Source organism: Hyaena hyaena, unplaced genomic scaffold (assembly GCF_003009895.1).
Source record: "Hyaena hyaena isolate Hyena2069 unplaced genomic scaffold, ASM300989v1 scaffold_589, whole genome shotgun sequence".
In the NCBI taxonomy this organism is placed as follows: domain Eukaryota; kingdom Metazoa; phylum Chordata; class Mammalia; order Carnivora; family Hyaenidae; genus Hyaena; species Hyaena hyaena.
The window spans coordinates 1-52,719 of NW_024081220.1; the positions used below are offsets into that span (position 1 = coordinate 1).

At 41.7% G+C, this 52,719-nt stretch overlaps 4 protein-coding genes across 4 annotated transcripts; 1 reads left to right on the forward strand and 3 right to left on the reverse strand.

Moving 5' to 3' along the window:
- Window positions 1–5,025: 5,025 nt before the first annotated feature.
- On the forward strand, window positions 5,026–10,062 carry LOC120248451 (keratin-associated protein 9-9-like). Its single transcript, XM_039256813.1, is given in 4 exon segments — window positions 5,026–5,132; window positions 5,226–5,331; window positions 6,181–6,182; window positions 9,756–10,062. Coding segments are annotated over 4 exon segments (522 nt in total).
- A 22,340-nt stretch (window positions 10,063–32,402) lies between these two features.
- On the reverse strand, window positions 32,403–33,377 carry KRTAP29-1 (keratin associated like protein 29-1). Its single transcript, XM_039256727.1, has one exon. The coding sequence runs from the start codon at window positions 33,375–33,377 to the stop codon at window positions 32,403–32,405; it is 975 nt and encodes a 324-aa protein (XP_039112658.1).
- A 6,019-nt stretch (window positions 33,378–39,396) lies between these two features.
- On the reverse strand, window positions 39,397–41,091 carry LOC120248388 (keratin-associated protein 16-1). The gene is made up of 2 exons (XM_039256726.1): window positions 40,807–41,091; window positions 39,397–40,671 (listed from the first exon to the last, which is right to left on the reverse strand). The coding sequence occupies exons 1-2, from the start codon at window positions 41,089–41,091 to the stop codon at window positions 39,397–39,399; spliced, it is 1,560 nt and encodes a 519-aa protein (XP_039112657.1).
- A 6,174-nt stretch (window positions 41,092–47,265) lies between these two features.
- LOC120248390 (keratin-associated protein 17-1) lies at window positions 47,266–47,592 on the reverse strand. The gene has a single exon (XM_039256728.1). It carries the CDS (start codon window positions 47,590–47,592, stop codon window positions 47,266–47,268), a length of 327 nt encoding a protein of 108 aa, XP_039112659.1.
- Window positions 47,593–52,719: the final 5,127 nt, after the last annotated feature.

Consider the following 52,719-nt stretch of genomic DNA (forward strand, 5'->3'; position numbering starts at 1 on the left):
CTGTGACTCCCTCTCTCTCTGACCCTCCCCTGCTCACGCTGTCTCTCTCTCTCTCCTAGAAATAAATAAAACATTAAAAAAAAAAAAAAGAAAGTAGGGATAGAAGAAGTATGGCTCAACATCATAAAAGCCCATATATGAAAGGCCCACAACTAATATCTTCAATGGGGAAAAACTGAGAGCTTTCCTTCTAAGGTCAAGAACACGACAGGGATGTCCACTCTCACCACTGTTGTTTAACATAGTGTTGCAAGTCCTAGCCTCAGCAGTCAGACAACAAACAGAAATAAAAGGCATACGAATTGGCAAAGAAGAATTCAAACTTTCACTCTTTGCTGATGACATGGTACTCTACATGGAAAACCCGAAAGACCCCACAAAAATACTGCTAGAACTAATATGTGAATTCAGCCAAGTTGCAGGACATAAAATTAACACACAGAAATTGATTTCATTTCTATACCAATTATGAGTCTGCAGAAAGAGAAATCAAGGAATCTATCCCATTTACAATTGCATTATATATTTATTATTTTTTTACTTATTTATATGTTTTTGTTGGAGAAATACCAACAGGTGAATTGCTTATGTTATTTCTCTATCAGAATGTTTATATTATAGGAGCACCTAAAAATACAAAGTGAATATTAACATACCTAAAGGGACGAATATACAGCAATACAATAATAGTATGGGATCTTTAATACCCTACTTGTACCAATGGATAGAAGATCCAAACAGAAAATCATAGGCTTTAAACAATACGTTACAACAGATGTTGTTAACGGACATATACAGAACATTCCATCCAAAAGCAGCAGAACACACATTCTTCTCAAGTGCACATGGAACATTCTCCAGGACAGATGGTATGTTAGGACACAAAGCAAGTCTTCATAAATTTAAGAATATTAAAATAAGGGACACCTGAATGGCTCAGTCGATTAAGCCTCTGACTCTTGGTTGTGTCTCAGATCATGATCTCACAGGTCAGTGAGTTGGAGCCCCATGTCAGGCTCTGCACTGACATGTGAAGCCTGCTTGGGATTCTCTCTCTCACTCTCTCTCTACCCCTCCCTTACTCATGCTGTCTCTGTCTCTCACAAACCATGTAAACAAGAAGAAAAGTCCTGTTCATTGATCTGAAATTTGGAGACTCCTGTTCCTGAATGTCCCAGAACAGGAGGAGGCATTAAAATCTGGAAACCTCACCTCTGGACAGGAGCCCACACTCCACACCTGACACCATGACCGACTCATGTTGCTCCCCTTCCCACCAGCCTACTTGCTCCAGGACCACCTGCTGCCAGTCCAGCTGCTGTGGCTCCAAATACTGCCAGCCAGTTTGCTGTACACCCGTGTACTGCACAAGAACCTGCTACCACGCCACCTGCTGCTGCCTGCCTGGGTGCCTGGCCCAGGGCTGTGACTCCAGCTGCCGCCAGCCTTCCGGATGCAGATTGCCTCGCCAAACACCATCTGCACATAACACCCTCCTGTTAACTGGCTTGCCTTTGGTAGCCAAATTTTCTTTCCAGATTTTGGTGAAAGCCAGCATGCACTCAGCAACATTTTTGTTTCTCATATATGTTTATAAGCTGTGAATCAGTTTGGTGCTGTGCAGAGGACTTCTTCCAATTCCTCTCCCCATGTATGAGGCTCATGTGCCAGCTTTATAAATTCTTGGTATTAAGTTATGGTCTTGGCTTTGGTTCTGAAGTCAGTATCACCCGCTCCCTCAAAGTAACTTAAGAAAACAAGTTTTCATGAGTTTTTCATAGATTTCTGAAACAGATTAATAAACTTCATAATCATATTTTCAATGTACTTATGATTATTTATCCTACTTTCATCTTTTTATGATCATTTGAGTTGTCTCCTTAGATGCAAGTGTTTTACATGCCTTATATGCCTCTTAATAAAATATATACCATAATTCTCCCCATATTGTATTCTGTTTCACTGTACCATATCAGAACTTATATACATGTTGGGTACCGTATGTATCGTCAGACCTGAGCTACACAACAGTCTATCATGAATTGTTTTCCCCATTTTTAGGTGAGAATATTTCACTGTGTAATTTCATATAGCTAATAACGGACAGACTCAGATTCAGGACTGGATATTTTGTTGCTGTTGAAAGGCAACTACTTTTAAAAAGTAACAATAATATTTAGTACTGAGGACTAGTAAACTGTGCAAATGAATTTCTCCTTTAACAATGGAAGAAATAATCCCTCATATATGCAGATAACATCTGTTCAAAAATCAGTTTCACACAACTCAGCAAGCCGCAGATACATGTGAAGACAGGTAGGACCACATTTTGGAGCTCTTGAGAAAGCAGGTAGCCTCTCCTCTCTCCATATGTTCAGCCATACATGCAGTTTGTCCCTATGAAATGTTACTAGCATCCATTGTGTCCTCACAATAGAGTCTCATTCAAACTGACCACTATCTTTATGTTGTGCAAATCTAATTCAGAATAGCCTCCTTCTACTAAACATCTACCAACAGAGTGAGAAAATAAATAATTCTCTGCAATAAAATAAATGGGCCATATATTGCACTCCCCTAATGTTATGGTCATTTGTCATCCTGACCAAAATGCTATTAAGAAATTTAAGAAAGGGTCACTTGGATGGCTCAGTCAGTTGAACGTCCAACTTCGGCTCAGGTTATGATCTCATGGTGTGTGAGTTTGAGCCCTGAATCAGACTTGCTGTTGGCCAGTGTAGAGCCCACTTCAGATCCTCTGTCCCCCTCTCTCTGCCCCCCTCTCAAAAATGAATAAATGTTTTTTTAATTTTTTAAGAAAGTTAAGACAAAGTTAAAGACTCAGAGACTGTGCAGTGAGCATGTATGATTTTTGTGTATGATTTTCTGAACCATCCAAGAAACTAAACAACCTCCTATATTCTGTGAGGGAACTATGAAGGATTCGAGAGGGATTAAGAGTGTGTCCCAGGAAGGTGAGAAGAATGTGAGGAGGAAGGAAAAAAACACAATGTGGGCATTCATAGAAGTTGTCATAGACAGAAAGTTGGCACGTCTGGTCCTGAAATAATGGTGCTACCTCATCACTTAGGGATGTGAGGCTGGATTCAGGCTCTGAGACTTAGGTATACAAGACCCTGGGCCACTTCCTGGGAGCAGTGGAGAAATCTTGGATGAACTGTGAAGGCTCATGTCCAGGACACACACCAGCATTGGAGACTACATATCTGCAGTTCTCTGAAGAGACTGCCAAGACCACATGAACCTAATACTGCTTCTTAAGATCTAGATGATTGGGTGATGAGATGAAGAACTGACATGAACTAGTCCCTACTACTTGCTAGGTATTGAGCAAATCCTTCATGTACATTATCTTTAGTTCTTGAAGAAATTTTCAACATAGGTATTAAGTTGCCCATTGTGGAGATGAGGAAATCAGGACTGAGAAGGGTAAAGTAATATCAGAGTTGGGTTTCTCCAGGAACCTACTCTGGGGAGGTCAGATCACACTGGTAGGTGTGTGGGGAAGTGACACAGGGAGGGGGCACTTTAGGCCAGTGTCACAGTTTGCAAGTGAACCTTAAACCTGAGAAATATATCAGAGATGACATAACACACACATATTGGGATTCTCCTAATAGCAGCAAGAGAGTTGGAGTCTTATAAACCAACTCTCCAGAATCATTGGTTGAGCATTTCTTTCAGTGTGAAAGAAATGACATTCTGCTGTTGCATGAAGATAGCCCTTAGGCATAGAGATGCAGATCTGGTAGGTAGAAATTGTCCCCAACACATTTAGATCTATGACATATGGTGGGCATATTCAAGATATCATTGACAATTGATGGTTTTAACCAGTCACTCTGATATTTTGTACATCAGATTGGTGGACAGGCGCAATATTTAGAAGAAAAATAAGACTGAAGAGAAAGCATAGGAAGAGGAGCAAGAGGAATTGAAAGGGTGGAAGAAGGGAAGGAAGGGAGGGAGGGAGGGAAATAGAAAGAAAACAAAGAAGGAAGGACAGAAAGAAGAAAAAAGACAGATAGAAAGGGGGGAAGAGAGATAGACACAAAGCAGGAAAGAAAAGAGGAAGAAAGGAAGGGGGGGAAAAAACGAAAGAATTAAGAATTAAATTAATAAAGAATAAAGAATTAAGAACTAAAACCAATTCACAATAAAGAGGTACTCTAAATATAAAGCCCCTGACTAGGCTAGTTAACAAGGTTAGGACTAGAATCGCCAACTCACCCTGGATTGCCCATACTGCCCCAGTTATACCACTGAAGGTCTGACATCCTACAAAACCACTCAACTGAAGGAAAATCAGAACTGCTGGTCGACAAGGACATACACTGACTGATGCTTGCTTAGCCCCAGCGTACTGCCGCTGCTTCTACCCACCTGCTTTGGTTGTGCCTTGCCATATGCAAGAGATGATGCCAGGTATCTCTACCCAAGGGTCTTTGGTTGAACTGGGATATGCAGGTGGGGTAGAGGGTACTCAAGAGACAGATATGCCTATGGGAGTCTTGAATCAGGCTTTTGTGGGGAAACAGACCTGCGCTCAAAGATCTACCAAATTTGTCCCAGTGAGCATATCAGCATCGGGTCCCTCTCCCCAGGAATACTCCCAATCCACATACAACCTAAGGACCAAAGCTGGGGAGGGACCTCTGCTCTGACACTACCCCGTCAAACTGGAAATGAACACATGATCTGATGATCATTGAAGTAAGAATGATGTTGCTGATGTGGCCACCTTCCTTTCATCTGAAAATGTTTCTATGAGTTATTCTCAAATAGAAAACACATTAAACACTTATTTTCTAAAGATTCCTATCATTTATGGAACTTCCTCTTCTACAAGCCCCCCAGTGACTATGGAAAACAGTGTAAACAACAAGGAAAGTCCTACTCATTGGTCCTACTTCAGAGAGTCCAGTGCATAAAATCCCGGAAGAGAAGGAGGCATCAGAACCTGAGAAACTCACCTCTGAGAGTCCACCCTTCACCTGTGACACCATGACCCACTTGTGCTGCCACTCTTGCTGCCAGCCTACGTGCTGCAGGACCACCTGTTGCCGGACCATCTGCTGCCAACCGACATGCTGTGGGTCCAGTGGCTGTGGGTCCAGCTGTTGCAAGCTTTGCTGCCACCCAACGTGCTGCCAAATCACCTGCTACAGGACCACCTGCTGACAGCCTACATGCTGTGGGTCCAGTGGCTGTGGACAAACCTGCTGTGGATCCAGCTGCTGCCAGCCTTGCTGCTGCCCAACTTGCTGTCAAGTCACCTGCTGTAGAACCACCTGCTGCCGCCCTTGCTGTGTGGCTAGCTGCTGCCAGCCTCCCTGCTGCTGATTGCCTTGCTAAGAACCACTGTCTCCACACAGCATAGTTTGCCATTTAGAAAACAAAGTAACTGCCAAACATTGTTGAAAGCCATCATGCAATCACCAGCATTTCTCTCATTCATCTGCCTGTGTACAAGCTTGTGAATCAGTTTGATAAGTGTGGATCACTTCTTGATTCTCTTCTTCCATCATCTTATGGGTCATGTGCTAACTTCATGCATCCTGATACTGAGTCATGAGCTCTGCCTTAACTCCACATTCAAGATCTTCACCCTCTCCCTATAAGTAACAGAGAAAGAGATCCTTATGATTCATACATAGGTGTCTGCAACTACTGTAAATCTTCAAATTATGTTTTCTTTCTCAGTGTATTCATGGTCCTTGTATCTTGCTTTCTTCTTTGCATGATCACTTTGAAGTTCTCCTAGATGCAGAGGGTCTCACTTATATTTCCTAATAAATCCTGTTCCATTATGCATCCCATATGATGTTTGTTTCCTTGTATGGCATTCCCAATGTAAGGATTTATACACAGGTTTCATATCACATGCAATATCTACCTGGAGCCTCATACAGTCCTCCACTGATTATTATCTCCATTTTCAGATGAGGAAATTTCATAGTGGAATGTCATATACCTGACATGGACAGACTCAGGTCCCAGACTGTGTCTTCTGCCTTGCTGAAGGACACTTTCATTCATATCTCCAGACAAGTTAGAAAACATCCTGGGACTGAGCACCAGCAAGATGTTCATTTGAGTGTCTTCTTTGACCACACAAGTAATATTCTTCTGTATATGCAGGTGACATCTGGCACAAAGTTGTAGACATCAGCATCCTACAGTTCAGTCCTCAGCAGCCTCATGTGGAACGAGTGGGACCTGCCCTTTAGAGCTCTTGTGAACACTGGATCCTTTTGCTGCCTCAGGTGCCATCCAGCCCCCCAACTCTCCTCTGCATCAGATACAGGTGAGCATGTGGTGTCCTCGTGAGCAACAGATGCAGCTGAACACACTTGTGGAAATCATATTCTTGAATGGCCTCATGGTCCTCAGGACCTAATGGCAGAGTAAAAAGGTATAAGATAATTTTATACTGAATGTATTATGCTCCCCAACTGTAGGGCAATTTGTTATTGTGATCAAAATGTTACCAAGACAATTAAGGAAGGACAGTATCAGGCACTGAGAGTCTGTGCAATGGGCATATATGACTTCAAGTAAACCATGAGCTCTGAACCATTTATGGGAACAGAACACCCTCCATTATTTTGTAGGAACTATGAGGCATTTGAGGGAAATAAAGATGCCTGTTCCGGGGAGATGAGAAGAATGTGAGGAAGAAAAAGAGAAAACAAGGTGGTCGTTCTTAGGAGTTGTGATAGTTGTGATAGTTGTTATATGGAAACCAACTTGACAATAAACTATTTGTAAAAATAAAAATAAAAAAAAATAAAAAAGTTGTGATATTTACAATATTGGCTATTATAAATAACGCTGCTATAAACATAGGTTGCATGTATCCCTTTGCATTAGCATTTTTCTATTTTAGTGGTAAATACGTAGTAGTGCAATTACTGGATCATAGGGTAGGTCTATTTTTAACTTTCTGAGGAAACTCCATACTGTTTTCCACAATGGATGCACCAGTAGTACAGGAGAGTTTCCTTTCTCCACATCATCACCAACAACTGTTGTTTTTCTGTTGTTGGTTGTAGCCATTCTGACAGGTGTGAGGTGCTATATCTCATTATAATTTTGATTTGCATTTCCCTGATGATGAGTTATGTTGAGCAACTTTCCATGTGTCTGTTGGCCATCTATTGGTCTTCTTTGGAGAAATTTCTGTTCATGTCTTCTGCCCATTATTTAATTGGGTTATTATTATTATTATTTTTTTTTGGAGGTGTGGAGTTGTGTAAGTTCCTTATATAATTTGAATACTGACCCTTTTCGGATATGTCAGTTACAAATTCTTCTCCCATTTAGTAGATTGCCTTTAGTTTTGTCAATTGTTTCCTTGGTTATGCAGACACTTTTTATTTTGATGTAATCCTGATAGATTACTTTTGCTTTATTTCCCTGGCTTCAGGAGACCTATCTAGAAAAAAATTGCTATGATCAGTACCAGAGACATTACTGCCTGTGCTGTCTTCCAGAATTTTTATGGTTTCAGATCTCACATTTAGGTCTTTAATCCGTTTAGAATTTATTTTTGTGTATGGTGTAAGAAAGTGGTCTAGTTTCATTCTTTTCACTTGTAGCTGTCCAGTTTTTCCAACACCATTTGTTAAAGAGACTGTTTTTTTCCCGTTGCATATTCTTGCCTCCTTTGTCAAAGATTAATTGACCATATAATTATTGGTTTATTTTTTGATTTTCTATTCAGTTCCACTGGTCTGTGTGTCTATTTTGTGCCAGTCCCATACTGTTTGGATTATTACAGCTTTGTCATGAATTGGAATACCTCCAGCTTTGCTTTGCTTTTTCAAATAACTTTGGCTATTTGAGATCTTTTGTGGTTCCATAAAAATTAGGATTATTTGTTCTAGCTCTGTGCAAAATAATGCCATTTGTATTTTGATTGGGATTGCATTAAATCAGGAATATCTTTAATTCTCGAAGAAATTTTCAACATAGGTATTAAGTTTCCCATTGTAGAGCTGAGGAAATCAGGATTGAGAAGGGTAAAGTAATATCAGAGTTGGGTTTCTCCAGGAACCTACTCTGGGGAGGTCAGATCACACTGGTAAGAGTATGGGGAAGTGACACAGAGAGGGGCACTTTAAGGCCACTGTCACAGTTTGCACGTAAATCTTAAACCTGAGAAATATATCAGAGATGATGTAACACACAAACACATTGGGATTCTTCTAATAGCAATGAGGGAGCTGAAGTCTTTATAAACCAACTCTCCAGAATCATTGGTTGAGCATTTCTCTCAGTGTGGTACACGTAAGAAGCATGGCATTCTGCTGTTGCATGAAAACAGCCCTTAGGCACAGAGATGCAGATCTAACACACTTAGATCTATGAGATATGGCAGTTATATTCAAGATATCATAGACAATCTATGGTTTTCACCAGTCACTCCAATATTTTGTTCATCAGACTGGTGGACAGACACAATATCTAGAAGAAAAATAAGACTGAAGAGAAATCAGAGCAGCAATAGCAAGAGGAATTGAAAAGGAGGAAGGAAAGAGGGAAGGAAGTAATGAATGAAAAAATGAACAAATGAGGGAAAAAAGAAGAAAAAATAAGACAGAGAAAGAGAAAGACAGACATAGTAGAAAAAGAAAGAAAAAAGGAAGAAACAAAGGATGAGAAGGAGGGAGGGAAGGAGGGAGGAATGAAGGAAACAACAAAATTAAGAATTAAAAACAATTCAGCACAATAAAGATGTAGTCAGCAACAAAGCCCTTGACTAGGCTAGTTAACAAGGTTAGGACTAGAGTCACCAACTTACTTGGTTTGCTCATACTGCCCCAGATACACCACTGAAAATCTTACATCTTGTAAAAGCCTTCAGTCAGGCAAATCAGCAGTACTGGTCAACAAAGATGTACATTGACTGATACTTGCTTAGTCCCAGGTACTGTGGTCACTTCTACCCACCTCTTTTGGTTGTGCCTTGCCATATGGAAGAGACAATGTCAGACATCCTCTACCCACAGGCCTTTGGTTGAGCTGGGATATGCAGGTGGGATAGGCTGCTACAAGAGACAGATATGCCTGTGGGAGTCTTGAATCAGGCTTTGTGGGGAAAGAGATTTGGGCTCAGGCATGAATTCAGCTCATCCCTGTGAATATATCAGCATCATGCTCCCCCACCCAAGGGAGAAACTCTCAGTCTACATGCAACCTAAGAAACAAAGCTGGGGAGAGACCACTGCTCTGACCCTACCCAGACCAGCAAGAACTTGAATACATGATCTGATGATCATTGAAGCAAGAATGACACTGCTGATGTGACCACTTTCTTTTTATCTGAAAATGTTTCTATGAGTTATTCTCAAATAGGAAACCCATTAAACATTTATTTTCTAAAGATTCCTGAAATTTGTGGAACTTCCTCTTTTACAAGCTTCCAGTGACTATGGAATACCATGTAAATACCGATAAGGAAAGTCCTACCCATTGGTCCAAACTTCAGGGTCCTATGCATAAAATCCCCAGAACAGGAGAAGACACCAGAACATGAGAAACTCACCTCTCAACAGGAGCCCACCCTTCCCCGGTGACATTATGACCCACTCATGCTGCTCCCCTTGCCACCAGTCTATGTGCTGCAGGACCACCTGCTGTCAGACCACGTGCTGTGAGTCCAGTGGCTGTGGCTCCAGCTGCTGCCAGCCTTGCTGCAACCCAGCTTGCTGTCAAACCACCTGCTGTAGAACCACCTGCTGCCAGCCAAGCTACTGCGGGTCTAGCTGCTGCCAGCCCGACTGCTGTGGACCCAGTGGCTGTGGACAAACCTGTAGTGGGTCCAGCTACTGTGGATCCAGCAGCTGCCAGCCTTGCTGCTGCCCTATTTGCTGTCAAACCACGTGCTAGAGGACCACCTGCTGTTGGCCCCATGACTGTGGGTCCAACTGTTGTCAGCCCTGCTGCCGCCCAACCCATTGCTACACTACCTGCTATAGAACCAACTGCTTCCGCCCTTGCTCTGTGTCCAGCTGGTGCCAGCCTTTATGCTGTTGATCCACATACTAAATCATTGTGTGACAAAGACCAAAGTCCTCTTGATCATCGTTCTCCAATTACTGCCCCAAAGTCTACTACCAGGCTTCTTCATTGGCATCCAGCATGCTGCCACCACCTTTATTAGTCATAGTCTTGATGAAAAGGCTCTGCCAGTATGCATGTTGCTGCAAAGAATTTCAGTCTTTTATCCATCTTTATTTGCTGTTAATCTCTGATAGCTGTAGGCATTCTTTCTCCTTGACCTGCAGTCATTGTGACAGCCTTGCAAAATGATCACCACTTTCCCTCTCAGTATCATGAAGTACCAATTTATGATTTTTTTTTTGTTTCTTCCTTGTTTGCTATTTCATTATAATCATTTTTATATACTTCTTCTCTCTTACTTCTGCCTTTCATAATTACTCTGCGTTGTCTTTCCAGACATGGGGAAGCTTTTCTGGTTCCTTCCGAATAAAGTCTTTGCTATCTTCCAGCCTATATTATGATTTTACTTTTGGTACCCCATTTATTTTAGTGCCCAACATTAATAGTTCATTTCATAAGTATTTTCTATCCTAAGCCTGACAATGACCTCTAAGCTGGTAGAACTAGGACAATTACCTCCCTTTTACAGATGAATAATGGCCACTTGGCTAGTTACGGACAGGATCTGGTCAAGGGCTATAGCCTCTAATCCTAGCTCCAGGGTCTTACATTTGCAATGTACAAGAAAACTTGTGGGGATGAGCACTGGGTATTATATGGAAACCAACCTGACAATAAACTATTTGTAAAAAAAAAAAAAAAAAAAAAATGTAATTAGAAAATTAAAAAAAATAAAAATAGTTGCTGGGGGAAAAAAAAAAAAGAAAAACAGTGGTCTGTGCCTTGGAAAGGTGTTTTCCTTGAATGGCATGTGTATTACCGAAGATAAACCTTTCTGTGTGCAAATGATTTTTCTGTTGACAAATGTATTTTCCCACCTATTCCCAAAAGCTCAGTGACCACTTGCACATGTAAGGGCAGTAGGCAGGTTTTAAGAGCCACCCAGAATGTTTAAGCATCCATTAATATTGCTGGCAGGGTCCCAGCATATTGTAGCCTAAGGCCTATGTAAAGATTCCTGTTGTTTGATGTTAGGAGATGGCATTCTGGCATGGTCTTTTTTCATCTGGCCACATGTAGTGTGGAACATATAAAAGAGATTGGGCAAAATCATAGCCTCAGCCATATTTCATGTACCTCTAAACTTCCAGCCCACTTTTTCTCATATCCAGAACATTACCAAGGATATTAAGTATGGACATAGTACCTGGAAGTGAGCTAACCACACCATGGGAATTTTACCTTTGAGCCATCCACAGTCTCTACAAAGCACCGTATTTGAGTTTTATCTTATATTCTCTGAAGAGATGCCTGATTCATAACAAGGGACAAAGATAAATGAAGGCAACAATGTTTGTTAATTACTTTTATATGTTGGTATCAATTAGTGTTCCTAAGCCTTGGCACTATTGACATTTTGGGCCAGGTAATTATTTGTTGGCAGAGTGGAGAGGTACTGTTTTGAGCACGGAAGCATGTTTAGCAGCATGCTGGACTCTACCCACTAGATGCCAGTAGCAACCCTTCTAACTTGTTTCAGACAGAGCTAAGATGGGTGCAGAGAGTGGATAAATGATAAAAACTCAAGAGTGGAGTCTTATAGAAGAATTACCTAAATGTATAAAATTGGATAATAATAAAATATGACATCAAAACTCATGGGATGCAACAAAAGCAGTGTTCTGAGTCTAATTTGTATGTTTAAATCTTCACATCAGAAGAGAGGAAACCTTAAAATTAGAGTTAAATGCCCCATCCTAAGAAGCCAAAGGAAAAGCAATAGAAGTTCCCCCAAACTACATAGAAGAAATTAAATCCTTTTTTTTTTTTTAAAAAGAGTGAAAATTAATAAAACTGGAAAAAAAAGCAAAAATAGTGAGGGGGAAGGGGAAGGACAGAGAGAGGGACAGAGAGAGAATCCCAGGCACTAACAGTGCAGAGAGCTGGACACAGGGCTTGAACTCACAGATCATGAGATCATGACCTGAGCCAGAATTATCTCAGAGCTCTGTCAGAAACTCATCCACTGAGCCACAAATCTCCCAAAAGTTTGGTCTTTTTTTTTTTTTTTAATGTTTTATTTATTTCTAGGAGAGAGAGAGAGACAGCGTGAGCAGGGGAGGGTCAGAGAGAGAGGGAGTCACAGATTGAAACAGGCTCCAGGCTCTGAGCCGGCAGTCAGCACAGAGCCCGACGCGGGGCTTGAACCCACGAACCGCGAGATCATGACCTAAGCGAAAGTCGGACGCTTAACCGACTAAGCCACCCAGGCGCCCCGTGGTCTTTAAAAGGTGAACAAAATAGATAAAACTGTGGGAAGATTGATCAGCTAAAAAAAAAAAAAAGATAAAAATGATATGTAAGGAAATTTTGGGCATAAAATATACATTAAAATGGATTTTTAAAATAATAACAAAATAAAATTATTTTAATTCTCTGTTGCTGTGTTATAAACTACTACTGACGAGCGACAATTGTTTGCTACTTCTCATGATTTCAGGGGCTGACTGAGCTCAGTTCTTTTGCCCCTCAGGGTATTGACTGGGAGAAGATATTCACAATACATACAAGGGGCAAAGGATCAGTCTCAAGAACCTATAAGTAATTCCCATGAAGCAGTGCACATAAACAACTTCATAGAAAATTAGGTAATAAAAACATTTTTAAATAAAATTGGGTAAAAGAAGTAGATAGGAATTTTATATTAGAGGAAACATAAACAGCCAATAAACATGAAAAAATACTCAAATGTGTAAGTTATCAAGAAATACAAATCAAAACCTCAACAAGATTCTAATTTACTAATTTCCACTGTGTTGGAAAACAATTTAAAAGAACCCATGACAATCCCAAGAAGCAGAAAGGATGTGAATCCACAGAATCTCTTGCATATTGTGGAGTGGGTGGAGGTGGGGATGGAGACGACATAAATTTGTACAGCCACTTTGGGAAGCCAAGTGGCCTTTTCTACTGAATGATGGACCTGTCGATCAAACTTGCCAATAAACTCACTCCCTCAGCTTTGCTGACAACCAAACATTCTATTAATAATCTTGTTAAATCATGAGGCTTCTTAGTGGAATGCAACCTGCTTTGTTTTGATTTTTTTCTTTGGTATTTCCTGTAGATGCATCAGGAAGCTGCTGGTCTGCTTCACCTGTCCTTGACTTAAAATCATGATCTCAGCCTTGGAAAATGGTTTTCCTATAAGAATCATAAACTTCTCTTAAGTTTCTGCAACTGATCAAATCTTTACAAATGATCTGTATTAACCATGTTACATCAAGGCACTCATTCCTGTGTCCAGCTCCTTGCTTTCATGATCACATAGAATTCTCTTCCTAAAGTCTTTACTATTATAGGCCGTACAATGGGATTTTGTCTTATATGTCTATTCCTTTAAAGGTCCCTGTCTGTGTATTGCATTTCATGTTATTGCTTCTCATCTCACAGTAACCTCACAAAGCTGAACCATCATTTCCATGGTACAAGTGGGAAAAGTCACTTGCCTTATGTCATACAGCTAATAATTGATAGAATTAGGTCTCATGGTCTGATTCCTGATCTGGGACATTTTTATTTAGATTTTGCTGCAAGTGGAAGTTACTCTAGTGACTGCAGTTTGGGAAGGTGTCCTATTTGAGTTTCTTGTCTACCAATAGAAATAAAATGTCTTCTACGTGCAGGTCATTTTTCTTCCTAAAACAGCAGTTTTCAACTCCATTTCCCACAAACTTAGGAACCATAGCAGCTGGTTTTAAGGACTCAGGTAAATGAAATGAGCCTTTCATTATCTCAGAATTCTGGTCTGCTACTGATGAATTCATCTCCACCAAATATTTTTAGAATTCACTGTTTAGTTCCTGGCACTATCCTAGGACATTAAGAAGGACGCTCACCAAAAAATGTTTTTTCTTCTATATCGTGGAAATAGCCATTTTGCTTGGTCTCACTCACTGGTGTCACGGATTATATTTTCCAAAATTGTCCACAACAGTAGCTAAGGTCCCCTGGCTCTCCAGCGACTTATCAGATTCTCCCTGTGGATCTCAGCAGGCGTTGTGATTGTTCTAATAAAGTATAGAAGAAGGGATGGTATGGGACTTCCTGACTAAATCATTAGAAGGATGTCATTTTTTCCTGGCTCTCTGCCTCTTTGAGGAAGCTTTCTCTGGGGGGAGCCAGCTACCATGCTGTAAGGAACCCCAAACTAGTCCAAACAGAGAGAACACATGGAGGAAAAACTCAGCTCCCTCCTCCCCTAGCTGACAGCCAGCACAAACTACCACACAGATGAATGAGCAAGCTTTCAGATTGTTCTAGTCTCCAGCCTTTGAGTCTTATTTTAAAAGAAAAATGCTTATTTATATTTCTTTTTGAGACAGAGAGGGAGAGAATGAGAGGGAGAGAAAGAGGGAACAAGTCGGGGAGGGGCAGAGAGAGTGAGAGAGAGAGAATCCCAAGCAGGCTCCCCACTGTCAGCCCAGAACTGGATGCAGGGCTCAATCTCATAACTGTGAGACGATGACCTGAGCCAAGATCAAGAGTCAAATGCTTAACTCACTGAGGCACCCTAGCACCCCTGAATCTTCTAGTTGAGGCCCCCGGACATCATGAAGCATCACAGTCTGAATTTCTGATCCACACAATCTATGAAGACAGTAAGCAGTTGTTTATACTATTATACTATTAAGTTTGGGGTAACTAGTTATGCTACTTTAGACTAAAAAACTCTGCAAAGCACACAAGGTACATTTTCAGTGCCTCCAAACTCTACATCAATTAAGCTTCCTGATCAGAGTATTATAAGGAGATTATATATTTACAGTATCCTAGGAACTGAAGTAACTGAGCAATGAGTATGTAACCCTCTGATCCAGCCCGTTTCTGGATTTGGTGAGGCAAAGATGAAGCTGAAGATATTCAAATCAGAGTGTTAGAAGAAAGCAGGATTTGCTGGAGAAAAAGGAAACCAGGCATTATTAGAAGCCATGATGGATATAGTTCTCCAGAGTAGAGGCCAGACTTTCTGAAAAAGAACTGAACAGTGAGGAGAATATCCAGATATTTGCTGGGAGAAGACCTAATGTTGACTCTGGGAGGAAAAGAATAGTTTGTGGCCAGAGCCATCTCCTTGTGGTTAGGTCTTAGAAGACCTAACAGCACAGAGGGATTCTCAGAAGAGGCTGCCAGGTTATCTGACTTGCTAAGGGTTGGCTCCCCTGATACATGACTTTAAGGGAGGGATGAGCTGAGGGATCATCATTCACTGAGTGACTACAAATATTAGACTTGATATTTTCTCATCATTTCTAATTCATAACCCAGCAAGTTTTAATCATCCTCATTTTATAGATGGGGAAACAGGCTGAGAGATGAACTAACTTGCTCAAAGTGGTACCACTTGCCAACAGTTTACCTGGATTCAAACGCTAGGGTGAAAATTAATATTAAGTAACCTTGTTTAAAATGAAGTCAAGAGGGGCGCCTGGGTGGCTTAGTCAGTTAAGCGTCCGACTTTCACTTAGGTCATGATCTCGCGGTTCGTGGGTTCGAGCCCCGCGTCGGGCTCTGTGCTGACTGCCAGCTCAGAGCCTGGAACCTATTTCAGAGTCTGTGTCTCCCTCTCTCTCTGACCCTGCCCTGCTCACGCTGTCTCTCTCTCTCTCTCTCTCTCCCAGAAATAAATAAAAACATTTTTAAAAAATAAAAATAAAATGAAGTCAAGAACAGGGTGCCTGGATGGCACAGTCGGTTAAGTGTCTGACTCGGTTTCTGCTCAGGTGATGATCTCACAGTTTCATGAGTTTGAGCCCTGTATCAGGCTTTGCACTAAGAATGCAGAGCCTGCTGGGGATTCTCTCTCTCTCTCTCTCTCTCTCTCTCTCTCTCTCTCCCCCCTTCCCCCACTCACGCTGTCTCTGTCTCTCTCAAAATAAACTCTAAAAAAGATAAAATGAAGTCAAGAGCACATGAAAAGATGCTCAACGTCACTCATCAGGGAAATGCAAATCAAAACACAATGAGATATCACCTCACACCTGTCAGAATGGCTAAAATCAACAACACAAGAAACAACTGATATTGTTAAGGATGTAGAGAAAAAAGAACCCTCTTGCACTATTGGTGGGAATGCAAACTGGTCCAGCCACTGTGGAAAACAGTGGCTTTATGAAATTTCCTCAAAAAGTTAAAAATAGAACTATCCTATGATCCAATAGTTGCACTACTGGGTATTTATCTGAAAAATACCAAAAAAATTGCATGTATCCCTTTGTTTACAGCAGTGTTATTTACCATAGCCAAGATATAGAAGCAGACCAAGCATCCGTTGACAGATGAATGGATAAAATAGATGTGATATGTATATACATTGGAATATAATTCAGCCATTAAAAAATGAAATCTTGTCATTTGCAATGACATGGATGGAACTAGAGAGTATGATGTAAGTGAAATAAGTCAGTCAGAGAAAGACAAACACCATATGATTTCATTCATATGTGGATTAAGAAACAAACAAACAAAAAAATAAGCAAATAAAAGAAAGAAACACACAAACTAAGAAACAGACTCAACTGCAGAGAACAAATGGATGGTTACCTGAGGTGGGAGAATGGGTGAGTTAGGTGATGAGACTTAAGGAGTGCACTTGTCCTGATGAGCACTAGGTGATGTCTGGAATTGTTGAATAACTATATTGTATATTTGAAATTAATATAATACCATATGTTAATTGTGCTAGAATTATAATTAAGTAAAGTAAAATCAAGTCAGGAGGCCAGAGAGGGGAGTTCTCATGCCCTACTACTTTTCATCAATTGGAAACCTCATCAGGAAGAGACATATCTTGCAAGTAACTTGCAAATCCATAGTTTAGCTACTTTATTACCCCAGCAGGAGGAAGAAGGGTTTTTCTCCCTCCCCCAGCAACAGTCGAGCCAATGAGAGACCATCATGATTCAGCCAATGAAAATCCACTGTACTTAAAACTCTCAGTTTGCTCCAGTGTTTGCCTTTTTGTTTACACCAGCCCTACCAAATTCCCCCTTTCTTCTCAGGATTTGGCTATGGTTTTGCCCTAGCTTACACAATTCTGCTAGATTTGAATAGACTCGTTTTTGCTGGTAAGATAACTGAAAGTACTTTTTAAACTTTATTTATGTATTTTGAGAGAGACAGAGATGGCAAAAGTAGGTGAGGGAAAAAGAGAGAAGGAGAGAACCCCAAGAAGGCCCTAAGTTGTCAGCGTGGAGCCCAACACAGGGCTCGAACTCACAACTAGGGAGATCATGACCTGAGCCACAACCAAAAGTCAGAGCTTAACCAACTGAGCCACCCATGCACCCCTCTGACAGTTTTATTTTTAAGGTTAACATGCCAAACTCACTGTGTGCTTATACTCTCTCCCCACCAGGCTAGGGAGAGAACATGGCCTATGAAGCCTTGAACATGAAAGCAAATTGCTTGGTACTTTGACACATTGCCATGTCTCTTTCCTATCCATAGTTGGGACTTGCATGGGGAAGAGGGGAGAGAGAACCAAGAGTTACATCTAGATATTTATTTCAACAAACAAGAGTTACTGAGTATTTACTGTGTGTGAAGTGCTGTGTCAGGTTCTGGAACTACAGAAGTGAACAAGACATTCCAGGTTCTCTCCCTGATTGTGCTTCTAGTAGAATACAAACAGAAGATGAAATTTACACACTAGAAGTAGGGTTGATGAGTCTTTATCATGAAGGATATAGGAAGAATGGGTTGAGAGGTCTATACCTATGCAGGATTGTGTCTGGCCAACCCAATCAGGAAGAGAAAGAGAAAAATTCCATACAGAACTCATGAATCAACTTACAATGTCGAACAGAAAGGAGTGATATTGAAAGATGAAATCAGGCACAGCAGAAACCCCCCAACAATGTATATGCCAAAGACAATGAAAGGTAGTTGGAATATAAATAAGTAATTTTCCCAAAAGCTTGCAGACACAAATGAGGTGAATACTCAGCTACCTGATTTCATTCCCTTTGGCCCCACCTCTCCTGTTTTCTTCTGTAGTGGAGAAACTATGGATGAACATAGAAGGAGAGATGCATAGATGGGTTCTCCTTATGTGGGTATGTGATAGCCTTCCTGGCCAGACACAGAAAATTGATGATGCCTTGAAAAGGCAGATTACAAAATGGCACATATGCGAGGAAAAGGGATGAAGGTACATCCAAATTTCTGGGGATTGCAAGAGGGATCTCAGTGTAACTAAAACAGTAGAAAATTCTTAAGCATCCAGAGAAAACACTCTGAACTTGACTTTTAACAAGAAGGAGGATCTGGTGGGCAAAGATTACGATGATTAATCTGCTACAGAAGGACTATCTTAAAATATGTGATAACCAGCCAGGGAAATGTGTGCCTGACTAAAACTGTATTCTACAGAGCAGAACGATAATTGCCATGTTTAGAGGAAAAGGAATGTGACTTCCTAGCACAAGGCACTGAAATACAGAGTAGAGCTAATAAGGGTGGGAAGGTGCTCAAAAATGCTATTCTGATTGTACAGTCACAGATGCTCCCTACGGAGGAAAAGTGCAGAGAGCCAAAGTGAACATAACGTAAAATGTGGAGACACTCTCTAAAAGAACTTCCCAAGGATGGGATGGACCACCCTGAGTGTATGAATGTTTTATTAGGAGACATTCAAGCAAGGGACCTGACAACCACTTGGCCACAAGTTTATCAGGATTCCTTCCATGCCTAAGATTCTTTGAGGTCCCTAAACACTCTCTGCCCTGCCCCATCATTATTTAATTGATTGCTCACTAACATGTTATCCTTCTCTGAAGTCCACAATGCTTTAAAGAAAATGCACACTGTGATGATAGGCATTCCCTTGGAGGCTGTTTTCCAAAAGGCATTCAGGGGAGAATTCATAGCCTTGACAAAGTTAGCTATCAGGGACCTGCCTTGAGCCTTGCAGTCTCTAAGATCTGGATTTGTTTACATCCTATGGGTGAAGCCACCTCTTGGAGCAGACTCATGTTAGCCAAGCCTGTAAAGCAAGGACGCCTCTTTATGAACTACAGAGAATTAACTGTAACAGGAATTTCTCAACCACCCCATGAGCAAGGTATCAGTACAGAAGTTAAAGGAACTAAATGTCAGATGGCATTTGGTGGCTCCATCAAAGTTTTACAAATATTTCACAATTTTTACAAAATTCAGTCCCATGAAACCCTCCATCTCCCTTTGAGCAGGGCTTGGCGACACACCGCCAACATTTGCTTCAGTGCTTGTCCTCACTCCTGAGTTTCTATGGTTCACCAACACCCTCAGTTAAGCTTCATATTTCTTACATCTTCAATCATATCTGAATCAGTTGCCCAGACTTTAAAAATATCCTTTTTTAAAAAAATTCTTTAAGTGTTTATTTATTTTTGAGAGAGAGAAAGAGACAGAGCACTAGCAGGGGAGAGGTAGAGAGAGAGAGAGGGAGACACAGAATCTGAAGCAGGCTCCAGGCTCTGAGCTGTCAGCACAGAGCCCAACGTGGGGCTCGAACTCATGAAATGTGATAGCATGACCTGAGTGGAAGTCAGAAGCTTAATGGATTGAGCCACTCAGATGTCCTGAAGTTATCCTTCTTTTTAAGGTTACTTCACATAACTTAGTTTGGGTCCTTTTTAATGTAGATTCTGAGGCTCAGTTGTATGGCTCTATAAATCCTTGCTCATGCATCTTCGTTTATATCACTGTATTGTGAGCATCCAGGGCGACATTTATGTTTTTGTTCACTTCTACCATAATATCTATTAGCTGTTAAGATATATCTAATTGTATCAGGATGACTTTGGATTTATCTGCCTTTCTCTTCTATACCAATTGAAAAAAAAAAAAAGAATCCTCAGTGATGTACAGTTATCATTAGAATGTTGCATTGACTCTTATTTTTGTGTATCTTTGTTCACTGGGTTATAATCTACTATGACCAACTTGTTATGAATGACACACCCATCGTATTCCTTCCTTCTCTCCCATGAGTTACACCAGTGCTCACACTGTAGTTCATTTATTCTTCTGATGATTTGGATAGAACGTGAAAGCCAATCCCTAAGTGAGACACTCTAGTTCAATGTAATGCTGTTTAAGAAAGAACAGGGGTTTATTTCAGAAAAACCAGTCTCAGTCTTTGTTTGCTCCATTTAAAGGAGGGGAAAGCTCAGCTCTTTCATCACTGAAAACCTTCTCCTCGGGATCTCTCCCTATGGGATCATGGTTCAGAAATTGTACCTTAGGATTTTTTATGTGTTATGTGCTTGAAATGATAAAGAATGTTAGATCTGAAACCCAAACTCTGAGATATATTTAGTTTAAAGATGACAAGAGAACTTTTAGGAACAACACAAAAGAAGCAATTTCAAAGCCAAATTAGTCACAAAAGAAAGAGGAAATCTTACAGGCTCAGAGGTAACTTACTTGGAAAATACAGGATTAAGAATCAGAAATAAAATTAAAATGATTCCCACTTCAATAAATATAAACATTAATCTAGGAAAATAAAGGGTATTCTGCAAAGAGGAAATCCAGATTATTAAGAATTGTTGGTTGAAGTTGATCAGAGAGATATTCACATTTTAGGCTCTATGTAGCCCCAGCTCAGGTAGCTGGAATCTTTTGCAAATGATGACAAAATCTACCATCCCAATTAGACTCCAGCTCAGTTTTGTAATATTTCTTTAAAAAACATTTCTAAGGGGCTCCCGGGTGGCTCAGTCTGTTAAGCATCTGACTCTTGATTTCAGCCCAGGTCATGATCTCATGGCCGTGAGATCAAGCCCCACATTGGGCACTGGAGGTAGAGCCTGCTTGAGATTCTCTCTGTCTCTCTCTCTGTCTCTCTGTCTCTCTCTGCCCCACTCCCACTTGCAATAAATAAATAAATAAATAAATAAATAAATAAATAAATAAATATTATAAGGACATTGGCATTTAGAATGAATGAAAACATTGACCAAAATGATAAAAGTAAATTAAAATTAAAATAAAATCATATCTTCAGGGCTGATTGTTCAGGCCCTAGCAAGTGCAATTGCTCAACATTTCCACATAGCAATATTTTCCTCAATTGCTTCACTCTTCTTGTTTCCGTTTTCCTTTCTCTTATCATAACTTTGAGTGGTCTTCCTAGCTACCGTTGGTCCTTTCTGTTTAATTTCCTAATAGTCTCCACTTATCTTAGAAATTCCAACTGATATTCATCCTGAGTCATTTATTTGTTTGTTTGCTTGTTTGTTTGTTTAAATTCCAGTGTAGTTAACGTACGGTGTTATATTCGTTTCAGGTGTACAATATAGTGATTCAACACTTCCCTATCTCAGTGCTCATCAAAAAACTTAATCCAAGAAAGACCAAGAAACTTAATCCCCTTCACCTATTCACCCATCTCCCCACCCACCTACCATCTGGTAACCATCTGCTTGTTCTCTATAGTTAAGAGACTGTTTTTTGGTGTTTCTCTTTTTGAGCCCTGAGTCCTTTTTTTTTTTTTTTTTATTTAAACTGAGGTTAGTTAGCATACAGCGTAATACTGGTTTCAGAAGAAGAACCCAGTGATTCATCACTTACATCCGATACCCAGGGCTCATTCTACCAGGTGTCCTCCTTAATGCCTATCACCCATTTAGCTGAACCCCTCACCTGTCTCCCCTCCAGCAACCCTCAGTGTGTTCTCTATATTTAAAAGTCTCTTATGGTTTGCCTCCCTCTCTGTTTTTATCTTACTTTTCCATCCCTTCCCCTACGTTCATCTGTTGTGTTTCTTAAATTCCACATATGAGTGAAGTCATATGATATTTGTCTTTCTCTGACTGACTTATTTCACTTAGCATAATACAGTCTAGTTCCATCCACATTGTTGCAAATGGCAAGATTTCATTCTTTTTGATTGAGTAGTATTCCATAGTGTGTATATTCCACATATTCTCTATCCATTCATCAATCAGTTGATGGACATTTGGTAAGCCCTGAGTCCTTTAAATAGTTCCCTTAAGAAAACATTTTTATGTGTTTTCAAAGCATTTCCAACCTCTCCCCGGATTCTATGACCAGAAGCCACATTGACAATCTTATTTGGATAAGGAGGGTCATCTGAGGGCATCTGCAAATAGGCAAAGATAACTGGGCTGGGTTTTATATGCTCATGTCTCCGATAAATCACAGATCTTATCAAAATTGTCCTTTCATAGGGGCACCTGGGTGGCTCAGTTAGTTAAGTATCTGATTCTTGGTTTTAGCTCAGGTCATGATCTCGTAGTTGGTGGGTTTGAGCCCCACAGTGCAAAGCCTGTTTGGAATTCTCTCTCTCCTCTCTCTCCACCCGCCCCCACCCCCAACACACACACACTCTCTCTTTCTCAAAATCAATAAATAAAAAATTTTTTAAAATTGTCCTTTCACTGAATAGCTTCCACACACCCACACTCTTAGATTTAAGGCACCACTGGGCAGGGCAGGGGCGGGGGGTTGCTGCTGAGGGTTAGAAGGTTAATCTTAGGTTCTTGCTTCCTTGGGTATGAGGCTGAGCTCCTAATAATTCATTCACATGGAAGAACTAAATTAAATGGAGTTTAAAAAGGCTTACTATAAATCTGACATCCAGTCGCAAACATAATGGATATTGCAGCTCAAACATAAGTCTTTTTGTCTTTGATCCTCACATCCCTTGACATGTTGATGTTTGTGCCATCAGTCCCCTCCTCTCCCTTTTCCAGGTCCTTTAGTGCCTCGAAATCTCCACCCCTAGACAGCTGCCTACAGAGTCTCCACTACTGTTGGCCTCCCCCAGACCCACAAATCAAACCCATGAATTTAGGTCACTCTCATACTTTTTTCTCCAGCCACCCTATTGCTCAGTACTTACGGGAAGATCTAAACGGGTGTACTAAAGATGTGCCTGTTTACCAAGGTTAGTGGAAACTGAGCATACAGGGCAGACTATGCCCAATTTCAAGATGAACACAACTCTCTCTTCCCAATGGGAACCCCTCCTGACAGCATGAGAAAACCTTTTGCTTAAAGGGCATTTCTAGCAAGTGTAGAATCCAGTGGTAGCTCTCCCTAGGTCTTCTCTTTTGAGAATCCTTGATTTACACACCAGAAAGGACTATAATCAGACTCTTCCTCGATGCCCAAAATATACATCTGAAGAGCTTAATTTGTACAATTTGTACAATTTAAGCGCTTAAACTGTACAGTGAGAACTCAATAAGGAAAGCCTGCAGACTTCACTTACCCTTTATTCCCTCTGTGTTAGCAGGGGTTGTAGCCTGACCAGAAAGCCTTCAGGGCCTCTTTCTAAACCAAAGCATTCTTCCAAGATAAGGGCCTAATAAAAACTAAACTCTTCAGCTTCATTCAGATTCTTGCTCAGAATAAAGATTAAGATCAATTTCAGAAGATCCTCTTAACTTCTTCAGGTTGATTCTAAGCAGAGTCAACCCAGTTCTTCCAAAAACACTTCCTTGTAATTGCCCAATGGTGAGAAACATAGCAAAGCATAAATATACTTAATATATAAAATGAACAACTGAGACTTAAAAAAAGACTATTTCCCCCCCCCCACGCAAATAGTTGACTATAAGAAGAAATAAGACTTCATTTAAGATCCACTAGGGGGCGCCTGGGTGGCTCAGTCGGTTGAGTAGCTTCAGCTCAGGTCATGATCTCATGGTTGTGGGTTTGTGGGTTCGAGCCCCGCTTCGGGCTCTGTGCTGACAGCTCAGAGCCTGCAGCCTGCTTCGGATTCTGTGTCTCCCTCTCTCTGCTTCTTCCCTGCTCGTTCTCTGTCTCTCTCTGTCTCTCAAAAAATAAATAAATGTAAAAATTTTTTTAAAAAGATCCACTGGTAAAAGTATAATTATGACATAAGAAAGGAAGTCTTCTCGATATTACCTACATATGCAAAGGATCACATTTGAACAGAATTGTGCAGAAAGAAAATTGCAAAGAGAGATTGATGGCCCCAAATGGATGTAAACTGTATGGAGAAAATTTAGTTTCTTCAAATGAGTTCTAGTTTCTTAACCTTAGACAAATTACTTTTCAAATATCAAGACAACTTCCAAGTGAGAACACTGAACCCTTATTGGTAATATTTGAAAATTTGAAAAATCATGGAGAATCTAAGACAAAGAGACTGGATGGGTATTAGCATCAGAGATAATTTTCACATAGTCTGAGCTTATGGAAATAAGAAACAGTCTCTCTCAGGAAGAAGTGAGCATCCCAGCATTTGCAAAATATATACCAGGATTTGGATACAAGAGCTGTTTTAGCTTGCTAATTATTAAAATAACTTACAATGTCTGTGAAGACTTTAAATAATCTATCTCTCTGCTATTGCACAATTAGCTATTATACAGGGAATTCATTGTTGTTGGTTGCTGTTGTTTGTCATAGCATTTATAGGGTTTCCTGTATTTCAAATTAGTGAGTCTTCATTCTGTATAGTGCCTGAATTGCTGCTTTCTCCTCTTCTTTCAACTGGCAAATATTAGCTTTATTTATATAAACCTAGTCTAAGAAAGGTATGCCTGGTGTATCCATGATAGTTGGACATCTTTGTGTTGAGTGACTTCCTTCCCCCTCTTTCCTGGTAGTTCAGTTCAATGGAGTTGATTCCTTTTCTCATGGTTTGAAATACTGTAATATTGTAAAAACTACAATACTGTTGAAATACTGTAAAAAAAAAAAAAGGCTACTATGCTTATTCCTCTGGTGAAATACATTATGAGGGAAATAACAGGATTTGATTTAAGAAAACACATCCTAGGGGCACCTGAGTGGCTCAGGTGGTTAAGCGTCCGACTTTGGCTCAGGTCATGATCTCACAGTTCATGGGTTCAAGCCCTGCGTTGGGCTCTGGCTGACAGCTCAGAGCCTGGAACCTACTTCAGATTCTGTGTCTCCCTCTCTCTCTGCCCTCCCCGCCTCAAGCTCTGTCTCTCTCTGTCTCAAAAATAAATAAATATTTAAAAATTTAAAAAAACACCACATCCTAGTCCTCCCTGCCCTTGCCAAAAAGTTGGGCTTTACAACCACTAGTGATTGTTTGGGTTTAGCTAATAGTGTCATTAGAAGTTATTTTTGTGTAAAATTCTCCATCCTCATCCTCCATCCCTGCTGTCATAATAATTGGTTAATTCTCCACCTCTAATATGTCTTCCTTTCACACTTCTTTGTTGTGTTTATAATTTGTTTTCTACCCACTATGGTCATTTGAATTGTTTTCTTTGTAAGTAAGGCATTTCCAAGTTTATCACCTAAAACTCTACTCATCTTGCATATCATTTTATATATAGATTATGTGTAGTATATCCTTCAGAAGCCCTTAGATTTAGAGGGCTTTTTTTTTTTTTTTTTACATTTTACAAAATTCTTTCACATCTATTCCTACCTCCTTGGGCAAGAGGCCCAATTTTAAGACTTTGGGCTAAGATTATGGACCCCATCCAGAGCTGCCTCAGAGTGTAAGTAAGTGGCCCATCTAAAGAGTTGATTGCTCATCTGATTTTGTTTGCAACAACTCTGGACTATTTATCATAAAGTCACTATCACTAAATATTTCTCCAACTCTAGCTATAGTCAAGACATTGCCAAGAAGTTTCTGAGAAACTGGATTCTCAGAGGAAACCTCCTTCCAGATGTCACGGGACTACTGTTATAAGATGAACCCCTTTATATGGGCAAACTGGTGAGATCAACAAAAATGGTCTTTTATTTTTCTTCCATCTTTCAAACAGAAAAACAATGAACCATCTGTAAAGGGAAAGAGAAACTCAAGATTAGGGCATAATGAACATAAATCAGTGGTCTGCTCTAGGGGAGCAGGATGTGGGTGTGATGGGATATTAGGGGACCAGGGCTTTCCATTTTTTGTTCATACATTATTTTTCCCCTCAACCATGAGGTATTTTTATAGTAAAAAAAAAAAATGAAGATTGTAATGTTTCCTTCTGAACCAAATGAGAAAACCTGCAACAATGACAGGGAGAGGGATTTTAATTCCTTCTGATCTGAATAAGGAGAGCTACAGCCACCAAACGAAGTTTGATTTGAAGTAAACTCCTCAGTGCGAGGCTGTCATTTTTTTTTCCATAATGCATTAGTATCCACCCCTCACTAACTAATGAGCTGTCTGCATGTCATATCTGGCAAGGAAAATCCAGGCTTATAAAAAGGATCTATTCTCCTTAGCTCATGCTGAGACCTGGGAATGAAATAATATCTGAGCTCTGCCTCTGGAATGTAGCACAAAGAATGTGAGGTTATGCTAGAAAGACTCTTATTTGGTATCTGTCTTTTCAGACAAGGAGGAATAATCAAATTGGAAAAATGACAAACATTTATAAGGACAACTAGATTTTACAAGCACCTGATTCTCTAGATAAATTCATGTCACTGTATGCTGTGCACATCATGGCCCAGAGCACTTAGAGACTGGAAGTAAAACACGTATTTATATTTGAGGAATCTTAGAGAAACAAGTAATACTGAATGTCTTGAGACAAGCAAATGCCATTCCATTTTCAGATTTCTGCAAACACCTGTAAGTTTGATCTTGCCTTAGAAAAAGATCCTTTGTGAACTCCTAGAAAAAGATAGAACATAAGACCACTTAAACCAAGTCATGTCAAAGAGCTAGATTAGTTGACCAATGAAAATGGGTAGAACATGAATCTGGATTTCAGCAGGATAATTGAAAAGGACTCTGAATTTATGAAGAGAGCGCAGAAGCATGGACTGATTTCAATGACAGATGCCAAGATACACTCATTTCCAATGACAGCTTCTTGCTTCATACATTTATAATAATCACTTGACCCCAGATTCAAACTGAGACTCTGGATAAGAGATGTACTAGAGAGGAAGTAGAGTGGACAATTTGGGGCATATCCAATGGAGAGTATTTTCTGAAGATACTCAAAGCATGTGGAGTTTTCTAGGGAGGAGGCCCTATGGTTAACTCAGATTTAAGTTAAAGAGCCATGTATCTGAAGTCAATATCAAATGTGAAACTTAAGAACTCTTTCTTCCATGCAATTGCGGTGAAGACATCAGCTTTACTGGGATAGGAATATGAACTTAGCAACTTGGCATGCCAAGGCAAGGAGCAGAAGATATCAAAATAGGGACCAAGAAACTATTTGAGGAGTGACAAGTGGCCCCTACCAGAGGACAGATGCCCCCTCACCTCACTTACTCATTCAAATCCCAGAAAATTTCCTGGCAGGGGCTGAGATATCTAACTTAGAGAATAGTATTTAATGACATCACCAGGCAGACATGATCCAGGGGAAATACAGACTATCTTCAAAAGAGCCAGGTGGTTTCTCCACATACTGGGCAGGTTATAAAATAACTAGATCTTGACTTAGGTTATGATCATGCCCTTTTTAAAGGAATATTGGATAATTGAAAAATGTTTTGAAGAGAGCAACTATCCTGGGAATGGAACCGGAATTCCAATCACATCATGAAGAATGGAGGTATCTGGTTATAATTATCCCAGAGAAAAGATCTTTGGGAGAAAGGAATGCCCCTAGTGTACCTGAATATGGAAATATCTGTCTACAGAAGACATATTTTCTGTTGGCCTTATAGAATCAAGGAATAAGACCAATCTTGGGAGCTCTAAATATTAATTTAGGCAAAAATAAGTGAAAACTCACTCTTAGAGCCACTCAGAGAAACGGAGTTTCTTTGGGAGGTGGTCAAACAAACATAGATTCAAATAAAAGTAATAGGACTGTCACAGAGTGTGTAAATAAATGGATAATCTGGCCAACTGATTGGCAAGATTCCTTAAGCTGTAAAGATTTGATGAAGTCAGTGATATCCAAGCATCATTGTCTTGAATTTTGACCAAGGCACCAGTCAGAATAGAAAACCTACATCTCAAAGCAGCTTTGCCACTAATGTCATTCTTCTCTTTCCTCCTTCAAAAACTTTAGCTGCTTTGAAGTTCACACCATCAGATTTACCGCCATTACCCTACCTTTTGGATAAATTATATCTTTCCCTTTCACAAGGTCTACAAATCTAGAAGAACTGTACTTTGGAGCTGCACTTAAGGAGTCATGCCCAAGGAGATTCATCCACACTTGGGTCTGATTTCAGTGATGAGATTATGGACTTTGAGCTTATGGTTATAATAAGATGAGATTTGAGAGGACTCTAGGAGGGAGTGAATGCATTTAGTATGTGAATCACTAGGGGACTAAAAAGCAGAATGCAGTAGATAGCCTTTAAGATGACTTCCAATTATCCCCACCTCCTGGTATTCATGCCTTTGTGTAATTCCTTTCACTTGAGTGTGGGCTGGATTTCCTGACTTGCCTCTAATGAATAGAGTACCATGAATGTGGTGGGATGTCATTTCCAATATGAGGCTATAAAGGATCTATGACTTTCATATCATGTGCTCATTGTCTCCCTCTTGGACCACTTGCTCTGGGAGAATCCAGCTGTTAGGCCATGAGGTCTATCAGCCAGTGTATGGAGAAGCCCATGTGGCAAGGAAGTGATATCTCTGGCCAACAGCCACATGAGTGAGCTTGGAAGTGCATCCTTCCCTAGCCAAGCCCTGAAAGGACTGCAGCCCCAGCCAACACCTCAGCAACTGCCTCATAAGAGAACTTGAGCCTAGCTAAGCCACACCTGGATTTCTAAATCACAGAGGCAGCGAGATAATCAATGTCCATTGTTCTCAGCCACTAACTTTTGGGGTCATTTGTTACACAGCAATAACTACCATAATGAAACAGATCATGTATCAAAATGCAATAAAACATTATTATTCTAAATTCTTAATAATTAGTAAATCTAATTCTTTTTTTTATTTTTTTTAATGTTTTATATATTTCTAGGAGAGAGAGAGAGACAGCGTGAGCAGGGGAGGGTCAGAGAGAGAGGGAGTCACAGACTGAAACAGGCTCCAGGCTCTGAGCCGGCAGTCAGCACAGAGCCCGACGCGGGGCTCGAACCCACGAACCGCGAGATCATAACCCAAGCGAAAGCCGGACGCTTAACCGACTAAGCCACCCAGGCGCCCCTAGTAAATCTAATTCTTGATAAAAAATGTCATTCTTAAAAGAAGTAGTGAAGGAGAAAAGTAAATGGTGTAATTTTACATAGCATACATAAATTCTTAAATTTCCAAACCCTACAACTATATATTGTCTAAATATTTCATAAATACTAGTCATTTTTATATTTTTATATATACAGTACCTCACAGTGTACACAAGGTTGTATCTGAGTGGGGAAGAATATGTTTTGGAGCTGGAAAAGGGTACAAAAGGGACTTCAACTTTATCAATAATGTCTTTTTTCAATTACGGGTGGTTTGTTTGTTTGTTTTTTGAAGATCCAAAGTAGATATAAGAAAATGTCTGAGTGGTGGTTGTTTGTAATATTTTTCTCAAAACTTCCCTGTGTTTTGCTCTCCTATTTAGGACGTAAATGAAAATAAAGGTTTAGTTTTAAGCATGTTCAGGCTTGGCAGAACAATGTTTATAATAAGAGGTTCAGATGTTTTATGGACAAGTTCTAGCAAACCTAAAAGGAGCTAATAAATGCTCAGTTATTTAAACTCTTGCCAAGTGTAGGAAGAGATAACACTGTTTTCCAAGGCACCTTTTACACTTGCCGGGTTGAAAATGTGCAGTTTGCCTGTTGGCAGGTGGCCAGTTTAAACCACTTGCCAATACAACAGAGAAATCCACAATTGGGGAGATAAAAAGAATAACATACATTTAGATGGGTCAAAAACTATTGCAAAATGAAATTTGAAATTCCAGCTGTGTCAAGAATTCTGGTATTAGTAAGCAACTTGCTTAAGGAGATATAATTCCTTAAACTTACAGCATAAGAAATATTGTTGACAATTCTGTCCAGGACTGAGGTAAGAGGCATCACACTTTCCAGAGCCTCCTGCTTCCTGTGGCATCACTGAAATCTCCATGGAAGATGTGCGAGAGAGAACTTAAATGGGGTATCCATCAAAATGTCATTTCTAGAAGATATTCCATCTATGGTAATTCTTTTGTAGTATCAAGGTCCGTCTCTTCTTCCTGTTTTTAATTTCCTTTTTGGACTTCAGTTGCAAATAACTGAGTTAATTATATTCCTTATGGCACATAATCATTTTTTGTCCTTGCAAGGCCTCTGTCCTATTTTTTCTTCACTTACTTATATATAAATTAATTCAATTCCTGTTCTCCTTATGCCATTTATCTTCCTATAGGCAGCTATTTTATTCTGTTTGAAGCATATTTTCCAGCAAATAGCCTTCAGACTTCATCTCCACTGTCGGCTCTCCTTGATCTCTAGCCTGCTGGCCCACAATACAGATTTGGACATACCAGTCTCCAAAATCACGTGAGAAAATTCCACGTATTACATCTCTTTGTGTATATAGTATTGGCTCTGCTTCTCTGGAGAACCAGACCAAGACAACACCTCACAGAAGGAATTACTTATTAAGCCTTCCCACTCTCCAAGTGGGGGACACAGATTCCTTTAAAACCTAGAGGCACCTGGGTGGCTCAGTTGGTTAAGTGTCCGACTTCAGCTCAGGTCATGATCTCACGGTTCATGGATTCGAGCCCCGCATCCATCTCTGTGCTGACGGCTTCCTCAGAGCCTGGAGCCTGTTTCAGATTCTGTGTCTCCCTCTCTCTCTGTCCCTTCCCTGCTCACGCTGTCTCTCTCTCTCTCTCTCTCTCTCTCTCTCAGAAATAAAAAAACAAACAAACAAAAAACCCTATATACTCACAGAAATGTCACAGTGAGCACTGGCACATGTGTTCCCTCATGGACCTGTGTAAGAATGTTTTGAGTTTCAGACCTAAATTCATTTCACAGACCCAGAGCCTTTGTTGAGAGGGGAGGCCAGATCCCCTTGCAGAAGGACTTTGTATCATTGCTACAGATACACTCTGCAAACCACCCTCTAATCTTTCTCTAAAAGAAAACCAATCCAACCATTTTTCAAATGTTTAGATTTGATAATTACATACGAGGAATACTCAGTCAGATGTTACCTTAGACTAACTGTTTTTAAAACTGCCTCTTAGGGGCATCTGGGTGGCTCAGTTGGTTGAGTGTCTGACTTTAGCTCAGGTTGTGATCCCATGGTTTGTGAGTTCAGGCCCTGTGTCAGCCTCTGTGCTGACAGCTCAGAGCCTGGAGCCTGCTTCAGATTCTGTGTCTCCCTCTCTCTCTGCTTCTCCCCTGCTCACACTCTGTCTCTCTCTCAAAAATAAATCAAGACTTTAAAAAAAACTGCCTCTTAAAATATCAAAAACATAAGCAAACCAACAATCAAAAATTTCTAATTTTACATTTTATTAAATTGGCCATTAGGTGAACTGATCATTAAAACCAGTTTTAAGGAATTAGCCCTTAGCTATTGTCAATGCCCGAAACCTATGTTTATTTTAACCCATGGCTTCCCTGGACCATTTCTGTCTTTGGCTTCCCAAGTCTGTTCACTGTGGGGAAACGGAGGCCACTCAACTCAAAAGAGCTTTTGCTAGCATAAAGGTTGGAAGCCAGGAGATTGTTTGCACTTTCTCCTTTCCAGATTGAGCATCTTTAATTGCAGACACCAACCACTCTTGCAGACCAAGGTGAACTACTTACTTAGAGGGCCCAAGGTCATCATGTTCAAATGTGGCCTGAAAGAAATCTATGTAGGGCTGTACTAAAAGAAAAGAAAACATTCTGAGAGATTTATTCATTATTGTTCACCACTCACGTTTTTATTGTAGTCGGCAGCAAAGGAGTCTTTTTAAAGACCTGGCAACATCAAAAGAAAGAAATACTGGCGAGAGAGAGAAGGCTTTGCTGAGGTGAAATGAATTGACAACATGAGGAAATGCAAGCTGAAGAGAGGACCATTCCTGCTGAAAGGTCTTCCTTGGTGAAGAAATATCTCTTAGTGTCTGAACAATTCCCCTCGTCAGCACCTGGAGAGAATGTGGGACTCAGAATGAAGTTAGCACACAGATAGCATTTGAGCTCCACAGGAGGAAGGCACCATAGGGTAGCTATGCGCTTGTAGACAGTGGCAGACCTCAGAGGAGCTGTGAAGGGTGCTCCATCAATGAAGCACTGCCTTACAGATGCTGGACTCAGCTGGGTTGGCAGGAAGCTGGCAAGCAGGTGCTAGCTTTGCAGAGAGTTGGGGCAGTTGGTCACAAGCCATTGCAGCCACCATTGGATGATTTGCCTAAACCTGTTACACAGCAAGGTGGTTGGCAGGAAGGGGGTGTGCAGCCCCCTTGGTTGCAGGAAGTAGATCCATCCCAAGCTGGTTGGCTGGAAAGCACGGTGCCACAGGAAACTTGTTTGCAAGAGTTCTTTACAGAACATGGGGGCTGGCAGTTAGCCACTGGCTGGCAGATGAAGGATATGGAAGGAGCTGATTGGCAGGGAAGCGACCAGCAAGGGGATGATACGTAGCATGTAGGATTGCAAGAACTGAACATACAAGTTGATGGCTGGCAGGGAACAGGCATACAGGGAACCAACTGGCAAGTCTTGAAAATGTAGCAGATGGGTTGGTAATAAGTCGATCTGCAGAGCTGATCTTCACCATTGATGGGTTGACATGAACCTAGTTGGCAGCAAGTCAGCTGACATGGACTAGCTGTGCAGACAATTGGTGGGCAAGAATTTTCAGCACAGGAATTTACCTCAAAGGAGGATGGCTGGTGGGACCTAGCATCACAGCAGACCGATTGGCCACAAGCTGATCTGGACACAAGGACAGGTTCTTGGCAGGAGCTTTGCTGGTCGAGGATGGCTTCACAGCAATTTGTCTGACAACTGGTGGGTTCCGAGCAGGAGGGTTGGCATGAGCCAGCCAGACAAGGAGACTGACCAGTGCCAGATTCATAGCAGGCTGTGCGGGAGCAAATGGGTTGGCAGACAAAACCAACACAAGAAGTTGCTGGAAGGCAGGTAGGTTGGCAGGAAGCAGGTTCACAGCCACTTGGAGCACTGCTGGATGGCTGACAGTTTTCTTGGCATGTGACCAGCTGCCAAGTTCTGCTCCGGCAGGAGCTAGGCAAACAGATACCATTTCGGAAGCTGCCACCACTTGAGCACATGAAGGTGGGCACAGCTGGAATGGCCGTGGTGGTTCCAGAACAGCAGCTGTCCACCATGGTGCTGGTGTTAAGCTCGCTAGGAAGTTGCAAACTCGGTATACCTGGGTATGAAAGATATCTCATATACAGGGGCTTTTATAGTCCTTCAGGGATGTTGGTATGACTTAGAGCATCTTTCCTTGTTATTGTTTCTACTCATTTGCATATAAACATCTGATTAGCAGGCTTCAGGAGCCTGGAAGATATTGTCCCCACTTTAAAAACTTGTCTGTTGAGTTGAGAGTTTTCTTTGCCGAGTTTGCATTCCTTGATGCTGCTCCTGCTCTGGAATGAGCTGTCTTTTTTACAGGTTGCTCTCTAGCCTCCCTGAAGCAGGCCTTTCCCTGTACTAACCTCTCATCAGAAGGCCTCAGCCCAGCCAAAGCAACCTGCTCTTCCACCAGGAATGCAGTTCTGCACCATTTAGACAATCAGGAAATGAAGCCTTGACCCAGTTGAAAGAGGGCGATGTCTGAGATGGTGAACAAAAAATCAGGCAATACATGCCAAGGACACTTCAGTGTCTCCATCTCCTTCTAGAACTTTCCCATTTAGCTTTCCTGAAACCCAACTTTATTAATACTACCAATACTAATAATACTAATGGATTCCATTTATAGCATACTTACTGTATACCAAGCCCTCAACTGCATTTTTCATTGAATCTTTGCAATGGTCCTAGTTAGTAGCTGCAATTCTCACTGCTGTCTTAGAGGTAGCAAAACTAACTCAGAGAGTTTAAATCTTGCTCCCCAAAATAGGCAAGTAATAAGAGTTGAAACAAGATCCAAACCTAGTTGGACTGACCCCCAAAACCTCTGATCATAATCACCTATTAGACCTCCCGACTTTGGAGTAGAGGAGAAAGACTGTAATATAGTGATTGAAGACTGACTTTAGTACATCAGTGCACTGGCTGGTGGGCAGATGGCCAAGCCCTATGCTGGACACCATTTGCCCATTCCAGTGACTAGAGTCATCAGCTAGATTAAACTGGTATGAGTACCTCTACTTATCCATACACCCAAAGACAGTCTTTTAATTTGGAAATTTTAATAACTGCAAAGTATTTCATCAAGGATTAAATCAGCCTCTTCCAAGAGGGACTTATGAGGTACTGGCTGTACTGATTCTTCCCCTCTTTCTCTGGATTTGTCATGGCTCTGCATTACCAGCCAACTTCAGCATCCCATACCAGTCCCTGTCCTGACCTGGTTCACACCAGAGATTCATGACAGAATAGAAAGATCATGGCCTTGGGATACCAACAGGGTAGAGTTTCATTTTTGGGCTCTGCTACTAACACATTTTGTGGGACAAGAAGGCTCATTACCCAAGTGTGCAAAGTACCAAGAGTTTACCAGCTAACTGCACTGCTGTTGCTCAAGTTATTTTTACTCTTTTTTTAGTCTATTTATTATTTATTTTGAGAGAGCAAGTGGGGGAGGGGCAGAGAGAAAGAAGGAGAGAGAATCCCAAGCAGGCTCCCCACTGTCAGCACAGAGCCCGAAGCAGGACTCGAACTCACAAACCATGAGATCATGACCTGAACTGAAGTCGGACGCAGACTGAGCCACCCAGGAACACCACATTATTTTTATTCTTATTAGCTGCCTCGCCATTATTGAAAACATTGGGAATTGTGGAAAGTACTTTTCAAAGTACCAGCTAAAGAACACCTTATCCTTGACACCCTCCTCCTCACCCTATTTTAAAAGGAAGATAAATTTTTCTGATCAGAATGATGCCTGGGAAATTCTCACCCTTATCATTAAAATGGCTTTATTTTTTAAACCAGTGCATTTTGTGTTACAGCACCGATTACTCCTTTTACCATCCAACTCACCACTAATCATTTTGGCACCTTTCAAACAGCAAAGATCACTGCATTGTTTTATTCCTGAATGTCTACATCCCAAAGCTCCATCTCTCAGGAAAAATACTTCTGTCTTACCAAATAGGTCAGTTGTAATGGGAACATGAATATATGTGAGAAACCATGTCAACTTCAATCTGAAAAAGGCACCAATGTCCTGTGCTCATACGTACCACTTTTATTGTTTTTAAGGTAATCCATTTTAATATCCATTTTTCTCTGATTCTGTTCTTGCCTTTCTTCCTCCTAAAGGAACTTCTCAGTAGGCTGATACAGGGTACAGACTTTCAGCTATAAGATGAATAAGATTATAGGATCTAATGTGTAACATGGTGACTCTAGTTAATAACACTGTATTATACAATTGAAATTTGCTAAGAAAACTTAAATGTTCTCACATCCTCAGAAATATGAGGTGATGGATGTGTTATTTGATTAGATAGAAGGAATCTTTTTTTTTTTTTTTACAAATAGTTTATTGTCAAATTAGTTTCCACATAAAGAAGGAATCTTTTCATGATATATGTGTATATCAAATCATCACAGTGTATACTTTAAATAACCTGCAATATTGTCAATTATATCTCAGTAAAGACCAAAAAAATCTCTCAATAGGGATACCTTTCACTTTGCTATGGTTCAAGGCACTAAAGACATTGAGTGTATTACAAAGGCCATTGTGATGACATCAAGAGACATGGTGATGCATAAGAAAAATGAACCTGGACCACTTTCTTACACCATACACAAAAATAAACTCAAAATGAATGAAAGACCTAAATGTAAGACAGGAAGCCGTCAAAATCCTCGAGGAGAAAGCAGGCAAAAACTTCTTTGACCTTTGCTGCAGCAACTTCTTACTCAACATTTGTCTACAGAGGCAAGGGAAACAAAAGCAAAAATGAACTACTGGAACCTCATCAAAATAAAAAGCTTCTGCATGGCAAAGGAAACAATCAGCAAAACTAAAAGGCAACTTATTGAATGGGAGAAGACATTTGCAAACAATATATCAGATAAAGGATTAGTATCCAAAATCTATAAAGAACTTATCAAACTCAACACCCAAAAAATAAATAATCCAGTGAAAAAATGCGCTAAAGACATAAAGACTTCTCCAAAGAAGACATCCAGATGGCCAACAGACACATGAAACAATTCTCAATGTCAGTCATCATCAGGGAAATACAAACCAAAACCACAATGAAATACCACTTCACACCCATCAGAATGGCTAACATGAACAACTCAGGCAACAACACATGTTGGCGAGGATGCAGAGAAAGAGGATCTCTTTTGCACTGCTGGTGAGAATGCAAACTGGTGCAGCCACTCTGGAAAACAATATGGAGGTTCCTCAAAAAATTAAAACTAGAATTACCCTACAACCCAGCAATTGTACTACTAGGTATTTGTCCAAGAGATACCTGCTGTTTTGAAGGGACATGTGCACCCCAATGTTTATAACAGCGCTATCAACAATAGACCAAGTATGGATAGAGCCCAAATGTCCATTGATGGATGAATGGATAAAGAAGATGTGGTATATATATACAATGGAGTATTACTCAGCAATCAAAAAGAATGAAATCTTGCCATTTACAACTTCATGGATGGAACTAGCGAGTGTTATGCTAAGTGAAATTAGTCAGTCAGAGAAAGACAAATATCATATGACTTCACTCATATGAGGACTTTAAGATACAAAACAGATGAACATAAGGGAAGGGAAGCAAAAATAATAAAAAAAAAAAACAGTGAGGGAGACAAAAACATAAGACTCTTAAATAGGGAGAACAGAGGGTTACTGAAGGGATTGGGGGTTGGCTAAATGGGTAAGGGCAATAAGGAATCTACTCCTGAAATCATTGTTGCACTATATGCTAACTAACTTGGATATAAATTTTAAAAATAAATTAAATAAAAATTTTTAAAAAGAGACTTTGTGATGCATAAAAAACACAAACTTTGGACTGAGGCATATGTTCTGTATGTCATTTGTATGTTACACACATTTACTTTGTGTGTACTCTTGTATGTTACTTACTAGCTGTGGCTGTCCTGAATTTTGTGTTTAGCATTCCCCTGTGAATAGACATAAGGTATATATGTGTATGTATGTATACATGTGCATATGCATACATGAGGGTATACTTGAACGTGTGTATGTGCATGTATGTTTGTGTTGTTTTTGAGCTTTAAACATATATATGGTCTGGAGGCTTGTTTGTATCAACTCTTCACTGATCAGGTTCACCCCTGTTTTGCATATGGCCATTGTCCAGTTTTCATTGCAGCATAGTATTTATTGTGTGAATACACCACAATGTTCTTGTCTCTACTGATGGGCCCTTGGATTGTTTGCCACTCATATTCTTCATCTTATAAAATAAGGCATCTTATTTCACAGAATTGCTATGATTTACACTGGGTCTGTGCTTGGGACAGAAATTTTTAAAACCCTGGCCAACTCCTCTCTTGACTCTGGAAGGAGATGAAGATAAATCCCAATAGCTTGTTGAGACAGTAACCCCAACAGCAACACACAGGATAAGTTCCACCTTTGAGATTCTCCCTCTGCTGCTGTCTCACCAGTGGTTCTCAAACAGGGATGATTTTTGCCCCTCATCCCCAGGGGTGTTGGCCAATGTTTGGAGACATTTTTGGTCATCATGTTCAGGGGATACTACCAGCATTTAGTTGGTGAAGGCCAGGGATGCTGCTTAATATCCTACAATGTGAAGGATGGTCCCCACAAGAAAGAATTATTTAGCCCAAAATGTCAATAGCACTGAAGTTGAGAAACCCTGAACTACCCCTTCTTGTACTTACATTAGCCCAAGATGTACCTTGAGGACTAGAGAGAGCCCTTGATTCTGTGCCCTAAGTGACTACTCTGAAGAGACTTGGTCCTTAGGATTGTAAGAGGGTGTGTATGGAGTTTACACAAGGATTGTGCCTTCCAAACACTAAGAGACTATAAATAAAGCTCTTGAACAAAAAAATCCAGGTTGTCTTCCTTATTGTATGTGTGACTTCCCATACATATACTGTGAGCCCCTGAGTCATTGGCTTGCTCCCCAGTTTCCCTATATCCAAGTCTATGCTCCTCCACACCAGAGGAGCCAGAGGGACATTCCAAAACAGAGTGTTCTTCATGTCACTGCTCTGCACATGGCCCCCCAGTGCCTCCATGTCAACCCTGCACCAAAACAAATGCTTCTGTCTAGATTACAAGGCCCAATGAGTGCAGGTCACTCTCTACTTAACTGACCTTAGTGTTCACCATGCCTCTAAGCACACCTCTGTCCAAGCCTCACTAATGAATGGTGTGCTCACAAGCCCTATTCATGTGTATGTTTCCTCTGCCTGGAAAGCTCTTTCTTTCTGGTTTCACCTTGGTTATTTTTTATTTGTGCTGAAAGACCCAGCTTCAATATCACATTCCCCAAGAATTCTTTCCTATTTTTCCCCATGCCCTGCTGAGTTCAAACTGCCCTATGCCTGCCTCTGTCTCAGTACTTAGCATAATAGAATGTAGTAATTGTCTCTCTGCCTATCTGTCTTTTCCCATCCCCACCCCAACAGTGAGCTCCCTTGAAGCAAGACTTCTCATTCGTACAGCCTAGCACAGTCCCCGGCCAACAGCTGTCTAATAAAGCTTGTTGGAAGGATGGATGGATGAATGGATGAAGTTGCTGTTAAAGACAAAATAAGTTAGCTGATGAGAATATGACATTAACAACAGTGCAATGAGAAGGGCATGCCACTTCAACTTAGCCACTTTATTGGACAGTGAAGTATCTTTTTCTCATGGAAGAAGTCCACAAGGAACATGAGCACACCCAGCAAGGGAACACAGACATGAGGACAGAAAAAAACTAATGCTGGGAAGGAGACTCGAGATGCTGTGGCAAAACAGCTCTTCTCAGCTTGATAGCAGCAGCGGGCAGGAACCCAGGATGACTCCCTCTCAGTGCCCAGGGCGCCCGCATTTGGACCATTAGGATACTGAAATTTCTGGTGAGTTTTTTGAAGTGTAAGAAGATGGCAAGTGATGGTGCAGAAAAATTCTAAGTCATTGTGAGCTCTGGGGAGGGCAGTCAAGGTTGCTCTCTAGCTGGACACTTGCTTGGCAGGAACCAGTGGGCTGAGGCCAGATCAGTGGTCGGCCGGCTTGGTGGCAGTAGGCGGGCTGGCTTCAGCCTCACGGGTGACTGGGCTGGTGGATTTGGCCTCAGTGGGCTGACAGGGACTGGCATCTGAGACCTCAGCCTTGCAGGTCGTTGAGTCAGTGCAATCCGGTTGGCTGGAAGTAGACTTTTTGCAAGCTCGTTTACAGGAGTCAGCACAAGGCAGGTGGGAGCAGACCGGACGATAAGAGAGTGAAGTGACACAGGCCGGGCGGCGCAGGATGGAGTAGCATGGGCGGTAGCAGGCAGGGCGATAGGAGATGGATGTCACATACGGCTGCCTGTAAGTAATGGGTCCAGAGCAGATTGGACGACAGATTGGACGACAGATTGGGCGGTAAGAAACCGAAGGAGAGCAAGGCTGTTTGCAGGAGCTGGGTATGTAGAAAGTCCGAGAGCAAGTTGGCTGGCAGATGGCAGATGCAGAAGACCCTGGGCGGCAGCAGAAAGGTTGGCAGGAGGTAGATGGGCAGGAAACAGGCTCACAGCAGACAGACCGACAGCGCTTGACTACATAGCAGGTAGGTTGGCATGGACTGGGCACACATATACTTGCTGAGCAGGGGCTGGGCTCAGAGCAGATGGGTTGGCAGATGCTAGAGACACAACAAGAAGGCTCTTGGCAAGTGCTGGAGACACAAGGCGGCTCGCAAGGGCTTGGAACACAGCACACAGGGCGAAGGCAGACAGGCTCACAGACCAGAGCCACACAGGGAGCTGGCTGGCAATTGCCGGGCTCTGAGCAAGGTGGCTCACAAGGACTGGAGTCACAGCAGACAGCCTGGCAGCTATTAGCCACAGAGCAGACAGATGGACAGCAGCTAGGCGTGGGGCAGACTGGCTGACAGACAGGCTCACAGACCACTGGCTGGCAGGAACTAGGCACAGTGCAGACAGCTGAACAGCAACTGGGTTCACAGATGACTGGCTGGCAGCAGCTGGGCTCACAGATGATGGACTGGCAGGGAGTGGGTACACAAAGGACCGACTGGCAGGAAGGGGCTTCACAGCACACAGGTTGGCAGCAACTGCTCACTGAGCAAGAAGGCTCACAAATGGTGGCCTCACAGCACACAGGCTGGGCACAGCTACTCACGGAACAGGCAGGCTCACAAATGGTGGCCTCACAGCACACAGGCTGGGCACAGCTACTCACGGAACAGGCAGGCTCACAAATGGTGGCCTCACAGCACACAGGCTGGGCACAGCTGCTCACGGAACAGGCAGGCTCACAAATGGTGGCCTCACAGCANNNGGCCTCACAGCACACAGGCTGGGCACAGCTGCTCACGGAACAGGCAGGCTCACAAATGGTGGCCTCACAGCACACAGGCTGGGCACAGCTGCTCACGGAACAGGCAGGCTCACAAATGGTGGCCTCACAGCACACAGCCTGGGCACAGCTGCTCACAACACAAGAAGGCTCACAAATGGTGGCCTCACAGCACACAGGCTGGGCACAGCTGCTCACAGAACAGGAGGGCTCACAGCATTGTGGGCCACAGCTAGATGATCCACAGCTATCTTGGCAAGTCACCAGTTGCCATGTCTGGCTCCGGCAGGAACTGGGCAAGCAGACAGGCCCTCCGCAGGTCACCTCAGTGGAGCAGAGAGAGATGCCTGGCACGGATGGGCATTTCCTAGAACAGCAGTTTCCAGACATGGTGGTGGTGCCTCTGCTTCCTTGTGAGTGCTGAGAGGGGTGCTGCCTGACTAGGACAGCTCTCTGAGGCCTTCCTTTTATACCCCCTCACTGGCATGTGCTGTTTGGAGCCCCTGCATCTTTTCCTCATTGCTGTTTGGGCCAGTTTTCAGGGGAACATCTTATTATGCCAAGGTTTGTTGATCTGGAAGTTGTTTATCTACCCATAAAAAAGATATTTGTTTATTGACTTGCTAAATTTGGAATCCTCAGAGCAACAGGTCATCTTGGAATAAGCATCATTGCCTTCAAACTGAATAATCTGTGTTTCTGAGCATCAGGAACAGAGGAAGAAGAAAGGAACTTATAATTTATCCATCTTCTAGTACCAAACAATGGTGAGAGGGAGGCCACAGTGATGTCCACATGAATTGGATCTACTCACCCCTCCCCACATATCTCATTCTCTAGTGGGCAGACAAGCATACAGGCAAACTCATTGCAGTGCCATGGTAAGGTCAACAATAGACATACAGGGATTAGTAGAGGGGAGCAGTGGTGAACTCTGTGGGAGGGAGGATATCTGGTCTGGATTTTAAATGACTGTGCTTTGCAGAAATGATTTTATTTAAAATCATCAGCAATCCCCCAAGATAAGAATTTGTCTTCGTCCATTATAGGTAAAGAAAAGGAAAGGTGGTTGAAATTAGAAAGTTTAAGTCACTTGCTAAAGATCCCACTCAGTTTGCCCCCTAATCTAGGGCTGCTCTCCTTCCTTCCTCCTCACCATTCTGTCTGGTCTGACCTTTCTCAGGAGACGGTGTCAAAGCCACATGTGATAGGTTCAGCCAACTGTGCTGTCCTCCATCCTATTCTATGAAAAGCCCTGTCCCAGACCACTGACTCTACCTGTCTCCAGAAAGCACTTGATCTGGCCTCTCTGTTTCTCCTCCCTCTTTTTCTCCCACCCACTCATACCTCAAGCATTCAGGAGCCTCAAGAATCTCTCTTGCTTTTGGTGATTTAATAGCTCCTAAAAGAAAGACACTTCCAAGACCCAAAGGATAAAGAGGAAAGGCAAGAGATCTTTTGCAAAGACGTTGTGAACAAAAGCAAAGAATACAGGTGCTTTCTCAAAGTGTGTCAATGCTACTACTTGAGACAGACATGAAATGAGAAACAAACCCTAGGTTTCTTTTTCAATGTTTATTTATGTATTTTGAGAGAGAGAGAAAGAGAGAGAGAGAATAATCAGGGGAGGGGCAGAGAGAGAGGAAGAGAGAGAGAATCCCAAGCAGGGCTTGATCTCATGACCTGAGCTGAAATCAAGAGTCAGATGCTTAACTGACTAAGCCACCAAGTACCCCATGAATCCTAGGTTTCTTAACACTGAGGCCTGACATCCTTGCTCAGTAAAGGCCCAGCTTCAAAATGTGCTTTCAACATCAATGCAAAATCCAGGCTGCCCTTTAGAACAGCTGAACAATTGTGCCATCCATTCATCATCTCTCCCTTCATTCATTAATTTATGCAATCAGTCACTCAATCTCTCTTTTATTCATCTGTTTGATTCAGCCATCATCAGGCTCTGTGAGAGGACTACAAAAAAACAAATTGCAATTCCTGCCTCGAGGAATCTGGGTTTAGGAGAGAGACAGATCCATCCATAGCAATCATGGTACAGTATATGTACAAGTGCTATGACAGATGGCTTCACTGGGTCCTATGGGGGGCACCCAGGAGAAACACCAACACACCAACATTGTTTGTGGGAAATTAGACAAGGCTGATCAAAGCATGATACATTTGATGTATCATGAACCAGCAGTAAATGGTTCCATAGGCAGGATGAAAGATTCAGGGGACAGGAAGGAAAAGCAATGGGACTAAAAGGGTTACTAGGCACTCAACCATGAAAGGCCTTGTGGACCACAACAAGTAGTTGGATTTTATACTGACACTGGGGTGTTTTAAACAGGGGCATAACTTGACCAAGTTTGCCCTTTGGAAAGGCATCTCTGGCTGTAGCAAAGAGATAGGATAAGGAGGGCAAGTATGGAGTCAGAGAGACCATCAGGGGTCTGGGGCAGTTACTCAAAAGCTTCCTAGTGACAACCTGAAATGGGCAGTGCCATGGAACTGGAGCAATATGAGAGGTTTTACAGAGGCAGAATCTATAGGGTCTAGTGGAAGATTAGGAACAAGGAGTGTCATCCTTGAGCTGTAGTTCTCAAACAGTTGGAAAAGAAGACTTTTGGACAACAGTCTTGCAGAGGGTAAGGTCGAGAAGGAGCCCCCAAGATCCTGATCTCCACCTTTCCAGTTTGTCTCTATGCACATCCTCTTCCTCAGCTAAGCCAGCAATGCAATTCACATGGAGATGGCCTTCCTCCCACAAGTCCCTCATAAACTCTCTCAGCTGAAAAACTTATCCCTGTTATGGCAGGATGTCCTCCCAAAGAATCCTTCCCTGCTAAGTGGAATGAGCAGATCTTTTAACAATCTAGCACATTTCTACTTTATTCTTTTATTTTAAGTTTATTTATTTATTTTTCAGAGAGAGTGCATGAATGAGCAGAGAGAGGGGAGGGGCAGATAGACAGGGGGACAGAGGATCCAAAACTGGCTCTGTGCTGAGAGCAGAGAGCCTGATGCAGGGCTTGAACTCGCAAACCATGAGATCATGACCTGAGCCAAAGTCAGAAGCTCAACCAACTGAGCCACTCAGGTGCCCCTCTACTTTATTCTTATAGCTTTTGTCTCCCTTGACATTATATAAGTACCATAAGGACAAGGATTCTGTGTATTCACTGATATATACCCAGCACCCAGAGCAATGTTTGATACATAGGTAGTTCACAATTAATATTTACTGATAAATGATTGAGGACCTCTGTGGACAGCTGAGAAAGGCAGTGATTTGTCAGTAATTCAAAAATTTTTAAATCTTTATTTTTGAGAGAGAGAGAAAGAGCACAAGCACAGGAGGAACAGAGACAGAGAGAGACACAGAATCTGAAACAGGCTTGAGGCTCTGAGCTGTCAGCACAGAGCCCAACGTGAGACTTGAATCCATGGACCACAAGATCATGAACTGAGCCAAAAGTCATACGCTTAACCGACTGAGCCACCCAGGTGCTCCATTTTTTGTCAGTAATTCAAAGAAATCACTACCCTGCTCTCACCCATCCAGGAGACCATGATCACAAGCAATAGAAGAATCAGTTGCTCTGAATCATATTTACTCAATGCAGACTTGTTATCCTCTTGACAATTTTGCCCTATCGGCATGCTCATGCTCTGGCTGTGGTTTTGTCCTAGGAATTAAAGAGCTAGTTCTTAGGAGGCCAATTCCAACCAGAGCCAAAATGACCTGAATAGTGGAGTCTGAAACTGAACCAGGGCAGACTCAAATTTTGAATTCTCTCCCAAGTAAAACAGTACTAATACTTCCGGACTTTTAAATGAAACAAACAAACAAAAAAATGAAAACACAATGAGCTACCACTATATAGCTTCTAGAATGGCTAAAAATAAAAAGCTGTACCTTATTGAGCATTACCAAGGATATGGAGCAACTAGAACTCCCAGACATTGCTGGTGGGAATACAAAATGGTGTGGCAAAACGGTTGCAGAACAGTTGGGTAGTTTTTTTTTGTTTTTTTTGTTTTTTGTTTTTTGTTTTTTTTTGTGAAATTAAACATCCCCATACTATTTATCCAGCCATCCAACACCTAGGTATTTATCTAAAATAAATGAAAACAGGTGTCCACAAAAAATTTATACATGAATGTTCATAGCAGCTTTATTCATAATAGCCAAAAACTGAAGACAACCCAAATTCCCATCCGTAGATGAACATTTTTTCATGTCCTTTATTCATGCAGTGTAATACTACTTAACAAATAGGAATTAACTTTGACATCTGCAGTAAGGATGTATATAAACAATGTTATTCTAAGTGGAAGAGTTCACACTGCATGATTTCATTTATATGAGATTCTAGAAATGGCAAAATTTCTGACATATACTGACATAAAGACGGATGGTTGCCTGATGGTCAGGGGTGGGGAGGATTTCCTGCAAATGAGGCACTAGAGAATTTGAGAGACGATGGAAAGTTCTATCTCTTGAGTGCAGTGGTGGTTACTTGAGTATATACAATTGGCAAATCTCATCAAACTGTACACTATAATTAGGTGTACTTTATTATATATAAATTATGCCTTAATAAAGTTGACCTATACAAAACAAAAATTTTTAAAGACAAAAGAAGTAAAAATAGCATAATCCCAGTTTTATTTATAAATATGCTTAAAAGGAGTCTGGAAACATATATGTCAGTGATAAATGCTGAAGTTGAGAATCCAGGTGGCTATTATTTCTTCTTCAGATTTTTCTGTATTTTTCATATTTTTAGAGTTCCTTGGCATGCTTATCTTAAACACAGGGAACAAACTGGGGGTTGCTGGAGGGGTGGTGGGTGAAGGATGGGTTAAATGGGTGATGCACATTAAGGAGGACACTTTTCGAGATGAACACTGGGTGTCATATATAAGAGATGAATCACTGGGTTCTAATCCTGAACCCAAAACAACACTGTATGTTAACTAACTTAAATTTTTTTTAAATATTTTTTTGCTTGTGTTTTGAATGAAACATTGCTTTGCAGGAATAAAAATAAATATTGTTCTCCCAAGGCAAGGGCGGAATTAGCTTTAGTCCACATGTAGCTTAAGATCACGTGCAGCAAAAGGGATGCCTGGGTGGTTCAGTGAGTTAAGCATCTGACTTCGACTCTGGTCACAATCTCACTGCTTATGAGTTCAAGCCCCGCATCTGGCTCTGTGCTGACAGCTCGGAGCCTGGAGCCTGCTTCGGGTTTCTGTCTACGCCTCTCTGCCCCTCCCCTGCTTGCACTCGCGCATTCTCTCTCTCTCTAAAATAAAAAATAATAATAATAATAATTAATAGATCATGTTCAGCAAAAAATTGAATCAACTATTTTTTGAATTTTAACCTTCAAGCTGGACCCACACACACCTGGCTCGGGCCCCACCTGGCAGATGTACATTCACCCCTCTCAGCCCTGGGACTCAAGCAGAAGAAAGACAGCTGGTTTCAGGACAGGAAAACCTAACCCAGAAGAGCAGACTTTGCCGAAGCACTTGGCTAGAAGAAAGAACTGGAATTCCCAGAACATCCATGGGCACCGTGGTCACAAAGTTTTGCCACGAGAAACTCTTTCATTCCAAATCAAGCTTGTTTCACCAAAACCTCTTCCCCTGACTTTGCCAGAAAGTTCTGACCAAACCTGAAGCCTTCCTGCAGAACCACTCTAGGAGAGCCATAATGCTGAAGGAAGCCATGCCCCTTGCTCAAGAGTAAACCTTGACCAACCGTAGCATTTACCCATTTACTCTATTTTAAAAATGCAAATACTGGCTGGGGTCACCTCCCTATAGCTAATGGATAAGATCTCTCTAATGATGAAGCCTAAGAATCTGTATTTTTAAAAGCCTCCCCAAGTGAAATCTCATGCAGCACATGGAAGTTTTAGTGTACACCTGGGGTTCTTGTTAAAAAAACAGATGGCCAGGCCACTCCCCTGTGGATTCTGACTCTGCCTGTCTTGGCAGAGTTAAAAATCACCATTTTAACTAGGTGATTCTGATGCAAGTGGTCCAAAAACCACATTTCAAAACCCCGACTGTGGATGCCAGAGTAAATTTTCCTGGCTCAGTGCCCAAGAGGGAGCCAAGGAAGAGGCGGGAGAACTAATTCGGTTATGCCAACAAGCTCGAATTTATTAAGAAGGTAACAAAGAGAAATCTTCACACTCAAAAGGAGCAGAAAGCCAAGGAGAAGGGTCAGTCCCAAAGCCACCGTGAGTCAGAGGATGCCTTATAGTGACAAGACATTTGGGTCCATGAAAAAAAAGCCATGGGGGTTCACCCTGTGAGCTTCAGTATCGCTTTGGACGGGACCCAGTTTCCAACTCTCACCAGTATATGGCTCTTGTGCTCAGGGCCTTGAAACACCAGGGCAGGCGCCAGAGAACAAGCCCTCGTCTACCAGTAACACGGAGGCAGGGTGCTGTCTTGGATGCAGGGAAGGTCCCGGAGACGAGGGGTCTCCACCAGCAGCAGGTGGAGGCTTTGCTTGGGTCACCTCCGCGCAGAGGACAGGGGGCTTCACTTCGTGTCGCAAACAGGCGTGGGCTGGCAGCAGACCGGGCCGCAGCATCCGGAGGAACCGCAGCAGCTGGACCCGCAGCAGCTGGACCCGCAGCCCCCGCAGCCCCCGCAGCCGCCTCCGCAGCAGCCGCCCCCGCAGCAGCCGTTCCCGCAGCCTCCGCAGCCCGAGCCCCCGCAGCCCGAGCCCCCGCAGCCGCAGCAGGACCCGCAGCAGCCGCAGCAGGATCCGCAGCAGCCGCAGCAGGCGGGCTGGCAGCAGCACACTTCACAGCAGTCTTGTTCTTGAGGGCAGCAGGTGAAGCAGTCCCCTGGGCAGCACCCCATGGTCCCGGCTGGTCAGGTGGCAGGTCGGGAGCGCAGCCGGAGTTCCCCACGTCTAATGGGTGGCCAGCGGCCAGCAGCTTTTATAGCCCCTCACCGGAGGGTGTTGGCACGGGGGACAGGAAGTTTCCTTTGTTATTATTTATGCCAGTTTCCATAAGAACGTCTCATTAGCTGCCTGTTTATTTTCCAGCCCCGAGTACCTCAACTCATAAAAAAGGCCCACTCGGCCCAACTGCTATTTGTCCAGAGGGTAAAAATGCATCTTCGGAAAGACCTGTCATCACACCCAAACACGGGCCAGCCGTCATTAGCCCAGGTCGGAGGGAGCCTCGGCCTCTGGCTCTGGAATGGGTGCTCCCCTTCCACATGTCCTCGGGTGGCAAGCTGGCAGCCAACCCCTTTAATCGTGGGTGCCCATCCTGGAAAACCAGCCGGGCAAAAGCTGGGGGCCCTGTGCCTCCTGCTGCAGGCAGAGTGGCTGCTATACGAGGTCCGGCCCTGTGGCTCCTCCGAGGTGGACATGGCATCCTCGTTCGGGCCATGGGAGCAAAGCAAACATTTGTGACTGTGTGTGGTATGTGGAGTGTGCCACACATTTGTTTGGGCTTGGTCAGTGGGCATCAGTCATGACTAATAACTGCCTTGTGCAATGGAAAGAGACTCATCATAAAACTGCAGGAGGTGGTAGCCACGTTATCCCTGGGCCTCGAGGTGAACTGACTGCTCATACACCTCTCTAAGTGGACTGGAAGAGCAGTGATCAGAACCCTTTCTTTGATGGAAGGAAATGGGGCCGGGGGAGGGGAAGGAAGGGAAGAAAAAGGTCAGAAGATCATCGACTATCCAAAACATCACACTAAAATGGGAATGCTATGCGCTGCTTTTAAGAGCTCCAACTTTATAGACCATCTGGCCGTAAGAAGTATTAGCATACAAAACACCCAGAATACCATCGCAGGGAATAAAATGCCTTTGGAAAGAGGCTAGAATCCATAGAGGATTCAGGTCTGTGTGTAAATTCTGTGATGGGTCAAAATTCCTATCTCCATGTTGGGTTTGGTACCTTGTCATACTCTTGGAATGGCGATGGCAGTTCCGGAGACCAGAGTCTCCACCTTTGGAAGGCAGCACCCAGAGAAGGGGGCTGAATGGGAGGTGGGGCTGGAAGGCGTCAGGGGGCGTGCAAGGTCTGGATCAAGAGACAGAGTTCCGCCATTTTAATTGCCTTTTCTTTTTAGATGGGCATGGAGGTAAGACAGCCTCCAAGATGAACTAGACTGAGAAGGGTAGAGCCAGATAGTGGGTTGCTCGGATCTGATAGAACACTCAGTACTTCACAGGATGTGGAAATTTAGAACCGGGAGGAAGACTAGCCTCCTTTTAAACCTGATTTTATGTCAGAGTTGCCTAGGACGGAGGCTTTTGAAAAATGCAGACCTCCAACCTGTACCCTAGACCTGTTAAATCAGAATATGTGCTCATGGGAGCTTGAGAAGCTATATATTTTAAAGCTTCCCAGATGACCCAAATTCTCAAATACGTTAGGAAACACTGATGTAATTTAATGCCACCATGACCATCGCCCCAAAGCACTTCTTTTTTGTAGAAGCTGATACAAAGGCCCAGAGAGGACACATTAATGATGGAGTGGGGCAGCCCTAATGTTCTGTTTCCTGGTCCAGTGTTCCTTCCATGGTGTCCACATCCACAGACAGACACCTCTGGGCAAGTGTAATACAGTGATGTTCACAACAGACACGTGCTTTTCATTCTTTTTAATAATAGGCGATGTGTTCACGTGAGAAGGGCACCAAAAGGTAAGCAGTGCAAAGTCTCTCCTCTTCCTGTGTCCACTGATCAGTTCTCTGGCCTCTCGCCCGCTCTCCCGTCTTTTCCCAGCCTTACTTAACCCCTCCACGCCTGAATTTCCTCATCTATAAAATGGAAATTATGATAATAACAGTGCCAATCTCATAGGCTATTTTGAAGATTAGCTGAGTTATATAAAGCACTCAGAGCAGAGTATTGGCCACATATTATTTGATAAACATTAGCTATTGTATTATTTATATACAAGAAAAATGGATAGATAGATATAGATATATTTTTGTTCATTATACATGATAGCAGGTGTAATAGCATAGAATACACACTGGTTTTAACTCTTTTTTTTTCCCTCTTCACAAGATATCTTAGAGCTCATTCCATTTCAGTACATAAACACATTCTTCATAGTGTTCTATTGTACTGATAATTTATTTAACCGATTCTCTATGGAAAGACATTTGTTTTTATTATTTCCAATATCTGGATATTATAAGCTTTACTTTTAAATATTTTACCTTATGTAACTGTGTACTTACACATATCTTGCTATATCCATCCCATAAACTCTTGGAAGAGAAATTGCCGGATCCTTGAGTTTTTTCATTTGTAATTTTGCAGGTTATTGCCAAATCATCCTTCATAAAGGCTGTATGACTTACACACCCATCAGTGTGTGAGAGGACCTGTCTCCTCAAACTTTCACCAACACAACGTGTAATCAAAGTTTGTGATCTTGCCAATATGATAGAAGAAAGATAGGATCTGGCAGTCGTATTAAGTTGCTTTTCTATTATCATGAGTGAAATTAAGCAATATTTTATATGCTTAAGTGCTTTGCTTCATTGATAGGACTGCTTTGTGAAATAGAAAACAAAAGCTTGGTCTGTATTATGATTTATAAATATTTTTTCCAGATTGTCATTAGCCTTTGATGCTGTATTTAAATAATAATAAAATAATAATAAAAACAATAATGTTTACATTATGAATTTCACACCTGCTTATTGCGGAATTTCTGGAAAATACAAAAAATTAAAAGCAAGAAAATAAAAATCCTCCATAACCCCACAACAAAGATAATCTGCTAATTTTCCAGTTTCCTTTTTTAGCACTTTTTCTAAAGATTTGCTTATAAATATTGATATGAATACAGGTAGCTATATATACACATATATATGTGTAACCATATATATATCAGGTACAAATTTCTAAATCCATATTCCAAGGTATGTTAAAATTACATAACTACCTTTCTCTTAGGCTGCCTAAACCTATTTTCAACTTTCATTCTAACTGAGGGCGAAGAAAAGTCAGTTCTGTATAAACTCAGAAATCATTCAAAATTTCTCCCTCCCCAACCTTCATCTGGAAATAGCATCTGAGTTTTGTGGGGCTTGGACAGTATCGTAGATTTAAGAGAGTATTGTAGCATAAAGGATGCACCATGGGCATCCACTGAAAAGCACGTGGCTCTCTCTTATTCTTGGCCACCATGCTCCTTCTGATGGCACCAGCTGAGAGATTTTTCTCTCCATTCTCCACAAATTCTACATTCTTCCATCCTCCATCCAGGTGGGTGCAAGGCCCTCTCTGTCTGACCACCCACTCTCCTCCAGCACAGAAGTCTACTGCACATGCAGAGCAGTGACTTGACTCATTCACTCCACATTTCTACAGTAATAACCCTACCCTGGGGGCAGTGACTATAGAAACACCCCACTGATGCCCAAGTCATGAGAAAAGAGTAGCAGTGAAAGAAACTCCAGAATGAAGACCAATGGATACTCTAGCATTTCATCCTGACACCTATTTTTACAAAATCGAAATCATACAGTAAAAATTGATTTGAATACCAAATATTGTCCTTCATGAGAAAATGCTCATAAAGATGTGGATTATTAAATAGTATGAAAGTCAGAAATTCCGTTTCCATATTGCTAGATATTGAAGTGTTTCCTATTTTCCAAAGCAAAACATGGAACTGAGCTTCTTTGATGTGAGTCTTTATGCATCTTTTTAATGATCTCCCTGAAGTAAATCCCTAGAAATATAGTTATGGAATCTTCAGATGTTAATAACTTTAAGGCTATAAATAAATATTGAAAAATCATCCTCCAAAAAAACTCATTCCCATTTGTACCCATTTCACAAATGCCTTCACCAATACCAATTTTTTAAGGTTTGTTTTTTTTTTTTAAGTTTTATTTTATTTGGGGAGGGTGAGACCAAGAGATTGAGAGACTGAGAAAATCCAAGCTCAGGTTTTGGCCTGAGCTGAAATCAAGAGTCAGATGCTTAATCGACTGAGCCATCCAGGGGCCCCAATTAGTATTACTTTTTAAATTCTCTTTGTCAAGAGATTTGTTTTAATTGGTAGTCAGGTCATGGAATCTCATTGTAGTATTTATTTGTACTGACTTCATTCTTAGTGCATATGTTAAGGCCTCTTTTTCTTCTTTTGGGAATTATATGCTCAAGCCAATTTATTTTTATTAAGCTACATGTCTTATTTTATGCTAAGTGCATTAACTTTACTTTCTCACACTTCCTGCAAAATAGTTTCAGGGTATCATCTCCTTTTTATTGTGTCTATGGATTTTTTATGCATATAATTTTCTTTTCATATAGGCACATCTATCTGTATTTTCCTTTCTTCTCCTTTTGTGCTTTGAAATTTCTTCACCACTCCCAAACAAGACAACCATTAACTTTTTTTAGTTTTTATAGATTCATTTTTTTACACTTACTGCTGTTATCCATAAAGAATTTATTTTGGTGTGTGGCAGATACTACTTTACAATAACGACCTGGTTTTCCTAATTGGGGCACTTGAGTGCCTATTAAATGAATGCTTGGTGTCCAAGAAAGAACAGGATGGGGACACACAGCTGGAGTCGTGTAAAACTTTGGCACGGTGTCTGTTTTGGCGGCCTCTTGTGTTCATTGGGTGACATTACACACGCAGCTTCTGGTGTTTCTTTTCTGGACAATCACAAGATAGACTGATTCTGGCTTCACCAGAAGCAACTCGACAAAAACTTGACTTGTGAAAAGCTTATTATATTTTTATGGAATTGATTTTAAATCATGTGTTCAGTTAACCACTTCTTGGCCAAGGGGGCAAATTATCAGCCCCTCCCATTGTGCCAGGCACTGCACTAGGTACTTTATATGTGTTTATGTGGTTAATCCTCAAAACAATTACATACAGTAAGTATTATGATCCTTATTTTGTACATGAGGAAACTGAGGCTCATGAAGATCAATGACTCTAACTAGAAGATGGAGAACTTGGATTCA

Coding starts and splice junctions, on each gene's coding strand:
- KRTAP29-1 (XM_039256727.1), bottom strand. CDS start 33,377: ATGGTGGACAGCTGCTGTTCTGGAACCACCACGGCCATTCCAGCTGTG.
- LOC120248388 (XM_039256726.1), bottom strand. CDS start 41,091: ATGTCTGGAAACTGCTGTTCTAGGAAATGCCCATCCGTGCCAGGCATC.
- LOC120248390 (XM_039256728.1), bottom strand. CDS start 47,592: ATGGGGTGCTGCCCAGGGGACTGCTTCACCTGCTGCCCTCAAGAACAA.